The sequence below is a fragment of the Telmatherina bonti genome (assembly GCF_933228915.1).
Source record: "Telmatherina bonti genome assembly, chromosome: 18".
Classification (NCBI taxonomy): domain Eukaryota; kingdom Metazoa; phylum Chordata; class Actinopteri; order Atheriniformes; family Telmatherinidae; genus Telmatherina; species Telmatherina bonti.
The window spans coordinates 26,993,992-27,066,080 of record NC_136616.1 but is presented as its reverse complement, the minus strand read 5'-3'; the positions used below and the strand labels follow the sequence as shown (position 1 = coordinate 27,066,080).

Sequence of the window (72,089 nt, the reverse complement as noted above, 5' to 3'; positions counted from 1 at the left end):
TACCTCCATCCACACGTTCGTTCCTCCTTTGTCGACCGTACAGAATATGAATCTGTGGATGATGAACAGGAGAGAAAACACCGGCTGCAGGTTTGCAGGTGGTATATAAGACCCCCAAATAAAGGACAGTGGTGGCCCTTACAGGTCCTTAACCAATTACATCTATATTGCATCTCGTAAACCAGCAGTGTGGATTTCTATGTGTACAGCTAAAACTAACATCTCCAAACTAACCCAAGATATGGAAAAGCATTATAAACAAACACATGCTGAAGTTTCCCATGAAGACGGTACAATAAATATGTTTCAAAAAAATTTCTTAAACCTGTGCTTTTCATGTTTTTACACATCTTGATGCTTTCTGTAAATAAGGTCTGGTAAGACAAAAGAAACAGATTTGTGGTTATTCTCAGGTCTAAATATGTCTGGTAAGAATTCAAAGGCAGCAGCAGCCAACAACCTACAGAACAGACCCAATTAAATTAAATAAACCAGGCATGTCGTAGTATGTCGTCCTCAAGTTAGGACACATTTGCATATGAAAATGTAGCCTAAAGTTGGCCAGCACACCTCCAAACTTGGTCACGTTTCAGTCCTCACTCTCCCTGTTCTCAAACCAAATACACTACTTGACTCGTGTCAGCCATCTTGGTCCTTTCAGAAATCAGATGTAAGGAAAGAGGAGGCTGTGTAACAAATTAATAGATCCTTGCTTCAGAGCATCATTTCAAACATCCATCCATTTTTTTTTTTTTAGCCCCGTTGTCCAATTCAGGATCATGAGAGCTCTAAACCAGGCCCCTGAGGGCCGCTATGCTGCAGGTTTATGATGTATCCGTTTCAACACACCTGGCTTCCACTGAATGGATCCAACAACCTATGAAGTTCTGCACAGTGACTCAGGTGTGTTGGAGCAGGAATGTATGGAAAATCGGCAGGACTGTGGCTCGAGAAGACTGGAGCTGGACACCCCTGTTTTAAACATACTTATTTGAATATGACACGGCTGTATCATTGTTTTGTTGCAGCTCACAGCTCTGCTCGTCTGCCAGATGAACATTAAAACCTGACTGGATTAATTTTTAATTCAACTTGAAGTGGAGGAATTATTTGCCACTCCACTTTTAGATGTTACAATGACCAACAATGAAACCTTTTGGTAAACTATACAGTTATGCTCCTGGCAAGCTTCCCCTCTCCTTCATCCGTTCTTCACCAGGTACAATCCTAAAATTCACACATGCCCCAAAATATTTGGCTCTGAACATTTTCTGGGTCACAGGCAGGAAGAAAGAGGAGCAATGGAACCGAAAAGAGACCAGCCTAATTTGTCTGCACCTGTTCTTGTGAGCAGGCTGCCCAGTTTGTTGTACCTTTTGAGAAAACAAAGTTCTCTCACACATGTTCTGATTTTGGGTTTTTTTTCTGTTGTTTTTGTGTATAATGTATATTTCTGAATTGTTTATTGAACGGTAATACTGTCTGGATAGGAACCAAACAAACATTGACGTGAATCTAACAAATCTTTGTGATTAAAATGAAGAGAAATAGAGCAGATTGGATGGATAGAGAGATAAAAGGATGTGGGAAGGAAGAGTTGAAACTCATGGTAGACGTAGAGTTTAGCTGGGAATTCCACAGGGAGTGGTGGTCCCTGGAGTAGAAGATGAGGGAAAATATGAGGAAATTAGGTCTTTATATACCATATGCTTGCTCTTTCCTTCTTTCTCCTCACCCTTTCATTTTATCTCCTCTCTGAAACACACTGGTCTTGCATCCCTTTTCTTCACGCTGCATTTTCCTCACTGTTGTCTTGCCATACAGCGTCCTGCAGGCCAAGTAAGGTGACCGCACGATTGAGTGAGTGGTGGTTTGGCCATGGTGTGTGTGTGTGTGTGTGTGTGTGTGTGTTTGCTTGCATGTGCTTTAGTGTTGGCTTTCAAAAGCCTTAGAGCCTTTCCATGACTTTTCCTCATTATCAGAAGTGTGTTTTGTATTTAGTTTAGCTGTCCTCTCATTAGTTTTACCCTTTTGTCTTTTGTATTTCAGTATATTTCGGACAACCTTGCAAAGTGCAACTGTTTTTATTGTCAAAGTGCCTGTTAGTGAGTTTTACTTGCTTATACACATTGAAGATGACAATACCACAGTAGGTCCACGTGTCCATACAAGTGTTTCATTCTTTGACCGCAGTGCAGGAACATACCACGAGTTGAAATGACACGTCATCTAAAAATAGCACCTGAACTCACTCACCCTTCCTTTTCTCTGGCCGGATAACCCCCCTCAACTTCATCATGGATCTCTCCACCCATCATGAAACGCATGCTGCTCCCACTGTACATTCCACCCAGAGGAATGAGCCAACTCCCCAGTAAATTAAAGACAGGGGACTGGTGATTGTTTTCAACCAAATAAAGGCAGCTCGCTAACAAGAGCAGCTTCCTGCTGGTGGTTAGTTTGACTTTGTAGCAGAAGGAGTCTGGAGGGAAGTTGTTGCGGCTGTGTCACTAAATCGGAGTGCCTCAAGGCTCTGTCCTGGGGCCCCTTTTTGCCTTTATCCCCCTCTCCTTCTCTGTTGTGACTCTGTACATGTGAATGTTTGTGGGCCCTCGGGCCATGTTGTCAGGCAAATCAGGGGGAGCTGTTGTGAGTAAGCCTGTCCATGTCTACCCTACATGCCTCTTTTCCATACTGGAGCTGAAGGAAGGAGGGGGGGCAGAGTGAATTCCTTGTCATGCGCAAAACATGTCCATGGGGGAAACTTAAAGCCCTCCTCCCCCCTCTCCTCAGTCCTCCTTGTAGTTTAAACCATGGGATAAGCTGTGGAGGAATTCCAAAAGGCAGGAACCCAGGGATTATCCAAAAGAGAAAATGAGGGATGATGGAATTTTTAAGGATTTGCTTGAAATGATTGCTTTGGTTTTCTGCTTTGAGACATAAATATGTGAGGGCAGCATGACAAACACTGTTATGATTAGCTAAACCATGCATTCACCAACTGATATTAGTTTTAAGATATTTTATTAGCCTGTAATCGTGACTTAAACAACACATAGATTTAGTTTTTACCATTGTTTCTGAAGGCAGAGCCTGTAGTTTAGTGTATAATAAAGTTGTACTGGCATGTAGTCATTTTTAACAGTTGATCATTAATGAAGCGGGGGAAATCATCCAACTGAGACTATCCTTCATACAAATGTTTCTCAAGTAATTGATCGTTATTAGCGTGAGCTCCAGTATATCGTAGAGAAAACGTGTTGTTCTGTACGTGTTTACAGTGAACACAATGAACTCCTTTTAAAGTGCTGGTACACTCTGTGTATGGCTGTTATTGTAAACAAGCTGCATCTTCAGAGCTTAGCTTCTGTCCTACTTAGCTGATCCATAAACAGGCTTTAGAGTTGATTATGTGATGTGTGATATTGCACCTTCTTACATCATGCTGTTTATCTTGTTTATGCATTTTGTCTGGCCATGTGTTGTTTTGTGTGTGCACATTTGTTTGTCCATTACCATCTCACCAAGCTTGTGTCTTTGTATGGATGTCATGAGTGTGGGTGTTCATCTGGCAACTACAGTTGCTGTTGCTCTCTGTGGCTGGTCAGTACATTGGGTTTTGTTCGCCTCAATGCTTATATTCACATCAATGGGAGGATTGCATCACATCATGTGGATTTTTATGTCACTGCATACTTCTACATTGTATCCTTGTGCTAGATGTTAGTTTATAGTTTTAAATTTTGTGTTACTGGTTGTTTCTATATCCTATATATCTGTCTTACTATTTGCAGGGTAATGATAATATTTTTAAAAAATATCTTGAAATACATCATGTTTGTCAGTGATTTTTATTTCTGAATCATTAGACCTATGTCTGAATTAGACCTTTTTTCCATTAATGTGGCATTTAAAGATGTGACAATTAAATAAAAATCCAAGTAATCTATATGTTGAAACAGGATTATATTATATATTCTGGGGCCAAATGCTTGAAAACATGACTATGTCTGGAACAGATCTTTTTATTTGCTTGGAATTGGCGTTAATATTGAATTTTTAAGTATGGTGATTATAAGTGCTTCAAGTGCCGTCCATAATAAAGCACCAGATTAATCTGATTTATTATTATTATGACTATTATTATTATTACCATTGTTGTTAAAGTTATCTTCTATTTGTGATTTAGTTTTTATCCCTTCTTTGTTTTCCTGTCTGGGAGCTGCTGCTTTTGCTGTTAAAATGCAGAGAAGGAAATGTTTCTAACTTTGGCATCGTCTCTGGACCCGCACTCAAACCTTATCAGTTATAAAAAGGGTAAAACAGGAACCCCTCATTGTTGCTATACTTTACATTCATTCTTGTGGCTGAAAAGCAGCAAAAGTTTTGCAGCGATGGAAATGTTTAAGCGGCAAATTTGACCAACTCTGTGCGTTTACATGGGAGTTTTAATTCCTGTTTAATTCCAAAAGAAAGTTAATTCTGCTTTAAACTGATGAAAAACGACCATGTAAACACTTAATTACTAGTACTAATTTCTATTCGGAATTAAACCTAATTCCGATGTAAGTAGCTGATTTATTCACATTTCAATTCTGATCTATTTAATTCCTCTATCATGTAAACCTTAATTCTGCTCTAAGTTAATACCGGTTGTTCTGCGCATGTTCGTTACCTTGTCCTGTCCCGATGATGCGTGTTGTTTTGTCTCCCGTGTTCGGTGGTCTGTCTTCTCCTTCTCAGTTGCTGCAAAAAGTGAAGTAGTATGCTCGTGTTGAGCTGTTACTTCAAAATTATAATAAAAATAGTGGTGAAACTGGTTCTTATTATGTAGTTTTTACAAGTTACGACTGAAAAGACGAGAAGCAGGGAGCCAACTTTATTTCCTGTATACGTCATACGTCACATGCACCTTCTGTCCATTCAGAACCCTTCCCAGCCCGCCGCTCTAAAGAGGAATTAAGTGAAGATGTGTTTCATGTAAACGTTTATTTGAAATTATCTTCATGTAAACCCGCAGGAGGCAACGTTAATTCCGAATTATTAATTCTGAATTAAAAAAACATCATGTAACCGTAGCCACTGTTTGTGCAACTCTACAAAAGTAAAGTGAAAGACAAGAGTTGTGATGAGGCTCCTATAAGGCCTGTTTTCTGTGATTCATTTCTTCTACACTGACTGATTTTTTTTTTCTTATCATTTCTTATATGTGTCATTCTTGCTTTTCAGGTCAAGCCCTGGCCAATCCACTTGCAGCTTGTGCACCCTCGCTGTGTGTTCAGTGCTTGCAGGTAGGAATGCAAGGGTTGGGTGTGTGTTTCTCCTCTAATAGATTATCGATGCACTGCTGGGTTGGTTGGCTTCAGCAGACAGTGGAAATGGGCCTGGACTCCCCTGAGGAAACAGAATATCTGCAACACACACACACACTCTCCACACAGCTAACACATATATATACGCTAGTCACAAACATAGACGCAATGTGACTTAGTGAAAAAGGCTCTCCTGAGAGACTTAAAACACATTTTGCACACTCAAACACACACTTACGTACAATTAGACACACCACCCACACCTGCTGGGTTTTCAGAGGAGGCTGAGCTCAATTCTGCTTGTATGTGGAGATGAAAGGAGAAGAGGAGCAGAGACAGGCAGGAGGGAGAGGGGGAGGAGTGAAGAGAAGATTGAGGAGAGGAGAAAGAGACATGGGCAGGGAGGTGGAGGACAAAGGGAGCAGATAAAGAGGAAGAGGAGGAGCATATGAAGAGTGACAGCCAACTCTTCCACCTCTCCTCCCGTCTTCTGCTGCTCTCCTTTGTGAACAGATGGGTGGAGGTATCAGATTGTAATGAAAGCCAAAACAGAAAAAAAAACAGGCAGACATACGTACACACAAACAGTCACACATGGCTGCACACACACACACACACACACTTTCACTCCACCAGACAAATGCTGTATTTTGTATCCATTGTTGGTCCGTTTCTCCTCATTTTCTCCTGCAATCATATTTACATGTGTGTGTGGTTTGTACTTATCGATGAGTCAGATCGTTAATGATGGCGTTCTGCACATAAAAATGTAATAATTCAGGTCTGAGCCTGCTGATGTTTGTCTTTCCTGGACAGACAAACACAGAGAGGAAGGGAGGGAGGGAAGAAAGAGAGAGAGAGGCTTCAGGCAGATGATGATTCAGATGAACGGAGGGAAGAAAGAGATAAGACGGGATGAAGAAAAGGAGGCTGTGAGGGATAAAAAGAAAGAGGCATCAAACCTGTGAACCCTGTGGGGTTTTGTTCACAGAGGAATATGAGCGATTGGAGGCGTGGCAGAGAATTTAAATGTGTCAGTGAGTTTACCAGCTCTATGTGCTGAATTCATTTTATATTACGACACGCTCCTTGGAGCTGATGGATTGTGGTTTTACGTCTCTAAAGCTTCACCTGGGACTTTTCTGTTTTGTCAATGTTTAAATGAAATCGATGATGTAACAGTTTGACATGAAACAACTTAGACTCCTCATATATTGTGGGCTGACTTCATACAACTGTACATAGCAGTCGTGTTTTTATATCAAACTGTAACTGTGGCAGCAGATAGCGAAGATGCGAGATGAACTGCTGCTCATAAGATAAATCTAAGGAAAGAAATGTTTTCACATCTCAAAGAGACTACTGTATGCTCCTGGTGATACTTTCTTTATCTTATTGAGGCAATTTGACTGTTTTTATACATGATGGCTGGACAATTTCCTCTGAAAATATTTAGAGTTTTATTGTAAATTCTCCTGTGGAGATCTGCTCAGAGACCAGGAAGTACTGTGGGGCCGAGGTTCTGGGTACGGCACACAAGTACGGAGTACCAGGAGTAATTAATTGTGAAAAAAACAATAGATTGCTAAATGTGATTTTAAACTCAACAATAAAGCTGTAGTCTGTAATCTTACTCAGACATTTTTTATGTATCTTTTTCCTCTGGGTGAAGTGGTTCCTCGTCCTGATAGTAGTCTATATATTATGTCTTCATGAACAATAAGAAATGTAGTTAGACCCCTCAGTTTACTGGAAATCCGTAAAAACTCTGACCAATCAAACGGGCTGAATTGAAGTTGTTCATTTCTTATATTTCATAAGCTTATTTTCCCGGCTCCCCTCCTCCCCCTCCCGCAGCGCATACCTGACAGCCACACCCTGCCTAAAAATGGCTTGTTTGGATGAAAATACAGAGTAGTGAAGAAGAAACTCAGAAGGAAAACATGGCTGAGAAAATGCAGGAAAGGTTTCCCCGACCCAGCTCGGTTTATTTGCTTCCTCCTGCTAAACAGCCGAGAAAGAGAAAATTGTTAGTGGAAAAAGCTGCAAATAAAAAAGTCTCGAATCACGCAAGGAACAAAACCAGAGGGGGAGGAGCCAAGACAGGGTGCTACTTTCACATCTTGCTAGCTCCCCAACATTACCTACCCCAGCTTTAAGTCATAGAAATGTTGCTAGGTACGCCTTTTTTGTCCCTGACGTCTGACAAGCTGCAACCTTGGGACACATCTAATTTTTCCCATGAAAAACGATACATTGAGCATCACCTCGTTGCACAGACATGATCCCTGTACATGACATGTATCATGACATGTTAGTATAGCCGCGACCAAAACAGCCAGCCAGTCACCACAGATTTTTTTTTTTTAATTTAAAGATACAAACTTAACAGTAAGTTAGGTTTAGAGGACACACTGTAATAGAATAGATAAAAGTATCGTTAATTAAAAAAAAAGAATATTTATAGACGTCTGTGGACATATCTCGCTTTCTTCCAACAAGATCCCATTTTCCTCAAGTAAGCAGAAAAAAGGAGAACACAAAAATGCCACAAAAGAAAAAGAGGCTAATTTGCCAAATCAGAGATGCAAAACAGAAACACAAGTGATGCTGTCTAACCAATGAGAGAGCTAGTTACATTCAGGGAGCAGCTGCGATTGGTTTAACTTGGTTATTTTCTGTAAATGACTGAAATGTGTCTAGTAACGCTACATGGACAGGGTTAACCATGAAGGAAGTTAAGTTTAAAAAATATAGGTGGAAAAGAAAATGGAAATGTAAAGAATTATCACCCTTTTAAATTAAAGAAATGAAAACGTATTTCTAACCAAATTTGGGAAATGTTATTTTATTTCTTTTTTAAAAAAAAAAAATAGCATTTAAAATACATTTACAAGTCACAGTATTTAATAACAAATTAATGTTTCAATTTGCCATTCATTATCATTTCAATTTAAATTGTGTAGTTACAAAACACTCTGGAAATAGATGTATTTCTATGACTTAAGTGTTTAATTTGACATTTAGCAATCCATCTTTTTATTTCACAATTGATTGCTACTCATGAAAATACAGTTACCTTTTAATGACCCTCCTGGTGCTCCATACATGACAGGCAGGGAATGAGTTATAATGTTCAGTGGACATCAGTATCTGAAAGAATATGTAAAGGTATGCCAGACATTTGCGCTCTCATATGCAAACATTCTGGGCTTATATGATATAAAGAGTGTCTTCAGTGCATTTCTACTCATAAGGTAAAGCATGAGTATCACAGTTAGCAGAGCAGCAGGAACAAGTGGTTTACCTGTGTTCAGATACTGCATTTAATAACTTCTCCTGTGTTTTCAAAGCTCTAAACACAGACTGAATTACACCAGGAAATAATAGACTTGAGTTTAAAGCTGCACCTTGGGTTGTGGATGTGAGTGTATACCATGCATGAAGCAGGTTTCACAGCGGTAACATGGCAAGTGCATCATGTGCTTTACTGAACTGTTTCACTGCAGAATCATATTCAGACCAACAACCTTTCTACTGCAGCACCTCTGTGTTGCAGCTACTGCCTGGTATGTATGTTTATGCAGTGACCCTTTAACCCATTAAATAAAAACAGTAATGTTGCCCAGTTCTAAATTAATACATGCAGAGATCATCACCGGTATCGCATATCTTTTCATGTGTTTGCTGACATGAGGTCAACAGGATAGTCATTAAATGTTTTAGTCATGTATTTTGAACTGATGCTTGCACATGAAAAATGGGCACCATGCTAAAAATCTGCATCACATGCAGCTGCAACATGCTTTAAGTCGCTGCAGATTTTCACATCATGCGGTCTGTGTATGCTCTAATCTGTTAATATGGGTGTCAAAATGATATTCATGACACACACCGCAAAGCTGGCCTGAAGTGTCCTGACACAGCGCTGGCTTATAACTGTACTGATAAACTACAGGACATTATTTCATCAGGTGGTTGACTCAGAACTGTAGCTGAAGGCACGTTCACATCGGCATTTTTTTATCCGAATCCTCGTACGTTTGCTTGGAAAGTCCGCTTCATTTGGGGGAAATGTGAATGGGACAAACGTGTTCTGATTCAGATCAAAGAAGCAGATCCGCCTACAAACACAGGTCTCAGTCTATTTAAGCAGAGTAAATACAGGAAGCGTACTACAAAAAACAGCTGATCAGTTGTAGCTCTTGTTGGCAATGAAATGCCCTTATTGTCTTCTCTGGTTGCTCTGCAGTAGCCAATAATGCACAGATATTATAATTTTACATCTTAGAACATACCATATACTTATTTGCTGCCTTGCCATGATTGAAATGATATCTCCTCTCATGTCTGGTCAATATGAAGCTGCTTTTCCTGTAACTTAGCCTGACATAAAGACTGAAAACAGACATCCTGACATCTTGTCACCAGAAAGTTTGAAAGACAACCAGCAGCGTATTCAGGAAGCCGCTGTTCCAGTCTGAGATGATGTGTGTCACATTACCCTGTAATGTCACAGCTTGTCAGTTTCACTTTTCTTCTTTAGGCAAAGAGGCTGCATTTCCTGTTAGCCTGAACACTAGTCTGACATCTGTGGAGGCATTTATATGCATTTTTACACAGGTAGTAGCATCTGTATGAACATATGGAGTAAATTTATCCCAAACCAACCCTACATTAACCTAGCTTGTAGAGTTGTTTAAACAGACTATAAGAGTATAACTAAGCAGAACAAGACGGTGCGAACCTCTCCTCTTGATTAAAACTTTGCATACATGTTGAAACTATGTAGCTACTGGTGCTGATTCCTCTTCTGGCTGTGAGGAATCAGCACCAGAAGAGAGGGAGAGAGTACAAATTTGAGAGAAATAAAAGGGGAGGGTGGTGTCAGCAGAGTTGGGGCCTAAACCAGTGTTAATTGAACACAGCTGTACCTCGTTAAACATTAATTGGCAATTAATCAGCTCACCAGCACCCCTCAGTTGAATATATCTTTAATAGGAGAGAGAGAGAGAGGAGATAAAGTAAATTATTCACAGTAACACAAGGAAAGCCTGTTTTAGCAGCCTCTTTCCTTCTCCCTCCTTGTTCCCTCTTCCATCTTCTGGCCTATCTTCTTCCTCCACCAGCCTCATTCAGCCCATTAATCAGGTTTTCTGCCTTTATCTCCACTTCCTTCCTGCCCCTCATCTGTCTGTAGTTTATCCAAAGAGTGCAGGAGAAATGAGGGCGAGAAATGTAGCAAGACGGAAGTGCCATAGGGGAAAGATGGAGGAGCAGGAAGATACTGATGCTCCTGCATTAAGGAATTCAGCAGAACGGGAATATCAGGGAATTGTGTGTGTGCGCGCGTGTGTGTGTGTGGGAGGGAGGGCCGCATCTGTACTCATTAAATTGTTTTGAGAAGAGTGCACATCACAGCCAACATCTGGCATCTCCATCACTGCGGCTGATGTGATGCATGTCTCGATGCGCTGCTAACAGTCTGAAGCAGTAAAGTTACGTACGAAGCAGCGATTAACATTACACAGCAGGTTTCACCTCTGTTGGGATGCAGCGCATTTCAGCAAAATTCCCAGGAACATGATGCAATGAAAAGTTCAGTGTTACAGCGAGTGAGACGAGGTGAGATCAGCCCCAGCTTACGCTCTGATTTTCACAAAACTGGTCGATTGTTGCATGAGATGTGCTCAAGCTGATTCCCAGAATCAGAACCTGTCAGATGTGTTTTCAACGACCTACTTCATACGATGTAAAGGTGTGGATGGCTGTGACTGAAACGCCCCAGACACTCAGTTAACATAGTTTTCAGGAAATAAAAATGTATTTTGGACAGCCTTTAAATGCAGCTTCATAAATAAACCCAATATGTTTACAGTGATTTTGGATAAATAAATGCAGAATGGAAACATAGGATAAAATGGGATTTTATAGACAATACAATGTGCTGGTTCTGGCTCCAGACATGTTGTAATTGACAAGTTTTTTGTATAACACCGACCTAAAACCAACATCAGTTGTAATGATATTACGTCTCCTTTATTTATTCTGAGAATGAAACTCTCTGAGGTAGGGCTGGGCGATATATCGAGTATACTCTATATATCGTTGCTAGTCCCCTGTGCGATATAGAAAATGCCTATATTCGTCATATTCGAGTATCCTGTTGTCACGCAGTTGTTTTTAGCTGTGGGCGGGGTTTTCTGACTCCTCCTCCACTCTCCACCGCTTTGCACAGAGAGTTAAAGCAAGCGCACCTAGTTACGTACATAACGTGAGCTACGTGCTACGTCATGAGAGGCAGCGTGTGGCCACTGTTGCCAACTTGGCGACTTTCTCGCTAAATCTGGTGACTTTTTTTGTGAAAAGCGACAAATCTAGCAACTTTTACTGGAGTTATTGGAGACTTTCCTGGTGTTTTGGCGACTGACTTTAAAGCGCATATTGTAAAGTTATTGTCAGAACGAGTGTCTCTCCCCGTCCTAAAGCACTCAGTCGCTGCAGCTGCAGCCAGTCAGAGGAGCAGAGAGGACACCTGCACGACTCCACCTACAGTCACAATGAACAGCCAAATCCGCCACTGATCGCGCTCTGGATTACAGAGTGGGACGTAAATTACAAAGTTTATCACGTCACGCAAAAATAATTAATTCTATTTGATTACATTCACAGCCTCTGTCATTTGCTCACCTCATCCACTGTGTGTGTGACACAAGCATATTTATCTCGCTCGTCATGTCTCTAGAAAGTACAGAAAGGAGTGGGAATCAAATCCTGAATTAAAAACTGGTTGAAGCCGTTTATTGGAGACGATACGAGGACATTTTGCCTGGATTATAAGACTGATTTCTACGCTAAACTCTGTGATTAAAAAAACAAAAAAACACGACAACTCAAAAACGTATCCATAAATCAAAGCCTTATAATAGTTCATCATTTGAAAAGTCCCCCCTAGAGCACGTATTTTAATACGTTGCATTTATTACATCATGCAAAGTCACTTTATTTTGTTTTAAAATGACATGTTTCTGCCACTGCTTTAACTGTTCAATAAATACGGTTTTGATCAATTTGCTTCGTTACAATTTCATCCTTTTGGCATGAATGTTTAAAATCAGCATATCTTAATGCAGTATGAACAATTATGTTTTAATGGAGACACAAAATCATCTTCCTGATGTGATTGTATGAACCAAAGCATTCATTCGATAATTTGATAAACACCTAAACATAAACCGGTGTGCCAGCTTTCTTCACTTTGGACACGATTTCAAAACTATCCACAGATACTTGTTGCTATTGTAGTGTTTGAACACACAGTGTGTGTGTGTGTGTGTGTGTGTGTGTGTGTGTGTGTGTGTGTGTGTGTGTGTGTGTATACACTGTGTGTACTGTGTGCAGTAAACCCAGTCTGTCCTGTCGTTCCAGTGTGTCGGGCTGCTCTGCCCAGTGCTGCCGGCTCCTGTATAACCACACTGATTATAGCAACAAGGATAACCTGCAGACAAATTCTTTTCCTCACACCTCCCTTCGATCTGTCTCTGTCTGCTTTTCCTGGCTCACACTTGTTACTTTCATTCCACATCTAGGCTATTTCCATCTAGCTCGATTAAATGCTCTCTTAAATGCTTTGTTTCTTTCCCTCTTCTCATTATCTGATGCTGCCTCTCTTTTCTCTTTGCTCTTTTTATTCATGTCATTTTGGCTGCAATCCAACATTCCCAGCTATTACTCACTCTTTCTCCACTTGTACCTCCTTCTCTCTTGTTCACTGCTCCCTCTATCAGTTGCTATCTATCTTCTCTCACTGTCAAAGTCTCTCTCTCTCACTCTTTGTCTGGATCAAATCTTGCAATTGCTCTTTTATTTTGGCCGGTCGCCAAATCAGCCAAGCAATAAATCAATACAGAGAATTATGTAATGTGTCACCATGTGTACTGGCCTTCTCCACTCCCTCCATACTGCTTTCTTCATCCACACCTTACCTTCTGCCACTGACTCACCTTCATGTTCAACCTTATTTAAACACACAAGTCTCTGCCTTCTGGTTTGATTTTGCACTGAATGTACATTATACACACAGACATGCAAGGCTGCTCAGTTAGGAAGGGATATGATGTAAATAATTTTCAAAATAAATAAAAATATTTAATCATAAGCTGCTGAAAGAGTAGAACAACTGGCAAAAATGATAGAGATAATGTGATTAAGCAAGAAATACAAGCTTGAACACAAGCTCGGTTTATTGTGCATACAGATGGATTGGGTCTTTTTACAATGCTAACCTGCAGTACAGTCAAAGCCTCAGGCAGTACAGGAGAAGTGAACAAAGGTATTCCTAATTGTTCATGCTTATTAAGTAATAAACTGTGATGTTTCAGAGAGAAATATTGTTACTTGGTATTCATTGCAGTTTGTTAGAGGAAGACATAAATAACCCTTTACTCGCTGGTGGTGCTTCCTCAGCTCAGTTTTATACTGTGGGCTCAAATCAGATGATTTTTGTGGGTTTTTTTTTTTTTTGCATGTGGATGAACAAGTGAGAGCGTGAGAAAGAACAAGAGAGACTTTAGTCCTTATTTCTTCTGAAAAGCATTTGACTCATGAAACCATATGAAAAGTGCTACATACAGTATTGATTAACACAAGCATTGCTTACTGCTTCAAAGGTTGTGGAAGAGCAATAAAGGTTGGATTAAAAACTAAGGACAAGCTGTAGCACTGTGTAGCACTTCACAATGAGTGAATGCTTATCTGCACCAAACTACAGAAGTCCAACCCCTTTTTCAGCATGCAGCTTGGCTCTTCTGTGTAGTTATAGGAGTTAAGCCTGTTACATACTCGGTGAGAACATTTTACTTGTTTTCGAGGCCACGAGAACGAAATGGTTGATGTGGAAAAACATGTAGTAGAACCACATTTCTGCAGATGCAAGAATAAATAAAGAGCTTGAAGTAAGAGGTGACGAAGTATGAAAATTTGAAGAACGCGTGGCATTAAGAGACAGTTGTAGGGGGGGCTGTATCCATGTGGACCAAGATCGTGTCATGCTGCATTATGGTCAAACGAGCCAAACCGTTAGAATAATATATCCCTATTCTCACCAAAGGTGGTACTGCTCGTATTTAGCTTAAGAGGATAAAACCCACTGTAAAGTACAAAACTCATGAAGATGACTATATCGCTGTTTTGGTTTTTTTGGGGGTTTTTTTTGTCCTATGCAAGTATCCTGTAGAAATACACTGCAACAATGGATGCAGTACAACAGATGAGTCAAGACTCTTAACATGATGGCTATTTATTTACCCACAATGCAACACTACACCAAATGCAGGAAGTGACTTTTTTTTTTTTTTTTTTGTCTGCTTCCTGTACTTGTTTCGCTTAAACTGACCGAAACCTGCTTTGGTAAGTGGACTGAGTCTGCTTCTTTAATCTCAATCAGAACACGTTTGGCGCATTCACAGCTCCCCAAACGGAGCTGATTTTTCAGCCAAACGGACTCTGATTCGGATCAAAAGGCTGATGTGAAGGTGCCCTAAATAAGTGGCGTATGGTCTTCTTTAGCCTTTCAAGTGAATACTTCTGATTTGGTGTGGCAACAGAGTGAAAGCAAACGCACCATCCAGTGATCTAAAAAGAGGAGGTGGTGAATGATGCGACATATTACAACATATCCTATATCTTATTTCTCCCATTGATCAAACTAGAAAAATTCTTTGCATTGGGTATTAACACAGAAGTAAAAATTAAATCTTATCTAAGACTGAATATATTAAATCTTGCTTCATTGTTTTTCTTGGGTTGAGCAAGTTGTTTTTGACTCTAGGTAGTCGATGAGCCAGGTTTTCTTTATAGTCAGTCATTTTGAGGAGCATCTTCCCGTAACAAGCAGCTGCGTGGCATCGTTGAGGTGGTTTATCGACTTGTGTAAAGTGGAATTGAACCAAGTCCTCTAGACCAGTGTTTTTCAACCACTGTGCCGTGACACACTAGTGTGCCGTGCACACCATTGCACCTAAATGGTCTAAAAAGAAAGAAAAAAATCACAAAATTTCCCTTTCTTGTGTTTATCTGATGGCTATGTCAGACTCTTTGATAATATGGACTTTAAATTATTGATATCTGCTTCTTTTCTTTAACAATTTGGTTTGTAATGTGCCTTGTGACTTTTTCAGTGGGAAAAAGTCTACCTTGGCTCAAAAAAGGTTGAAAAACACTGCTCTAGATCAGGGGTCTCTGTATCCGATCCTTGTGACCTACAATCCTTTTAGTGTTGCCCTTCTGTGACACACCTAAACCAAATCAATGGCTCATTAGCAGGCAGGTGCAGAAGATGACTGCAGAACATTTTCACTTAAATCAAGCGTGTTGTACCAAGGAAACACCAAAACCTGCAGACTGGTAGCTCACGAGGACTGGAGTTGGAGACCCCTGCTCTAGACTATCCAGGTGTGAATATGCCATCAGGCCCTGCTAACAAGACGTTTCCAGTCAAACCTGCTTTTTTTCTCGTTGCATATTTGGGGAAAAAAACAAAACATTTACACAACTGTGGAATGAAAACTACCTTTGTGCAGACAAAAAATGCAAGCAGGTCTGGAAATGCTGTTGTGTGCCTGCCAGGCCTGAAGTAGGATGAAAGGTTGTACTCCACGTGCACGCTTCACTTTCATCATACCTGAAGACATAACCAGGTGTATTGTATAAAGGTGTATTGGTTATTTAGTACATGTAATCAACGCGTATTCACTAGTGCTATAAATGCTGCGTAAGAAGCAAGATTCTCCTGGAGTTTGAAGAAAATTTTTCTGGAGTTTTTGGACATGTAAAACGTTTTTACTATATAAACAAGAGGTCAAACTGGACAAAATATTTGCTTTTTACTGTCTCTGTGTTGTTGCACAAACAGAGCCTTCGCCCTGTCCCTCTGTTCTGCAAGCTCTTGAAACATCGGCACTATCCCAGTCCTTCACAAAGGAGGTCAAAGTGGTGAGGCTGTCCAGTGCAACGAGACGCTGTGAGAGGCTCACGTTAGATTAGGGAGAACAAAGTTCATCACACAACCAACAAACAGCTCAATCAAGTGACGACACAACGTTTATAATGCGCACAGTAGACAGAAAGCACAAATCTCATCCTTGCTAATGGAAATACGGTCTAGGACAACAAACCGATCCACCAACGTCTCCAAGTATACAAGATTTTTTTTTTTAAATTTTACTTTCATTTTTTCATTCAGCTCCAGACAGCTTGTAAAGGATGTCTGTCGCCCCCCCCCCCCTCCACACACACACACACACACACACACACACACACACATGTTGCAATCCAACTAATACCTTCCTTCCTGTTATAGTAGTTTATAGCAAATGGTTACTGAACATAAATCCACTCCTGCATGCATAGCTCTCATCTCATGGATGGAAAGCAGGTTCCTGCTTGCAACGGGAAAGGATTTAATCCTCTAATAGCAGGTGTCCTACTTTTAGAAAAACAGGGGAAAACAGCATCTAATTGTAAATTTAGAGGTAAAAAAGTTACAGGAAAGACGGCAGGTGGTTTATGAAGTTTTCACCACTACCCTGCAGCACCGTTTCAGGGGACAAGGAGATGCAACAAAAAAAAACCATATGTTCACGTGGAGATTTCACTTAACAGGAGGCTTCAATTATTCTAAAATTCACATTATGGATTATTATCATGAACTCTCCTGCTATTAGCTTTTATCATACATGCATAGAGGGTAGAGTTGTGAGATAAACCATCAAGACTTTACTGAACAAAAGACCAGCCAGAAACCAATAACGGGCACGTTAAGTTTGACAAAACACTTGTTCAGTCTGAGTTTACGATAATGATTTAAACTCTGCAACTAGTTATGAGCTTCAGTACATTATGAGTTCCACTGTGACAGTCTTGGTTTAAAACATGTTGAATATGCAATCAACACATCTGGAGCACAACATCTGCATCTGTTATTTGTGCATCTGTAACAGTGATGCAGCAATGGATTGAATGAACCGACTGATCCATGCTCAGCTGCTGATCTTATGTTTTGTTCCTGGTCCCTCTCCAGTCTGGTCATGCAGTCTGGAGTCGCTGCTGGTGCCTTGCTTCTTTATGCAGACAGGAAAAATAGTCTTCAGGAGTATTAATGTACACTAATAGAGCCTATATTTCCTACAGCCTACACCCTGGTTGTGTGTAGCTGCATCTTTTTTTTTTTTCCACTCGGTGTGCATGCTGCCTTTTCCATACTGTCACCCCAACCCACCCTGTAACCCAGCTTCCTTTCTCCTAGCTCTGACTGCACTTTCTCTCTCCGCTTTGGTCTACATGGTGCAAAAAAAGGATTGTGTATCCATGTGAGTTTGTAATTGCTAAGTTGTTTTAGTGTGTATCTAAACCTGAACTTTAAGAAACATTTATAAAGGACGAAAAGGAAACAAAGTGTGCAGATTTTCCCATCCTCAACTCCAACATTGCTTCTTTGCTCAGTATAAGTCCTCAACGTAGGTTATTTTTGTCCATGGCAGGTCGTGGTTGTGCATGCGACTTTTACAGTGTCTTCAACTGCCACGTGTGTTGTTTACTTATTTTATACCTTCTCACCTCGTCAATCAGCTGCTTATTAGAAATATCCTTTCAACTTTGCATTAGTAGAAATGCGGGAGATACAACTTTCTACTTCACGCTTTTTCCCACTAACCTCGCGGCCCACCCTCAAATGTCTGGCAAATAACAGTTCTTCGCGTAGCCCCCAAAATAGAACGTTTTGCTTGGCTGATGCGTTGAGAACAAACCGCGAGATGTCCCCTGTGAGATGTCATCTTGTGTTTTTTAGAACAAAAAAAAGCTTTTTGCTTTTTACAGTGCAGGTAATAGGATTGGCTGCAGCTTATTCAGTCGACATTTCTTGCACAAAGCTTTCCATGGAATGCTGATGACTGAAAGATGGAGGGAATAGGTTGAATATACCCTTAACGGTACCTAGTTTACAAAATGTACTTAGTCTTTTTTTTTTTTTTTTTTAGATCCCCTTTGAGTGAGATTTCATAACTGTGTTTTTATTTGTTTTATAACAAACAAATAAACCAACAAATGGAAATTTAGAACGTTGAATGTTCAATAAGATGGCTGCAAAAATGATTGTTGTACGATGTACCTGATACTTTAAAATTTTCTTTAAAGCTAGTTTCCACCTATTTAACATAAAATATCCATGTTAAAACATCTGAATTCTGTTTTTTGACTGGAGATTTCAGCATGATCTTGCTGTACTTTATGCATTACCATAACTTATCAATGTGTTAATTTAATACTGCTGTCTTGCATTTTTATTAATTATGTCATAATAAATAAAAAAAAGCTGCATTTTAAATTCTGTTTTACACAAGTGAAACAAAGACTTTCCAATGTTAAGAGGGAAAAGCTGCAACAAAATGAATTTCCCTTTTGTGGGGAAAATAGTTTTTTTAAATTCAATTTAATGTTCATAATACAGTTATGCTGGTGTTAGCTTTAATAAGCAACACATCACTGAAGGAAAAAAAAAATGCTGACTAGTAAGTCCGGGGTGTCTAAAGTCTGTCTCAAAGTACCGCTGTCCTGCAGGGTTTTGATGTATTCCTGCTTCAACACACCTGACTGAAATTAAATAAATTTAACGGCCAATAAACTTCAGAACAATGACTCATTAATGTGAGTCAGGTGTTTTTATGCAGAGATACATGGATAACCTGCAGGATTGAGGCCCTGGAGGACCGTAGCTGGACTCCCCTGCAAGCAGACATGTGATCTTCAGCCAAATTCATGCTGTAGAGGAAAAACAGGCCCTTCTTAATTCATCTTCTGTATCTTTTTATTTTCATTTAAACTGTCAGTCATGAACCTCAGGTATGCTGCTTGTGGCAGAAGTGTCGGGTGCTTCCTGCGGACATGCTGCGGCATGGAAGTTGTACTAAGTTTGGTTTTACAGTGCATGTCCTCTACTGTGTTTTTATTTAGTTTGACTTTAAATAGTTGCACATTTATACAATTTTTCATGTTCATTTATAAAATTTTTCATGTTCATTTCTATAATTTTTCTCTTTTTTTTTTTTCATTTGTACTGTCACTTTTCATCTCAATTAGCCGATTTGCATGGTTTGCAACGCTAATAGTTCACTGGCGGCTAGTAGCAGAAGTCAGTCATGCAGGCAGGAAGTGATGCTTTCATAGAAAACTTCATCTTCATCTTCAGCCGCTTATCCGGGGTCGGGTCGCGGGGGCAGCAGCCTAAGCAGGGAAGCCCAGACTTCCCTCTCCCCAGCCACATTTGCCAACTCTGCGGGGGGATCCCGAGGCGTTCCCAGGCCAGCCGAGAGATATAATCCCTCCACCGTGTCCTGGGTCTTCCCCGGGGTCTCCTCCCAGAGGGACGTGCCTGGAACACCTCACCAGGGAGGCGTCCAGGAGGCATCCTGACCAGATGCCCGAGCCGCCTCAACTGGTTCCTCTCGATGCGGAGGAGCAGCGGCTCTACTCTGAGTCCCTGCCTGATGACCGAGCTCCTCACCCTATCTCTAAGGGAGAGCCCGGCCACCGTGCGGAGGAAACTCATTTCAGCCGCCTGTATACGAGATCTCGTTCTTTCGGTCACGACCCACATCTCATGACCATAGGTGAGAGTAGGAACGTAGATCGACTGGTAAATCGAGAGCTTCGCCTTCTGGCTCAGCTCCTTCTTCACCACGACAGACCGGCGCAGAGTCCGCATTACTGCAGACGCCGCACCGATCCGTCTGTCAATCTCACGCTCCATCCTTCCCTCACTCGTGAACAAGACTCCGAGATATTTAAACTCCTCCACTTGAGGCAGGACTTCACTCCCGACCCGGAGAGGGCAATCCACCCTATTCCGGCTGAGGACCATGGTCTCAGATTTGGAGGTGCTGATTCTCATCCCAGCTGCTTCACACTCGGCCGCGAATCGCTCAAGCGAGAGCTGGAGATCACGACCAGATGAAGCCAACAGGACCACGTCATCTGCAAAAAGCCGGGACCCAATCCTGAGGCCACAAAGTCGGATCCCCTCAACACCTCGGCTGCGCCTAGAAATTCTGTCCATATAAGTTATGAACAGAATCGGTGATAAAGGGCAGCCTTGGCGGAGTCCAACCCTCACCGGAAACGAATCCGACTTACTACCGGCAATGCGGACCAAGTTCTGACACCTGTCGTACAGGGACCGGACAGCTCGTACAAGGGGGTCCGGTACCCCATACTCCCGGAGTACCCCCCACAGGAGCCCCCGGGGGACACGGTCGAATGCCTTCTCCAGGTCCACAAAGCACATGTAGACTGGTTGGGCAAACTCCCATGCGCCCTCCAGGACCCCAAAGAGGGTATAGAGCTGGTCCACTGTTCCGCGACCAGGACGAAAATCACACTGCTCCTCCTCAATCCGGGATTCGACAATCCGGTGGACCCTCCTCTCCAGGACCCCTGAATAGACCTTACCAGGGAGGCTGAGGAGTGTGATTCCCCTGTAATTGTAACACACCCTCCGGTCCCCCTTCTTAAAAAGGGGGACCACCACCCCAGTCTGCCAATCCAGCGGTACTGCCCCTGATGTCCACGCAATGCTGCAGAGGCGTGTCAGCCAGGACAGCCCCACAGCATCCAGAGCCTTAAGGAACTCTGGGCGGATCTCATCCACCCCCGGGGCCTTGCCGCCAAGGAGCTTTTTGACCACCTCAGCGACTTCAGCCCCAGAGATAGGAAAGTCCACTCCTGAGTCCACCAGCTCTGCCTCCTCATCGGAAGACGTGTTGGTAGGATTGAGGAGGTCTTCGAAGTATTCCTTCCACCGACCCACTACGTCCCGAGTTGAGGTCAGCAGCTCACCACCTCCACTGTACACAGTATTGATGGAGCACTGCTTCCCCCTCCTGAGCCGCTGGATGGTGGACCAGAATCTCCTCGAAGCCGTCCGGAAGTCTTTCTCCATGGCCTCGCCAAACTCCTCCCATGCCCGAGTTTTTGCCTCGGCAACAGCCGAAGCCGCATGCCGCTTAGCCCGTCGGTACCCATCAGCTGCCTCCAGAGTCCCACAGGCCAAGAAGGCCCGATAGGACTCCTTCTTCAGCTTGACGGCATCCCTCACTGCTGGTGTCCACCACCGAGTCCTTGGATTACCGCCACGACAGGCACCAACGACCGTCTGGCCACAGCTCCGGCCAGCCGCCTCAGCAATAGAGGCACGGAACACAGCCCATTCGGACTCAATGTCCCCCGGGACATGGTTGAAGCTCTGCTGAAGGTGGGAGTTGAAGCTCGCTCTGACAGGGGACTCAGCCAGACGTTCCCAGCAGACCCTCACAACACGTTTGGGCCTGCCAGATCTGACCGGCTTCCTCCCCCACCATCTGAGCCAACTCACCACCAGGTGGTGATCAGTTGACAGCTCCGCCCCCCTCTTCACCCGAGTGTCCAAGGCATGTGGCCGCAGGTCCGACGATATGACTACAAAATCGATCATCGAACTGCGGCCCAGGGAATCCTGATGCCAGGTGTACATATGGACACTCTTATGTTGGAACATGGTGTTCGTATGGACAATCCATGACGAGCACAGAAGTCCAATAACAAAACACCATTTGGGTTCAGAGGGGGGGGACCATGCCTCCCAATCACTCCCCTCCAGGTCTCACTGTCATTGCCCACGTGAGCATTGAAGTCCCCCAGCAGAACAATGGAGTCCCCAGAGGGAGCACCCTCCAGCACTCCCTCCAAGGACCCCAGAAAGGGTGGGTACTCTGAACTGCCGTTCGGCGCATAAGCACAGACAACAGTCAGGACCCGTCCCCCCCACCCGGAGGCGGAGGGAAACTACCCTTTCATCCACCGGGGTAAACCCCAACGTGCAGGCACCAAGCTGGGGGCTGATGAGAATGCCCACACCTGCTCGGCGCCTCCCACCATGAGCAACTCCAGAGTGGAAGAAAGTCCAGCCCCTTTCGAGGGTACTGGTTCCAGAGCCCAAGCCATGCGTTGAGGTGGGTCCAACTATATCTAGCCGGAACCGCTCAACCTCGCGCACAAGCTCAGGCTCCTTCCCCACCAGAGAGGTGACGTTCCACGTCCCCAGAGCCAGCTTCTGCAGCCGGGGATCGGACCGCCAGGGTCCCCGCCCCCTGCTGCCGCCCAGCTCACACTGCACCCGACCCCTACGGCTCCTCCCGCAGATGGTGAGCCCACGGGAGGTGGGGCCCATGTAACCCTTTCGGGCTGAGCCCGACCGGGCCCCATGGGCAAAGGCCCGGCCACCAGACGCTCGCTCTCGTACCCCACCTCCAGGCCTGGCTCCAGAGGGGGGGTCCCGGTAACCCACGTCCGGGCAAGGGAACATTCATGCCCAGGTTGGTCGTCATCGTAGAGGTCGATGAGCCGTGCTTGGTCTGGTCCCTCCCCTACACACCTGTTTGCCATGGGTGACCCTACCAGGGGCATAAAGCCCCCGACAACATAGCTGCTAGGATCTTCGGGACGCACAAACCCCTCCACCACGATAAGGTGACGGCTCAGGGAGGGGTTCATAGAAAACTTTTTTAAAACTTTTTTTTTTTTTAAATGGAATATGTGAAATGTTTTTTTGTTTTGTTTTTTTAAGAAAAAAAAATCATTTCATTAAAAAGTTTTCATAGAAAACTTTAATGAAATGTTGATTTTTTTTTCTTTTAAAATACATTTCACATATTCCATTTTTATGTATTTTTGCTCAATTAGTTTTCAATCCTTAAGTTTATATGTCTGATCTTGTCAGATGGCTGTTTCAGATGTTATAAAAAAAGGCACCAGCTAGTAATTTAGTCATCTGAGAAAAGAAAAATGAGCGCTTATATGTTTTACTTGTAAAGAAAATCCAAATAAGATCTTACTAAACTGTTGGCATGGTTACAACCTGTCTGATTTCCTTCCACATCTCATGGTACGTTCCTGTTTTCCATCTAAGAAAGATTAAGCAGATTAAGCAGCATGCAGTCATATTGCTCTATACGATGTGGACAAAAGTTTTAATCATTAGGGTGATCTTTAACTCCACCAATAAACCAGGAAGTGCACATCACTCACAAAGTAGAAACAGCAGAACAGCAATAATCAAATCTAATTACACTGATTTAATCAGAGACAGAAATGAAATGGCTAAATCCAATCAAAAGGCTAACTTCATGTTGACAGAAGTCAATAAATGCAGGAAAAGATCAACAGTCATCCAGTGGTCATGTTGCACCGGGTCTGAGTACCAAACGTTAAAGTCATTGTTCCCGTTGCGCCACATGTGAGCCGGTCTCAGCTTCACATCTGTCAGGTGGGAAGATGTTGCATCTGCTAACTTGACATTTGCGAGGAAACGCATGGAGCAGAGTTTGAACAAAAATTGACAATGATCTGTATTTATTTATTTATTTATTTTAATCATTGGTGTGCATGTTGCAGGTGGAAGCCTGTCTCCAGCAGGCTTACATCAGACTGATGAAGAAGAGAAACCGAGGTAGAGAGTGAACACAGGAGCTCCTTCTGCTCTCCAATCCCATCTGTTTGACTCAGAGGGAGGGAGGAGAGAAAGAGAGAGGGGTGGCAGACGAATGAGAACGAGGCCAGATCAGGCAGAGGGTGGGATGGAGGGGGTGGAAAGGGGGGAGGTGCTGTTTAGAGAAAGGCAGGGAGTGAAAAAGAATCAGAGAGAGGCAGGCTGGGGGGTTGGGCTTGTGTGTGTGTGAGAGAGGGGGAGAGAGAAAGCAGAAGCAAGCGAATGTGTGTTGTATATGTCTGTGTTTGTGCGCGTGTGTGCGCTTGCTCTGTTCCTTTCCTTTCTTTGTTTGACTACTGAGTGGGAAAAAAGACAGAATATAGAGAAGCTGAGAGAGTGAGGAGGAGAAACACAGACAGAAGAGAGAAAAGAGCAGGATCTGAAGCAAGTCACATATTTTTTTGTATTTTCTTTTTTTTTTTTTTTTTTTATTTAAAGAGGAGAGACAGGATTTCTGTTTTGGTGTGCTTCCCCCTCCCTTGCTTCCTTGCAGGCTGTAGAATAAGAAAAATATAAATAACAACAAAAACAAACGTGCTGTATGCTTTTGACAACAGTGTCATATTCAGCAGCAGTGAGTGTTTTGTGTGGTGCCTCTGTGTGTGTGTGTGTGTGTGTGTGGAGGAGGTGGGGGGAGGAAGCCCGTGCAGTTTAAAGGGAAAACACAAGGCACACACAAAGCTGGGAGCGCAAGCAGGCAGGCAGCAGGGAAAGGAGAGGAGAAGAGAGGAGAGGAGAGGAAAGGCTGTGGGAATCTGCTGAGCTGGCTGACGCTCTAATCAACTAGCCTCTTTTGGATTTTACCCCATCGAGCCGGCCCCCTGTCTCCCTGTGAGCTCAGCCTGAGCCTGGCCACGGTAAGACAAGCTTCCTATCCTCAAGTCTCTCAGCTGTTTGACCGCTACAGCTCTGCAGACAAAAGCAGAAAGTTGCTCTGTGTGTGTGTGTGTGTGTGTGTGTACGTGTGCAGATGGAGAGGAGCTAAGCTAAATGCAGGAGCTAAGGCTAAAAGGCGTGAGGAATGCAGCACAAAGGGAGCTTGTGTGCTCCAGCTGGGGTTGTGTGTGTATGTATGTGTGCGTGTCTTTGTGGAAAGGCTTCAATGTTTATGTCTCTGAGCTACCCAAAGTTTTACATGTGAAAGATACTCTGACATGGACAAGAACAGGACTTTTTGCACTTTTTGGGGAGAGGAATTGTCATGTTTTAGCTGCTTGTGAAGATTTTATTTATTTTAAGGCAGTGACTCCTGGTGCTTTACATGAAAACTGAAGTCAAATTGTTAGCTAACAAACAGAAATCAGGTCATTGTTAATTTATTTTTCTGACATTTTGTAAAATGTTGATTTAAAGGCCAGTTGGCACAAAGGATCTCCCTTTTCTCCACCACGCTCATCTCTTCTTTATATCTGCACCTGTCACTCTTTCTTTATCTCTCCATCATTATAAGAGCAGGTGACTGTACTGAACATGAGTCTTGTGACTTTACTCCCCGAGCGTTAAGTGAATGTCTATCAGCTACACACACACACACACACACACACACACACACACACACACACAGATACCGGCTCCCATTAGTCTTTTCCGCTGTCCTGTCCTGTGTGATGTGGTGGAAAAGGGCTTTCGGCTTGTTCAGTAGTCTCTTTCTGTGGTTAGCACCCGGTTTGTACACGTGTGTGTGTGTGTGTGTGTGTGAGTGTGTTACTGACACATTTAAAGAACTCATAGGAGCCGGCTTTCTGTGTGTGAGTGTGTGTGTGTGCGTGCGTGCGTGCGCGCGCATGTACACGCTCCTCCCTTTGCGAGTGTGTGAGAAACTCAACACTTGTGCCGGCGTCTGCCTGAAGCTAATATCGGTGTCAGTATGTGACTGTGCGTGCATGACTGGGTGTGTACGTGTGTCGGTTGCTGTCCTAATTAACCCCCCCCCCCCCCCCCCCCCCCCCCCACGCAGCCAGATCAAACCAATACAAACTTTCCTAGAATAAAAGACATCTCACACATACTAGTGTAAACTGATCCCAACAGCACTCACACACATACACACACGTGAGCACCGGCCCGCACATGCGCGCACACGCACACACACACACACACATTTGCACACACAAGGCAAAATCCATGTTGCTACACCATTTGCTGCCCCCACCCTTCCTGTTTCCCCCAGGGAATTTCCTCCTTTTCCTTTCATTAGTTCATTACCAGTGGAAGTAGAGCATCTTCTACTCAGAAATCTCACTTTCCTTTTTTGTGCCGTCCTTTTTGTTTCTTTGTTTCTTTTCTTTTTTTTCTGCTACTGTGCCACTTCCGGTCCAGATGTGATTATCCAGTAGCAGCGTGCCAGGCGCGGTTCAACCAGGGTCGCCTGCTGTGGACTGGAATACATCATAGCTCTGCGCTCCATCTGACAAAGCCTTGCCCATTTAGAAAACACTGTATACAGGACACAGCCAGTACTAATGTTGCGTTAATCTGTTTATGCTGCTCTGCTGCTTCCCATACAGAGCAGAGTATATTAGCACAGGACAGAAAAACAGCATCAAATATTAAATTATGGCGTGACAGAGTTGATTGACTGCTCTTTGATTTACCTCTGCTGGGTTTTATTAAGTGATGTAGTTGCTGTATGAAATGTAAGGAAAAGTAGGTGATGGGTTGTGGAAGAAATGAATAAAACCAGTACAGGCAGGCAGCACATTAAAAAAAGTCAATTTTTTTTAACATGGATCTTGATGTTTCTTGATTTCAGCTTTAAAGCAAACAATTGAGATTGTAGTAAGAAACAGAACAGTGCATCATCTGTGCATTAAATGCCAGAAAAGCTTGGTGTCTATTTGGTTTCATCTTATTAGTCATGTTTCCACCCATAGATGTCAAAGTTACACTTGAACATGCTTGAGGTGTTTTATTTATGTATTTGTGGACATTAAGCCGCATAAGAACATAGGAAGACTTGTTTAGCTAATATGTCAACTACATGACCGAAGGTTCATCTGATGAACGATGACTAATTCTGTATCCTAAATAAAATATTTGGTTGCATTAACCGAACGAACAACATCAGAAGAAAACAAGCAAAAAACAGTTAAAAGAGACTAAAGCTGCCATGTCCGAAAAAGAAACGACACTGGGAGATAAACTCAGGTCTGGGACAAAGTTAAACAGTCACCCAGCTGACCTCCGACTGCACCAGTGATTGCTCGTTCAGTCGCACAACTCCCATTTGTGCACATTGGTGGAGCATTTTCAGGAATTATTGGTGACGTGTGTGTGTGTGTGTGTGCGCCCGTTTGGCATCTGGTCTGAAAATCAAAAACACAAGGTTTTTCCCTCTTCATTTCTCAAATTATGTAAAGTGACCATTTGTGTACTTTGACTGTTTTTTTCCGTAGGATATTGACTTGAATTGGTTGTAAATTATCACTGTGCACTGATGATAAAAACAAAAAACAAAAAACAAAACTTTGAGTTTCTTTTTTTGGGGGGTGGAAATATGGTATAATAGCCCTTTCTGATGTGGTCAGACAGATTCCATCACTTCCCATGAGGGCATTATTTTTTTATTCCTCCTCTTCTAGTGAATGGGTTGTTGGGGGAGGGGCGCTGCCCAGCTGTAGGGGAACATGTGCACTTTGCCAGTGCAGACAAAATATGGAGATGCGACGACAGTGGATTGTGGTGCTCTGTGTTCAGCTACAAGCCATTTCCTGTCCTGAAAGCCATTAGGACACCCCCCCCCTCACACACACACACACCCACACACACACACACACTAGTCTAGCCACCATGCTCCTGTGTTCCCTTGCAAATGTGCACAAACACACACTCAGATGAGATTGGGAGGGTCTGAATGTGTGTGTGTGTGTGTGTGTGTGTGTGTGTGTGTGTGTGTGTGTGTGTGTGTGTGTGTGTGTGTGTGTGTGTGTGTGTGTGTGTGTGTGTGTGTGTGTGTGTGTGCGCGTGTGCGCGCACCTCTCTGTACCTCGGGGGGTCACCCCCAAAAGAAACAGCTGAACGGGGAGATTGTGCATTCATTGGAATGGAGGGGTTGGGGGGTGATTGAGTGTGCTGCTGAGGAGGGAAAAAAAGGAAGGCAGAAAGAAGAGGGGGGGAGGGTAGAGCTGTCTTGTGTTTAAAAACAGGAGAGGAAAGGGGGAGAGAAGCAGACAGGCAGGAGAGGAGGTTCAGGGGTGGAGGTGAGGGGAGGACGGCTGGGTGGCTGGCGCCGTGGCTGGCTTGTGTCTGTGGAGAGAAGGACTGGAGCTGAGTTAATAACAGCTCCCATTAGATGAATAATCTCAGACTCGTTCATGTAAATAAACACGTTGGTTACACCAAAACAACTGCAGACGCATCTTCACAACGTCTGCAGCTCTGATCTCACCGCTGTGAGGTGGAAGACAACTGCACTGCTTACGAGGTGACATGATATAATTTAACAGCAGCTAAAGGGTGCAGAAAGTTCAGATCAGTGCAGCTGAGGATTAAAGTCACTCATAGCGAACTAATTATGTGTATTTATACATTATTTGTAGGTTAACCTCTTTAGATAGAGTTTTCCCCTGGAACTTAATGGTTTGTTTTTAAAGAAATTGAGTGAAATCCTGCTTCAGGAAGGAAACTTTCACTGATTTATTCTGATTACTCACTGTACAGCAGTTACCTTTTTAGGGGACATTTGTACAACATTTTTTTTGCCAGTTCCTTTAGGATCCTTTCTAATCTTAGTGGAAGAAAGTGTTTTTAAATTTTATCCTGTGTACTTCTTTATCTGTGATTGCATTGATTCCATATTCAAAAGAAGGATAAGACATGGGTGGTTAATTCAATTATTCAGGGTCAAAGGGCTCAAGCGGATTATCTTTGGCCTTGAAGCTAATATCTACCAGAGTGACTATCCTGTGTAGGTAGCTGTATATGATTATCTGAGAGCAAGACAAAGAGAGCAATGGAGGCATGATGAAAGACATGAGCAGAGGAGCCAGGCAGCTCCCAGTGCTGCAACCTGACTTTCCCAGTTTCAGCCTGGTCTGGATCTCAGCTGCAGTCTGAGATATGACGGAGGAGGAAGAATTACAACAGGAAAAAACTAAAGATGCTGGAGATGGAGGAAATTTAAGGAGTGCAAAAAGAAAAATATCCAAACTGAAACACTTTGCAAACACACAGTGGCAGGTCCAAGTGTGCACATGTCTGCTTTGTGTGATTGAGAAGGTCTCTGGTTTGTTGATTTAAGTTAATGGCTTCCAGTTGTCTGGGACTGGAGAGGGCTGTGTCTCTACCACTGGACATGGACAAGCTATTGACAGACTGAAAGGAGAGAAAATCCATCACACAACACACACACTGCACACAGATGTGACCAGCCTGCACTTGTGAGTGACAGACACAGGTAGGTGTGTGTGTGTGGGGGGGGGGGATGCACGTCTTTACAGCATGGCTGCTTTTATTACTGTCTCGCAAAGGTCCCCAGTGGAAGTTTATGGCATCACTTGCATAATGTGTGTGAAGACTGCAGGTTATTACATTTATCATCCTGAGAGTTATGGAGTTTTTTCTAAACCCAAGTAGAAGGAAATGTTTTGGAGAATTTAAAGAAGTTTTTCATTTGTTGTTACCGAACCTGGTCTTTACTTCTTATCCTAAAACTTTTTTCTCTTTTTCGTGTTTGCAACTTGTGTTCTTAGTTGTTTCATATTATCCTGTTAAAACTTGAGGAACGCTGTCTGAAATCTCAACCACAAGAACTGGCATCTGTAATAGACACATAAACACACACGCAGATAGGAGGACAGTACTTTTACTGAACTCTGTAATTGTATGTAACAAATACATGCTGCCACTTTGAAGGTTTGTGCTCATAGGCAGCTCATTTTTTCTTTGTTTCCCTTTATTTGTGGGGTTTCTGCCACATTGTGCTTGCACGTGAGGTTTCTTCCTTCTTGTGTCTGTCTGAGTTTAGGGAAATTCTGGGAGTGTATTTCCTCAGCGCTGTTCTTATTAGTAGATATATGACAGGTTTTGCAGCTGAGTGCAGGATACTTGTTTGACTTCTGTTGTCAGTAATGAGAAAGTGAAACTGTCTGTTTTGTATTCATCAAGTAAAACCAGTCAGACTACATGGATGAAAAAGCAGAAGTAGTTTACATCTTTGTGACAAAGGGTTCAGCTGTCTGACAGCTGCTGGTATTATTGACACATTAATGTTTTATATTACAAACAGCTTGAGTGATGGCTTTATGGTACATTGAGTTTCTGTTTTGGGTTTTCCAAATTACATAGATTAATTGAAAAGATGTTTTCTTCATAAAGTAAAACCAAGTCTTCATTTGAAGTCCCGTGCATCCTTGTGGCGTTCTTTGTTACTTCTGTAATCTATATTCCTTGATGCAAAGCTGCATTCTGCAGACTGAACCCCCCTCGTCCATGAAATGCAAACATCTGCAGAGTTGCATGTGTAACAAAACCACAACACAAACAAAGTAAACTCTGGACTGACCTTGCTAATCAGGTTAGTATACATTCATGGACTTTTGCTAACGATGCATGCAAAACGCTCGCAGTGGCCTCTTGTCCTTGATTCCTCACACCAACAGATCAGCTGTAACCTGTGAGTGACCCCGCAGTCTCCTCCATCAATCAGCGGCCTGGTAGTGATGCAATAACCTGATTATGTTTCTAAGGAGACGCAGGTTTAATAAAGGGAGAAGAGCAGGATCTTAAAAGATTTGTATGTTTGTGTCCAGAAGGTCTGACAACTAGAATTAAATGTCTCCTTATTGTTCTTTTTACATTTCAGTTCTTCCACTCAGCTTTCGATTATTTCCCGCTCAGTTTTTCTCTCCCGTGTCTCCTCGCCTGTCTCTTTAACCCAGTTCCACACTGAACCCTGATCCCTCAGTTGTGTAATTTCTGTAACCACCCTTTCACATGTCACACGATGTCTCCACACAAGAGTCACGAGCGTCAGCTGAACCATACAAGAGGTTTGGGTAAGATTGAACCAAAAGTGTTAAAATTGTTCTGCTATCAGCTTTATTTTCTTCAAAGTTTAATCACTCCTTTCTTCTGACTGCCCCCAGTCTGTCTGTCTATCTGTCTATGGGAGTGTTTACGAGAATATCTGTGTCTCTGCATGAGTGTGTCTGGAGGGCAGTGGGTACACTGTGGCCTTTATGGGTCTGGGTGTGTGTTTGCCCCCAGACATGTAACACGATCTGTGTTGAGAGGTCCTTCGTCCCTCCTTGGTCTGTCTGCACCCTCCCTCACCTCCACCCTGTACTACATCCTCCCCTATCAGTTCACAGCAGTCTCTCCTTTCCGTCTCCCCCTTTTCCTGTCTGTTATCCCTCTTTCCTTCATCTGACTTAACCTTAAACTTGTAAATCATGGCCTTGATATGCATGTCTATAGCCTCAATCCTTTAGGCTTATGCAGTTTTGCTCACTGTCTTTTACACACTTTGAGAAACTGGAGAAAAATTAGATGCTAGTCTGGTTTTTGACTGGGCACTGATGATGTAATTGATTGTCTTTGTTATACATCTTGAGATACCCTGCAAGCTGCCCTGAACTAGTGAGATATGCTGTAGATTGTGTGTGTGTGTGTACGCTGGGTGGAGCAGGGTGCTACAGGAGGTCAGGAGACAGGCTAAGTCAGTCCTACAGGATTTCTATCACTGTTGTATAGAATTACAAGCTTCCCTGTCAGGTGGTCAATGCTGCCTCTTTGTGTTAGCAAACTGTGTTCACCATACTGAACACAGAAAAGCTGCAAATAGGAAAGATTGTATCTGGTTTTACATTGGCCATTTTAGATCTGCTTTTAAAAGATGTCAAGAAAAGATCAAGAGGTTAAAATGGGAAGAAAAAAAAATTGCGCTTCCACTTTGCAAAAAAACACCTTTAAGCCGATGCGGTTTTTTTTCCCTGTTGTGAATGGAAGGAAGACTTTAGAAAATATTCTTAATCGCTTCTGACCTGGTACAGGTTAAAATGCTGTGATTTACCAGCTGTACATGGTCTAAACGGGCAAACCCACATGCCAGACCAGTGTCTTCAGAATACCACAGATTTTCCCAGGTTTGCAGTCTATTCCATTTTTCTCACTGTGGTTGTCCACCGCAGTTATTGTGTTTTTTCACTTTATAGTTTAGCTGCTGCTTCTATTGAATTATGACCTCATGTGACATAGTCTAAACCACGACCCTCTGGTGACACTGCACAGCCAAATTTATTACCTTCAAACAGGTCGATTAAAACATTTCTTCTGGCTTTTTAAACCATCACTTCAGGTTAGCCTTACTAGCAAATGTCAACCCAGTTTCTGAATCGTAATGTACTGGGGCACAGAAAACACCAGTCATGTGGCTTTGGGAGTTAAGGAGCCTTAAATAAAACACAGCTGAAAAATTGTACTCCTACACTCACATGCTGACAGCCATAGGCCAAGAAGTAGGTGGTTATAATAGTTATTGGCCAAACAAAATGAAATCTTTTACCCATCCCACTGCTTTAGAATTTCATCACAGACGTACCTCGGTGTGTTTTCTCTTGTAAGGATTGAGCTGCTTTTGAAAGTTTAAAATCAAAATGGACCTTTTAACCCTGACAGTGTTGTGTGTGGTGTTTGGACAGCGTGTTTGCAGTTTCCAGGAGCTGTGTGTGTTTGTGTGTATTTGTGTCCTACACTCTGTTGCCATATGGCAGACTAGTCAGCCCAGTGCAAACACAGCTGGCTGCCTCCTGTGGTTGCATGGGCGAACAGCAGTCTCCCTCCAGATACAAAAATCACTCATAGAAATATCACATTCACTGAAAGTACAGTAACAATGCGGTTCAGAACGCTGGGGTTCATGGTGTTATGTGGTAAGGTGCATTAGGGTCAGAGTTGCAGCCTAATATCCAGACTATCAGTGATGTTAAGCTGGTGATGATTAAGTCCAATCGTGGTCAACCGGGTTACAATGCAGCAAGAAACCCTTTAAAGATACTGAGAGGAGTTTATTTAAATTTTATGTTTTAAATTTTAAGTTAAATCATAATTTTTATCAAATTTTTAAGTAAACTGTATTCTTTATCATGCTGAAATTTGAATATATTATTGATATATTCCCAACACTAACGTGTTACTGCTCATATGGCTAGTTAATAAAGACTATTTATCAAAGGCTTGTGTGCTGATCTGAAGCAGGCAGACAAAGAGAGAGATGAAAAAGAGAAGCGAGCAAGCTGGTCCTGAGCAGAGCACATCATAAATAAAATGTCAGAAACACTGGTGCATGCTAGCCAGTGCTCAGAGTAGCATGAAATCTGCTCTCACCCCCGCCTTCCTTATCTCCCCTCCCTATCACTCTCCTTCTCTCAGTCTTTGTGCATGTGTATATCTGTGTGCAGGGTAATTGAGGTGTGTGACCTTGCTGTAGGCCTGGCAGGTGTACGGCAGAGGGATGAGATGAATGTGAGGAGAGAGCGAGGGGATGGATGGAGAGTTCTCCTATTATATATATGTGCTGGTTTGCAGCCTTCCTGCATGAGCTTAGATGTATGTGTTTGGCATATATGTTTGGCATCCTGTAATGGAGAGGAAAAAAAGTGATTGTGTGGGTGGAAGTAAGGTTTTGCTGTAAGGGGCCTCTACATGCAACTTGAAAATCAGATTATGTGAATGTGTGTGTGGGTGTATGTTGTCTTGGGCCACCAATAAGGCATGCATTATATTCTGTATATGCTGTTTGTGTGTGTGTTTGCATCTGCTTTACATTAAAATGGTTAAAACACAACAGTCACAATGTAATGTGAGTATGATAATTGTAGACTAAATATAGGAATGATGAAGATGATGGGCAAATTCTGTGTCGTTAAATTTCGGTACAACATGTAAGAGGCAATCTTCTCTCCGTTCCTTGTTTCAGACTGTTAAGACGTGAACACCAGCCTCTTTCCTGTGACAGGTTGAGCACTCAAGCAAATTTTTTAGGGTTAATTTTCACCTGGGAACACATGAAAATAGTTTTTTTTTTTTTGGTAATAAAAATGCTTGGTGCTTTGCAACCATTCATTTGAGTTAGATGGTACCACAATCCATGTTTTACTGATGTTGAGACATGACTTGAATGCACCATTAAGCTATGTTGTCACCACAGCCATTTCCTTTGCCAAATTATTATTCTAAGTTTAAAAAATGATTTCAAGACGTCTACCTGTCTGTAGATTTACAAGCAGAAATATGAAAATGATCCTGGATCATATTGAAATGCAAATCATTGCCACCAACACTGTGCCTTTCTTCTTATGCTAACTGTCCACCATACATCACAACATCCCTCACCCATTTAAATGACCTTGCAGCACAACCTGACATGGAGGAAGACTATCATTTACAAACAGATACATTAATGACAAGCAGGTGTTTTTACTCCTCAAGAAGTAGCCATTGAGTCCTTGTACATGTAGAAAACAATATTTATGTTTTTAAATACAATTTTTCATAAAATATTGCAAAATCATTCATCTGTTTTGAAAAAGGGCTCAAACAGGTCACTGTCTGTTTTATGGTCTCCATCTGGAGTCCAGATTATTGAGATTTTACGGAATTAAGTCATAACAGGGGCTCCACGGTGGCATAGTGGTTAGCGCTGTGGTCTCACAGCAAGAAGTGTGGAGTTTGCATGTTCTTTCCGGGTTCTCCGGCTTCCTCCCACCGTCCAAAGACATGCATGTTAGGTTAATAGGTTATTCTAAATTGCCCATAGTTGTGAGCGTGAGTGGTTTTATGTCTGTGCGGACCTGCGATGGACTGGCAAGCTGTCCAGGGTGTAGCCTTCCTTTTGCCCAAAGACTGCTGGGATGGGCTCCAGCTTCCCCGCGACTCTTAACCGGACTAAGCAGTTAGGATAATGGATTATTGAATAGTCATTACAGGATAGCAGGGTTTCTGAACCATAACAACAGCAATTACAATACATAAAAGAAGTAGAATGCATGTCTGAAAATAAAATAAAAGGGAAGCTATAGTGCTATCTATCATTTTTGTCTATACATATATATATAATATAATATAAGGTGTTGGACGTGTATGTGTTCAGTACTTTAAGAAATGACGTAAATTTATGGAAAAGCAAAACTTATTGACGTCCAAAGGTTAAATTTTTAAAGCTGCGTCTTGGTGATGGGATCGCCCCTTCAGAGTCACACTAGTGAGGGATGAGCAGCGATCGGAGGTGGCAAACACTTATTGCCACAAATTGAAACAAAGTTCGCCGGCACGGAGGAAGTACAGCAGTAAAGGCATTTTAAACAGGAAGCTGATTGGCCTGAAAAGTAGCTGGCATGAAGTCATTGAATGAACGGTCCATTGTTGTGAAGCCAGAATTTAAGACTGTGGGGAGTTTTTCAGCCTGAGAGGATGAAAGTGAAAACAGAAAAAAGCCTGAACACCAGGTGAAATGCAGTGCTCCCATCAGGCAACACCAGTACTGACATAATTTACTATTGTGAGGTTATATAATATTAGTAAGAAATGTAGTAAGTCTGTATCTTCTGCCTTTATTCACAGTATATGCGAAACAAAAAGTGTTCTTTCAGCATTTGTTAAATTGTTAAATTGAAATTTAATCTGAGAACAATTTCTCTGCAAACTGTGATGTTTGTTCACTTGTTGGCACAAATGACTGATAAACCATTTAACTACATATATGTCAGGCTCACCTGCAAGCTGTCTGCTCTTCCATGTCTTAGTCCAAGCTCAGACTCGCTCTGTCTTGTACAACATGCGCCAACATATTTTCAAACTGCAGGTCTAATAGCTGCTTCAGGCTCAAACAGAGTGCTGCCTCATACTTACAAGTTTCTGACCAGTGACAACAGAAGGGGGGCCCAAACATAGAGGCAAATGTGAAAATGTTACCTTTCAGAGGTAAGATAGCAAGAGACAAGATGCGTTTTTAAACATCTAATTATGTGAACCTCTGAAATAAACTGAACTTAGAAATGAGTGCAAGTTGGATCTCTTTAAAACAGACTAAATCCGACCTGCAAGGATTATTATTAATCTCATTTTCTGGCATTTAGGTCTGTCAGATGTGTTTTCTATCAACTATCTACATAGAACAACATGTAATAAATAGGAAACATGGAGGCGGTGACACATATTGTCAGCTGTCCTGTGTGCCCATCATCATCATCATCATCATGAGAGAATAATGTGGAGACAGCATAGAATCCATGAGCCATCCCACATCCTCCTCTTCTCTTCCTCTGCACAGTCGCACAGTGCATCTGTGTCATGTCATTGGGTTCTTGCGTCCCAACGTAACCCTCCCCCCCACACACCCTCCCATACCGGTGCAATCTCCCTCTCTCTGTCCTTGTGTGTCTCAGACTGTCATACCCGATCTCTTCATCTTCTCTCCCTCCTCCATCTCATCCCTCGTCTCTTCCTGCTTTCTCCAGCAGAAATCTCCCCCTCTGCCTGTCTCCCTCGTTCTCTTTCTCTATATTTAATGTGTCACTCTTTTAGTATCTCACCCTCTCTCTCTCTCCCTCCCTCCATCACGCAGCCCTCACACACACACACATCCCTGCACGCTCTCTCATGAAGCATACACAAACATAAAACTGTCTCTGCATACATTAATAGATCCAAGCTCCAAAGCCGGCTGCTGCATGCATAATCTATCTGCCCATACAGGATGTGAACACACACTTAAGAAGCTCTGCGTGTTTATGTGTGTGTGTTTGAGGCCTCAGACTCCACCCTCAGGAGACAGGTGTGGACCAGATTGAATTCCGGCTCATTTCCTCTGCCCTGTACAGCTGGTCAAGGACACATTTATGCACACAAACAGGCACGCTCAACACACACACACACCCTTAAGTGTAAGAACACACATATGTGCTCCACACATCTCCAATAAAGACACAGAAGAATCAAATGCAACATTAGCATAAAGAAAGTGTGTGAGCACTTGGATTCCTGTAGAGCAGGATTACAGCTGTGATTAACACAATTGGCAGAGTATTTCCATGGTGACGCTGACAGATTTGCAGTCTTAACATAAAGCTCAGTCTCCTCCTGCTGCATGCTTAATTCATACTCTACATCACACACACACACATGCAGTGCAGCATTCTTCATTACATCTGCAGCTGCCTTTGGATGCATTTCTCTTTGATCACGTTGGCAGTCCATTTGTCCTGCGCTCATTAAACGCATCAAAAGGAAAATTCTGATCATTCTACAATCATGGAAACACGTTTGACAGCATTCAGCACTAATCTCTGCAGGCTGTCTGTTCAGAACTCGAGAGGTCATTTCTGTAACTCACACTCTTTTTTTTTTTTTTTAGCTGGATTCTAATCCTAAATCACAAATTCACAACTTGTCAAAGGTGCAGCGTTTTCAGGGTTTTTCCACTGCTAACACAGAACCAATACATTTTTTTTTATTGCCAATGTTCTGGCTGACGCTCTGAGAAACTACAGCAGCACCATCTCTTTATTGGGCCAAAGCAAAGAGCTGTGCACATCCAGAGCAGCATTATGGAAACCAAACCAACCAACTAAAACTTGAAATAGAAGCAGTACTGTAAGCTTGTTTCTCTCATTTCATGCTGTTGAATGTTTAAGTGTTATAGGTTGCATTTATGAACATTGCTTATTGCATTACATAAAACTGCATTCAGATTCACCATTTCCAACTATTTGTAGCTGCAGTTGCAAACATTTATAGATTTTAATATCACCAACTACGGTTTATTGATCTTACCAATAACCATGTGGATGAATTCATTCTACAGCACTGTTTATAAAGACCTTTCAGCATTCATAAACACTTGTCAGGCGTTTGTAGTGACCATGGACCACCCCCATAGCTGAAGCAACCATTGGGTCAGTAGATGGGAAATATTTCCCTTCCAAGCCATGTAATGGATTCAAGCAGTGTGCAGCAAATGCTTTAATTCTACTTTTATGACAGTAATGTGTGATTATAGCTGGGTCAATGAGTGTTTGTGTTGTTTGGTTTATTCCCTGTGTGTGCGCGTGTGTGTGTGTACCTATCGGCTGTGGCGCCTGCCCAGTGCAGGAAGTGTGGGGTCACTGTGTCTGGAGTGCAGCCATGCAGCCTCACTTTGCTGCAAACACACAGTTTCTAAAACCTTTCCATTCAGATCGCAGCTTATAGGAGGAGATTTGCAGTGCAGATGCAGAGGGGGGGGGGGGGAGTGGCTTATGTTATGTGGCTGTGTGTTCACTTGGTGGTGAAAGTGATTGTCATGTTGCAAGAACATATATGATGCGTGTGTGGTCCTGTTCAGATAGCTCAAGCTCACATGTGGGCATCACGTGTGCTCCAGTCAGATAAAGAGGTCTTTGTGAGCAGATGCAGGAGATGCAGCTCATGTCACACACATGGCCTTGCGTGTCAACCCAACATAAATAAAACTGCTTTACTTCACTAACACACCTCTGTTCTTAAAGTTTTGATCCTGAAAATGAGAAATTCCCATGTGTAGCTTTTCATGTTGAATAGATATGAAATCATTATGGTTTTAGGTGAACACACACACACACACACACACACAGAAGTGTAATTTATAAAGACCTTAGTGTTTTTGCTATGTGATAGTTAGCTTTAATAGCATTGTGCAACTGGATACAGTTTAACACTTCTACTCAGGTATGTGGGCTTGGCAGGGCCTGTCTGACCACTCTGCTCTCACACACACACACACACACACACACACACACACACACACACACACACACACACACAGAAACTTAAGCTTGATTTAAACTTCTGCCCTAAATCTACAGTCTGCTGCAAGCCATGATGGCTGGTGATGAGGCTGCTGCTGCCTCTGAGTTCCTATTTGTACAGAGTAGTTACTGATCTTAAATCCAGTGTTATTTTTACATGCATAACTCAGACTGGAGATAATGAACTCTGAAGAGTAGTCAAGTTCATTAAATAAACTATAATGCAAAAAACAAAGAAAAGAATCAGGATAATAGCAGAGCTAAGACAATGTATTTGGGCTGTAAAGCATTCTGCATCAACCAAAACTACAAAGGTGTAAAGAAGTGGAACTAGAAGACATGACAACACATGGTATTAATCTACAAGCAGCTAAATTTTCTTTTTTGGTCAATTCTATAAAAGATCATCCAGTAAAAACGCTGATACTTTGCAGAACAGTGCAATGAAACATGCTTTAGTCAATAAATTGACGTTTGACACCAGGTAACCATCAGTGACAACATGCTGATATTGGAGGACAGTGGGAGAAGTCCATGTAAATGATCAATCTAAAGCCCTTTTCACAGATCAGCTCTGCTATATGCAGGCACCAAATAAACCCCTCTCTAAGCCGGCTGCCTTTATCCATTCTCACATGAACCAAACAAGCCGACCTAATCCAAATCATTGCAGCGTTATGGAATCAGAGGACTTAACTCAATCATGCTGCCATGTGTTGCAGCATATAAAATGTATAAGTTTCTCAAAGCAAAGCTTGTGATGTGTGTGTGAATCAGTTCCGATGCATTTAAATCCAGCTGCTTCCTCGCTGCATACTTCGTGCATTGTTACATCACTCTTGTGGTGCTCGCTTAACGTGTGAGAGACTCATTCTGAGCGGCGCCGACTGAAGTGGGTCGAATTTAACTTTGCATTGCTGCAGAACTGAGTTCTTAACAAAATGAACGGCTTTGCAGTGAAGTGAAACTCAACTTGAAGGATGATTGAAAACGATCCAGTGCAGGCGGCGCCGCCTCTCTCGTGTTGATGCATAAGTTGAATGTTAATTTGATTGAAAGTTGGTATGAATCAGAAGAAATGCATGTCCTGTCAGAGGGCTGCAGCTGAGCACATCTCTGCAGCGTCTTCACTCCTTAAATTCCATCAATTCTTCATGCAGTAAAGCACATATGGCATAATTCTGCTATCACTCCTATTTCATCTCAGATACTGACACACACACACAGTTTCTTTAAGTGTGAGAAAACTTCTGTCTGTGTGTGTTGTTTGCACGGTCCCACCACTTATCCCCTGAAGGAAAATATCCCCTTTCTGTTGTTTTTCCAGTCTTTATTCTGTTGGGAAGTCTCAGCCTGAGTTTCTCATACTGTGTTTGTGTGCAGCGAGTTTGGGCACGTCAGCTGCCTGCCCCCAGCATTGTAATGTTGTTGTTGTTTTCAAACAGCCTGCAGAGTGTCAGCATACACACTTTACTATTAAAGTTTAAGCTTAACGCTGAAAGCACTTCAGCACTGTGGAATATAGCCACAACATTTGGTGATCAGACAACAGGAGCATGACGATGGATAATCTGTTTTGTTGTTTGTTTGTTTGGGATGAAGATTACTGTCAGGGATTGATGACTAAGTTGAGTTTGTTTTTTTTAGAGGATTCACATCAAAAAAGGGAAAAATCCTTCCAGCATCAACTGTCTCGCTCTGCTCAGCTGCCGTTAGGTTTGTGTGTTTGTATGTGTGAGAGAGAAGAGAGAGAGCAGCAAGGGTAAAAACAGGGTAGTGTTAAAAAAAGGGGAACACTTGTCTAGCCCCAATTTACACTCACTTGCACACAAACTCCTCCCCCCCCCCCCCCCCCCCCCCCCCCCCCCCCACACACACACACACACACACACACACATCATCACACTGTTCACAGCTCCTGATTTTGGCAGCAGCCACAGTCGGGCTGCTTTCATTAGCGTCTGTCTAGACACAATTTATTACCAACTGCTCGTTCCTGTCCTCTCTCCTTTTCTCTGTCTTCCCATTCGGCTCACTTGTGCCGGATTTCAGACAGTCTTCTGCCGCTTGGACGCGCCGCGAGGCTCTGTGCGTCTGTCACCCTCCGCCTCTCTACGTGGGTGTCATTTTCCTGCTTGTCCCCAAAGAGGAAGTCTGTCTGTCTGCCTTGTCTGTCACTTCATCTATCCAGCCATCTCTTGCGCTCGTGTGCATGCACACGTGTGGGAGTGGGAGTGGGTGTGATGGTTTTTGAGCCAGCCTTGGTTTTGACCATGACCTTTTACTGAAACCATGTGGCAGAAGTTCAAGGAGCCAAACATCCCCGACCACAGACAACCTGACACGCCTCCTCTCTGTCTGTAGCTCTGCCAGCTCTAGCCTCCAAAACACATACATGTTTACAGTCAAATGAGACAGAAAGCAGACTGTCTGCTTCTCTCATGCGTGCACACAAAAATGCACACCACCCAGTTTAGACAGTTTGATGTCCTTCATTAGCCGTGTTGCTTTAAAAATAGCAGCATGTCTGACTGAAAAGTGAAAAAACATGAAGATTTTATAACTGACTGGAAAAGATACCGGATCAAACATGTTAACAGATATTTTCTCCACCTTTTTATAGGAGAAAAATCCCCTTCCAGCTCTCTGAATCTGTACTTGTCCCCTCCTCTATGATTAAGACCAGGAATCCTCAACCTGCAGGATAGTAGGGCTTGAGGACCAGGGTTGAGCGCCACAGATTTAGACAACTTAAACAACGCTACTCTCTCATAAAAGTCCCTATCAACACTTGTCCTGATTGCACGCACTCCCTCGAGATGTGGAATGACGGCATTCCAAGAGATCCTAAATTGTTCACAAAACAAAGCTCCTTGATGACTGAAAGCCGAAAACACTCACTTATACCTGCCTGCTAGCTGGTGATTTCACTGATTAACTGCTTTTTAACACAACAGTAAGCCCAGCGGACAAATGGACATGGCACAGAGAGAAACATCAGGCAGACGCTGAACTGAGACAGACACAGAGGAATTAAACCCTGTCATTTTCTACCACTCTTCCAGCAATCCACTGTGTGTGTGTGTGTGTGTATTTCTGTGCAGGTATGAAGCTTGTTGCCCTAACTTGAAGAGACCTTCTGAATCACAGGTTAGTCAGGGCTGGAGCATCCCAAGCACCGTTCCTTTCCTCACGCCATGCAGGCTCACACACGTTGAGCAATGTGCCTGATGTGTTAACAAAGCTTTATCTTTAACAAAGCTATTAGGAGCAGCGAAGCTCAGAGAAATGCAGGTGTTTGGTATGTGTGCGTGTTTGACCTGGAGATCTATGATGAATGAACAATGAATACAGATATATCTGTACAGTGTCGTGCATTAGTGTGCTTTATGGGTGGAACACCTGGATGAGGAGCTTCTAGATAGCTTGTCTCTGACAAAGGCTCTTTTTTTTTTTTTTTTTGTTTTTTTTTTTTGTTTTTATGGATTTCCCAAAGACAGATACCTACTCAGTAGTGACCTGGATAACTGTTTTCTGAAAGTGTATTTCACTAGTTGACCCAGTTTTGTGGTTCTTGAACTGGATAATCTGTGCATCATTTAGAACAACTTGTGCATCAGAGACTCTTGTGGCATGAAGTGTTTCCTGTATACAAGTGTATACTTGCCTTCTTATCATGTGTAATAATAAGAAACCTTCCATTTATTGATCATATTGAGGGATTAAAAAGCTATTTTCACATATCTGGCTCCCACCAGATGCAGGGCATGGCGTCAAAGTTCCTGCCTGCAGTATGTATGAGGCTCAGTAAGCAGGTAACATGTTCTGTTTGCTGCAGTCTGCAGCTTCACCACTAAATGACACTGAACTCTGTACACTCTTACTAAACTGTAAAGATACAAGCAGTACAAAAATAAAATAAATACAAAAGTAAGTTGAAAAAAAAAAAAGAAAAAGCCTGCTGTGTTGAAGTTGCTCTTCCTGGAGTGTTTTGGTCTGAAGTCCAGTTAAGAAAACTAAAAAATGTCATTTTCTTGTTCTTTTGTCTTTCGCACCCTGTTGTCTCTCCACTAAGCTTCTCTCGCTTATTTGCCTTTTGTCTGACTGAATGCCTTTCAGTCCATCCTTTCCACCAATCCCTTTCTGCCTCCTCCTCTCCTCTGCTCTCCACCTCCGAGGAAACGCTTCATCGCTCCTCCCCTCTCTCTCTCTCTCTGTCTCTCTCTCTCTCTCCTCTGGTTAATGTCAAAGTGAGATGCTCCCACTGGTTAACCTTTACAGAGAAAAGATAAACACCACTTTCTTTATCTCCTTATCTCTCACTAAGCCTTACAGTTCTGATCACAACTTCTACATCTAAATACAATTCATGGAAATGCAAGTGTGCAATAAAAAAAAAGCACTAAATTTTTATAAAAACAAAACAATTTATCACACACCTCGCCAAACTTCATTACTCCACCATGTTTTTGTCACAGACCCCCCCCCCCCCCCCCCCCCAAACGTCTGATATCAAAGACGATGTCAAACCATGTGACATTCAGCTGCTGTCTCATGAAATCTACTCTGCTATTTTAATAATTTACCCTCCATGTTTTTTGTTTTGTTTTTTTTACGGAGCAACAGTTTTAAAAAAAAAAAAAAAAAAAAAAAAAAAAAGTACCCACATTCTTCCTCACACACATACACAGCTGTGACCCTTCAGGGAGTGTGCACTTTGACCTTGGGTTCAAAGGTTTGGGGCCTTAACCAGCAGGCTGCAAGATCAGTGAAGGCTGAGCCAGCTACTTCTGCCTCATATTGACTCAACTGTCACACACACACACACACTGTGCAAACTGATGTGTACACTGCATTGTTTGTATGTGTGTGTTCAGAGGGGGAGCATATAGGATGCCATGTGTAGGCGTGTTTTATGCTGCAGAGCTGCAGGTAGCATATAACAGAGTGGAGGAGATGATAGAAAATGCTGATAGGTTCATGTTATTGTTGGATACTTAGATTATCTGTTTTTTACATTTAGCTCTGATCAGCAGGACGGTCGAAGTTTAGACTAAAACACAGCGACTCGTTCTGTAACTGCAGGTGAAAGTTCAGAGGACAGGCCGGGTTGTATGACTGATCAGAGGCACAATGACATTTAACCAGCAGCTTGTCAACCGCAACCATTAAAAGGTCATTTTTAGTGCATGTGTTTGAGTGTGCATATATATTATATTATATTATATTATATTATATTATATTATATATGCATGCGTGTGTGTGTGTGTGTGTGTGTGTGTTATAATATCAGAAAAGTGTATGTGTGCTTCTCTGTTTTAGTATTTCCGCATTTATGTGCATCCGTATCACAGGTGCTGTGTGTTCTCAGGGGGTGTGTGTGTGTGTGTGTGCTGGGAGGGGTGGGTAGGTACACCGGCGCACCACCTGTTCCTGGTCATGTGGCCCAGCACCGACACTATGACTCACTGAACACACTGCACATGAGGAGCACACACACACAGATGGCCACGGCACTGGTCCAGGCCCCGCTGAGCATCTCACACACACATGCACGCACACGCACGCACGCATGCACACACACACACACACACTGCGGTTTCACAAGTCACACCGCATGACATACCAACATCATGACCACGGCGCAGTCGGCAAACGCCACGCATGCATAATGACAGGAGCCACAGGAAGAATAATGAGTTTTGGTGGAGAAGAAGAAAAGATGCTGGTCTTCTGACACCTGATGGCTGCTGCGTCACCTCGCAGGAGATTTACACGCATGAGCTTGTCTTCCTCACTGCAGTCCAGTTTTTCACACAATACTAGATTTGAATAAGTTTTCATTAATAAGAGGTGAAAAACAATAGTCTGTTGAAGCATCTCGACTGACCTGTGTGTTTTATTGTTTTAATTTCAGGAGGTAGGAGGTGTCATGGTGGCCTACAGCCTACTGACAGAAAGGGACTACTTAACCTATGATCACTAGGTAAGGTTGACTTCTTATTATTCCCATCATGCCTCAGTTTTCCTTAATGATTTAGTGATAATTATGAAACCAAATACTTCCAATGTTTGAAATATCTTTACCGCCCAGTGAAATATATCAAAGTTGGCAAGACATGTAGAGCGACAGGGTGAGATGTGAGAAAAGAAAGGAGGAGGAGAATATACCGCTCACACACACATTCATTAACTTGAACGATGGTGGGTTGTGAAATCATGGGTGTGTGTGTGTGTGGATCACTACCTCCTCAAAATCTTATTCACACACACAAAACCAACTTTTATTCCTTTGAACTTTTCTTGTGTTGAAAGAAGGATGTGCTTTAAAGACCTCTGAGTCAAATATCTAACTTTCTACTCTGCACTTCAAAGTCGTGTTAGGAGTTAAAAAGGTCGGCCATTTGCACGCTGATTCACTGCTTTGCTAACGTTGAAGCAATATATCTGCTCAAGCCTTCAACATGACAAAATGATCATTTTTGCTGTTCGAAGGACGAACACTAAATGTTTTAACATATGAAGCGAATCACCATGCTGGTCAGCAGTTAAAAACGTATCACTTGTTGCACCCCAAAAACACCTCCGTTTTATATTTTACTGCTGCTTTTCTAGGAAGTAGATGTTTCTTCCTGCATCTGCGTTCTTCAGAGGTGTCATCTGACCACTTCCACATGACGTTTATCAGCTGCGTTGTCGTCGTCAGGAAGAGGCCATGCTGGTGGATGTGCCCGGCCAAACCGATGGTTTCTGAGCAGGGAATCCCAGCTGTGTGGAAGCATGAAAGCTCCCAGCTGATAACCGACTGGTCGCCCTGGTCAGATGACACTTCTGAAGGCAGTGGACACCAGTCGAAATAGAAAACAAAGCTGAACAACATAAACTTTGTCCGAGGAAAAGATAAAGACAAAAAGGAAAAAAAAAACACTGATGTTTTTTCTTCATTTCAGCTCCAGTAGTTTCTGGTTCGTTCTGATTTCATTTCACTTCTTATGTGAACTTTCCTGAACTTCCACACTCGCCATGTGTTGAAGCTGAATAGGAAGTGAGAATTTCCAAGCTGGAGATTCCTGATTTAAAAAGATTTGATAAAAATTCTCCACCCCTGACCTCAAATCTCCTAAAGGCTGCTTTACTCTGTATATGTGAGCAGCCTTCGGTTTATTAATACATTTACTGGTTCATCTGTCTGTGTTGTGTTGCATTAAATCAGCGGTACACCGTGCGGTACAACTCCTCTGTCTGACTCCTGGTCACAATATACCAGTGAACTGTCATGTTTATCAATAGAGTGACATTTATCTGATGGGAAATCTTCTGAAAAGGAAACTTTCCCTTTACTGTCACTATGTATAACATTAGGATATCCAGTATACAAAGCAGGAATGGCCTGTTTAGCCCAGTAGCTCGTCAGGATTAGCTGCTTCTGAGGAAAAACTCTGTCGGCTGCAGCGCTCCACTCAGGCAGCTGCACGGCTGCCACCGTGGGAGTGCTGATCCAGTCTGACTGTACGGCTCTGTCTCCTCGTGGTGGGAGTGTGTGTGACTATATGCGTGGAGGTGATTATTATCGTGTCTGTCGGCCTCTCGGTGTACCCAGGGCCTGAGTCATGTTATGTCACATGTACGCACACACACACACACACACACACACACAACTCCACATACAATCCTACATATCGGAGGCTGAGAAGTACCATCTGTACCAGGGACACAGTCTCCTACGTCTGAACACACTTTCTGGCACATTTTATTACATTCTTTCCTGTACTGTTCTGTCTGGACCTCAATTTATTTTCCGTTTATTTTTGTGTGTGTGTGTGTGTGTGTGTTGGTATGACAGGAATTTCTGGGGCTCACTGCTATGGGAGAGTTGCTCCATACTCTGTATTTGGAATATGAGAACTGAGCTGTCATTGTCCCTGATCTGTTTAAATACACACAGTTCCCATCTCACACACTCAGACACACAGATAACATCTGCATGTCTTCAACACATGCATACACAGAAGCTGGAAGAACGTTTTGTCCTTATCATCTCTCCTTGCCACACACACACACACACACACACACACACACACACACACACACACACAGATTTTCATTAGGGACCCCCAGACAGGCTGTAATTCCATGGCTTCCCTTGTTGTGGGACAGGAAAAGTGGGATTTTAACTCAGATGTATCGATTTAATTTCCCCAGACTCTTATTATACACAATATGGTGCATTTATGAAAGAAACAGCTGGAGCAATCTGTGAGCATAGGTGCAGTGTGTGGCTCCCTGTGGTCCCACCCCTACCCACATCAATCAAGCACATCTCTTCCTGTTCACTTTGAGAGGCTAATAGTCTCCCACCACACTCTTCTCTGTACAACACACAAAGCCGGCTGAAATCCTAATGGAGAGCTCAGCGACGCGTCACGTGATCATCAATTTAAATAACTTCCTTGATACACACTCTCAGCATTACATCATGAATATTTGCATAGATAGTGCTGGGAGTCTATTTTTGAGACCAGTGCAGAAATAGGTGAACTACCAGACAGACATGAGTGTGTGAACGGTGAGCCGTAGATGCTATCGCCTACATACAGAACGTTGCAGTTTACAACTCTATGGTGGATAATTAAGGACTGCAGCTACTCGGGCTGTAATAGCTTCCAGATGAAGCGATAAAATACGTCTGAAGCTGACTTATAATATTCATACCGATGATTACAGTATTAGGAGCCCATCTGAATATGTTTATTGTACCATCTGGAGCTTTAATTCTATAATTTTACAGTGTATACCGCATTCTGGCATGAAACATCAGTCATCCGTGCTGTATTGCCTTACCTCTACTCTTTCACTTTTGCAGAAACATTGGCAGCTGGGAAAAACCTCTATGATCACTATTCAGTGCAGTGTTTGCCTCAGAGGGCAGCTGACTTCTCTACACAAAGAAACATTCATAAAGACACTCGCCGTGCCGTGTCCCTCTTTCTCAACATAAACCTCATTCTTGCACATTCAGCGTTGCTTAGTATCTTGCATGTACATCATCTTGGACTCGAGTCCATTTTACACACACATGGCTATTGTCAGAAGAAATGCCATCAGCCATCTTTAAATAAACCTTAAGTAGCATATTGTTATGAGAGAACAGACACCCTGAGGCTGAAGCCATCGTTGATCCATCCTGAGGCAGAAAGACGTTTCATAACCTTCTGATTTTATGTTTATGTTCATTTATAGAGCTGTTCTGACCATAAATAAACTGTGTATCCTGAAGTCATCGCGTCAGCATCATCCATGACACGCTCCCATCCTCCCTACAGGGCCTAATTTTGCCTCCTGTTGTCCTGCTGAGGCAGTGCCTTCTAAATATAACCTCTGCATGTGTGTGTGTGTTTGGGTTTGTGACACATTCTGTTGGTTGTACCAATGTGGCTCTTTGGCATTATTACAGAGTACAGGATGGTTACTTTGGCGAAGAAGAGCTGGAACAAATGTTTCCGGCCTTAAAGAGAGCCATTTGTATTTTTCAAAGGCTTGTTTACTTCACACAGGATGCTAGCAGGCTGCTCTGAGAACATGCCGTATAATTCTCAGACTTCTGTCTGCACCGTCATAGTTGTGTCATCCACTGACCAATGGATTTATTGGCCTCGTAAATCAAAGTTTTACATGTAGGCCAAGCTGTGAGTACTGTACCGGCAATAATAGATCATGCATTAGATATTCGCTCTCCATCAGACCCTCCCTCCAGGCTGTCTAATACATGGATGGATGGGTTGTGTACAATTTATATGCAGACCTCATGCATGCAAGTGTTTCTTCTAAGAGCTTGTGTGGACATTTATCGAATGTCTGAGCATGTCTCTTTCAGGCACCATCTTTTATGAACATTTACAAGCCATATTTGATGATTTTACTGGCAGCTAAAGCTTTGTAGAAAAGCTATTTATGAGAACTGTCAGATGAATGATCAGGTTGTGGAAAGTGACTGATCTGCTCACACCACAGGAAACCTGTTCACACCTGCATGCAAGGCTAAATTATTGTGATTATAGCTTAACTAAACAATTTAATTATAAAATTCTCTGGTTCCAGTATACAAAAGTTGATAAGGAATTGATCTGCTAACCAATGTATGTTCCGCTCTGCAGCAGTAGCTGATAATATGCCTCCTTTAAGCCAGTTGGACTTTCAACATCCAAACTCATTAGCTAGTGGAATCTGATACCGCGAGTTTGTTGTTTTGTACATTTTGTACATGTTGTAAGCTGGCTGCCTTTCTCTTTTTTTCTACCTCCACCAAGGCAGATGTCACCCATTCAGCAGCATTGTTGTCTGTCTCTTAGCAATATCACGAAAAAAAAAGTTATGGATGGATTTTGATTAAATCTTTTAATGAAATCTCAAAACAGAATAAGAAATAATCAGGTTTTTGTCAGTGATCTGGGTCATTGCCTGGACTCTTTACTAAGGGTAGACATGGATGTTTTTGCCTTTAGAGCTTCCAGCTGCAGTTTGACAACAGTAAGGCATCATTTTACTCTTATTTCATATAATCTGAATGACAACTTTTAAATTGGACCATTTCAGCCAAAATAATATGTTTATATGCATTTTAAAAGTCTGGATTTACAGACGGATATAGAAAACACGAAGCAAATCTCACTAGCTTTTTTATTTTGTTTTTAAACAACAGTAAAGGTTTTATATTTTTGGACTCACTTTCATTCTCACTTGGTTATTAATAGGTTTACTCTAAATATTTCACATTCTTATTACTTTACTGCTCATTTGATCTGTATCTGAATCTCTACGTTGTCCTAAAATACCCTGACTTATTTGCTTGACATTTTGATTCAGATTTTTAGCAGAGATAACTATAAACGTGTAACCCACAGAAGATAAAAATCAATGTGTGACCTTTGTTTTGTCATTGTAGTTGTGTGTAAAGTCAGAGCTCAGGCTTATTTATAGCCAAGTAGTTGGATTCATAAGACTGTGATGTGCTCGCTGCTGTCTTGGTGATATGAAGTCAGAGGATAATGCTCTTCCTCATCCAGAAATAGACGGAAATGTGCACTTGGCAGCGCCGGACTCCCAACAGCGGATCACGACTCTGCCTTCAGAAATAAACAAAAACTCCAGGCATGATTAAACCATCGGGAGGAGCAGCTCCGGTACCGTGAGTCCTACTCGGTGCCAGCTGCGCTGTAAGGGAATTCCGGTGACGTCACGTGCGCACGCGTCTCTTTAAAGCAGCGCCGCTTCAGCGTGAGCCGCGAGAGCTGAGCAAAGAGGAGCCGGGGACACATCCGCGCGAGCGAAAACACACAAACCAAACGGAGTAGAAAGCGGAATAAAGAGGAACGAGTCTAGCAGGGACGCCAGACAGGCTACTGGCCGGCTGGAGGACTCCGGTTTCAGGGTTGTTTCGACAGGAAGACGGAGCCAGGATTTACTGGGGCCGGGATCTCCGCTCAGCCGGCTGGCAGGAATTTCTCTGGAGCTCCTGACCTGGAAATATAACACCCATACAGGCACCAGCGGACATTAAAGACTCTGATATTCATCTCTGTCAGGACAGGCTTATAGTTTGTTTTTTGGAGGGACTATTTAAACGCATTACGTGAAAGGTGAGTTGCGATGCGCTCGCGAGGACGTTTAAACGTCCACGCGCTGTGTTTTGGTTGTAGTCACTGAGCTGTTACGACAGAAAAGTTTGTGGATTGTTTGAATGTGACACAGTTAAAACCCCATTATGAGCGCAGTTTATCACTTCAGCAGCAGTGAGGGGATTATCGGAACTGATTAGAGCCGAGCGCCTGTTATCGATGAGGTGGGGGAATTCGGCTTTTCTCTTCTCTTTGTAACCACGGATGACTCTTCAGTCCCACGCGTGGATGTCTCAGTTCTTTGAACTGTCATCTTCATACATAATTGATCATCTTTACCGTACCGGTTTAATCACGCAGTGCACGTCGATCCGAGTCATTTCCAAACTGTTTTTCTTGTGTGAATTTATTTAACTGGTTTTTGAGACGTGTCCCGAAATAACCCCCACATATGGACCGGAGGGAGGGGGGGGGGTCTCAGTTACAGCTGTTTATTTCAGAGCATCTCAATATTAAAACATGTCTACAATAGTGATACCGACCACAACATGTTCATATTATTATAGCTACATTTTATTTTGTGAATGAAGTTGATTTAATAGTAGTCTTGCCGGGGGGGCATTCAGCTCTTAATTTAGCCATATTTGCCTTGATCTCATCGTCCCATGACCAGAAAAAGGGGGTAAAGAGCTAGAGAACATGGACAGAAAATTGGCTGTGTAAGGAGATCTCACGCCATTGTGTGTTTGTGTGTGTGTATGTGGGAGTGGATGGCTCTGCTGGAGTGGGGGTGGGAAGGATCACTGAGGTCGGCAGCCGTATAAAGTGAATGGATAGCTGCCACCCCCATCAACCCCCTCTCAGTCAATCCTTACGCACACAAAGAGCTGGGCTGAAAGGAAGTGATTTGCATCACCTCTGTTTTTGGGGGGAGGGGCGGTGTTTTGGTGCCGTTCCTGGTCAGTACGCTAAAGTCTGACCAGCTCGTATTGTTTGTTCAACGTGATCAGTTGCCTAATGATCACCTTTCAGAAGAAACACGAGGCTGAATCCACGCGGTGCTGGTTCCTTTGAGTCAGCTTTATTTGACTGTAGAAGTAGTCACGCCGGTAGAACTGGGTTTTGGGCTCGTGCGTCTTTGTGCCCCAAAATTACGCGTCACTGAACTGAAAGGACGAGCGGACAAGGTGGGAGTCGCGGCGCAGACCTTCGTCTTTTTTTTCCTACTGGTCAGCAGACGACCAGTTGATGTGTGTTTCTGAATGGCTGGGGGTGACTTACAAGCCATTTAATTGCCCACTATAAATAAGCTCGGGTCAGAGTAAGCGCAGTGTGCTGACATGGGGTCTCAGCCAAACAAAGCAGCGACCCTTTGAAGGTCCGCTTCCGATCACTCGGATCGATTGGCGCGGAAAACAGCAGAGTCTCTTCTTTTTTCCTTTTGATGTCGGAGGCTGTAAAAAGTTAGTTACGATTCGCTCCTTACACAAGCGCTCACACACACACACACACACACACTTCGCCGGCTGAATGCTGCCTCAGCTCCACCCCGCCTCCATTTGTCCCGTGACCTCAGCAGCGCGCGTGTGTGTGTGTGTGTGAATGAACAATCGCCGCCCATTTTACTATGAGCGATGACGAACGCGGAGGGATATTAAAGGCATAGACGCGCAGTGGGAAGAAGAGGAGGACATGACGCTGGAAATGAAGCTCCACGAGACTGAGTCACGCAACTCTATTCAGAGCAGTTGCCAGTCCCACCTCACAGCCTCCTCTCTTCCTAAATACCTTCAAATTGAGTGTGGTAGTGTGTGTTTTCAGCCAAAGATTTGCTTAAGTGTAATTAAGCTTCCTGTGAATGGCCAGCCTGAGAAGTGGGTTAGGAGGCTAGTTTTAAGTGCTTACTCATCTATTTTGGCAGTTGACAGTGATAACACAGGGGTGTGTGTGTGTGTGTGTTTGGTCAGAGTGTGCTTCAAAGTGAAACAGGTAGTGGGAAGTGATGAAACATCTGTTGGTGTCACATTGTGCTGTCACAGCCTTTCCAGTAAAGGGTGTCTTTCCTCCTTAAGAGAACAGCAACTGAGAGGGAGCGAGGAAGGAGGCACACGACAACACTTGCCACTTACTCCAACAGGTTGGGCATGAAAACAAATGTGCTGCTGACACGAGAAACTATTTTAAGAGGGATTTTCCATCAATTTTCCCCCCAACAGAAACCCTTTAGTTAATTTTCACGTAAAGGAGGGACTGAACACCGGCTTTATAAGCCTGTTGTAACTACGCTGCCATGACAGTGAGCTTGCAGGACACAGACTTCTGGGTTTGTTTGGGGCCAAAACTGAGAGGAAAAACTATTAACCAGTTGTGGAATTCCACCGAGCTTTGTGAAACGACCTGCTGGTCCACTTCCAGGTCTCTGAAAGTGGATATGCAGGACACTGCAGCAACATCCACAACAAAGTAAAGACTGTTTTAGTCACCTTACTTCTACGGAATCGAAGACGAAAGCTAAATTCATGAAAATATAACATATTTATGACCATCCTGTTAATTTATGGCAAGACTTGGATGATAACAAACAGGTAGTGAGTCCTGACAGCCCATAAAACCACAAGGATATGAAATATAATGTAATGCTTTTATCAGTCCTGAACAGATATGGAAGAAATAGTTCTTTGTGCTACTATTTTGTCATTAATATCAACTGAGCTGCAGGGTTCGGCTACAGTGCCAGAAACCTGCAAGCCATGAACATCCATCATTATAAATATTGGTCACGCAGGAAGCGCTTGCCTTGCATGGTGCTGCAATGTTTGGATCAAAGCACAGAAAGAACATAGAGAATATTAGTTTAAAAAAAAAAAAAAAAAAAAAAAAAAAGAGGCAGCTACAGATCTTATTATATTGAACAAAGTCAGAGAAAGGAATCTTCTGCAGAGGAATGAAGATTTATATTCTCTACTAGTTAAACTAAGGGAAGGAGAAGCTTTTCCTCACTTTTCACTCTGGCATCACCATCAGTGGCAAAGGGCCAGAGATAACAAAGTGGAAGGTGTGTGTGTGTGTAAGAACTTACACTGTGTGTGACTCATACCTAAAGTTACACAGGCAGTCGCATTTTGGAAAGAATTTGCTTCCTTCCTCACCTCACCTCACCTCCTGCCTTCTTTTATCCGCCTTGACCGAACAGGCCGGATAAATAAGTCCACACCGGCAGGCAAGCCCAGCCTCATCACAGAAGGTTTGTGAACAAACTGCCTGCAGAATCAGCAACAGCGGTATTTGAGGAATCTTTAAACAGGCCTTGAATCTTTTGTGGACTGAATCCACAAACCTCCATCGCCATAACAAACTGGCTGTGCCTGCGTCACAGCTGTTCTAATCAACGATTGTGGCGTAAGTGATATTTTATCAAAACAACTGTGCGTAATAACACCCACGTTTAAAAACAGTACTGCACCGGCCATCTGTACACATGCTGTCATTATCTCTTACACACACTAAAACACACAGACACGTCTGTTATTTTGTGTTATTGGCTCATACAGCCTGCTGATGAGGCATAATGGGAGTCCTGGAAGGAAGAGGAGGAAGAGTTGGTGTTTGAGGTCAGCTTGTCCCATGTGGTAGTAAACATGTTGACCTCCCATAAACCCCATGATGAATTCTTCTCTTTGTTTGTCTCTGCCTTATTTCATTAACTGTTGGTTAAGACGCAACCTGTTCTCATAGCAACTGTTACCAAGGAAGCAGTCTTGCCTTTTTCAGTGCTTTTCTGAGGCAGTCTGAGTGGATGTGGACCAGACACACCTGGCAGAGAGCAGTGTGAGGGAGGGGGATTTTTCACTTGGGGTGTTTGCTGTTATTTCCATTTTTCCCAAAGTTTTTCTTCTTTTCTGAGATTTGTTTCCAAACGCATAGATAAAAAAAATCATAATAAATATTATGTTATATAAAGTTTTGGGGGCTTTTGAGATCACTCAAGTGTGGGAAATCAATACTGACGACAATCAAGCTGCTGTTGTCAATAGGACGCCCACGTTGTTTCAGATCACAACTTAGGGTTATTACTTCCATTTCCCACATTAAACATCAAAAGCCAAGTTGTTGAGTCATTCTCTGTTTTCCAGATGCTAACATGTGGTCAGAAAAGAAAACCAAACTGATCTTTTCTCTTAAAAACACAGTTTCTGTGAAAATAAAGTGATAAACACACACTCATCCTGGCATCATACTGTGTTTATCATTCACTTTTACCAGAATGCCGAGGCAGCAAGCAAGGAGGCCAGGCGGTGCTCTGAAAGACTTGTTTCTGCTGAAGGAGGCTTGTGAGTCATGAGTTGATGAGCGTGTCGGGTGTATTTCAGGAACCACGTGACACACAGATCATGTTTTGGCTTCGTTGTTTCATATTAGTAAGGGTTGATGTTTCATTCAGATCATTGTCCTGAAGTTAAAAAGGCAGTGAAAACACAGTGTAGCACAAACGGTTCATATCTTTTCAACAGGAAGTCTCAGTCTTAAAACCTCTCCCCAGTGCCTAAATTTCCCTCTCACACACACTCACACACACACCCCTCAGGGAGGCCCACTTCCTGTGGTTGTGATGTCAGTTTCCTCTCCCCTTCGAGCTCAGTTCCCCCTTCTCTGTAACGTCACACAGAGGTGCAACCGATCTGAGTGTGTGACAGATGCACTAACCCAGTTGTGTGCTGTCAGTCACAGCCCAGATGTTACGGTGATGAGTGCAGGAGACAAAAGGAGCCTTGTGGTTGTGTTTTTTCTGTCAGTACCCCTCCGTCCTCCTGAATGTCTTTTTTTTTTTTTTTTTTCCCCACTGAAAGGTGAAAATGTTTGTCAGTATGTCGATGAAATCGGTTTTATTGTCTCTTAGGAGGACCAAATCAATGAAAAAGAAGTGGTAGTCAGCCAAATGGCAAACAGCCAAACTGAGGCACCCTCTGCCGCATAGTTTGACAGCTTGAATGATAAAAGTTTCTGCTGGGATTATATCTTCTACTAGGACACCACACCTGTTTTCCACTAATGTTGTTATTAATAGTTTAGCCTCGCTTTCAGTAAAGCAAAACCTGCTTCAACTGTTGCCTGGATGGAGACAGCGTTCATTTTATAACAACCTCCGTGTGAAGACCTGGGTCACCCCTGTATCTGCTGAATGAATGCTTGTGTTGATGAAATGAGATGGAACAATGTTTGCTTGTTTTCTCCTCAGCCAGCCCTGATTGTGCTGTTCTCATATTCCATGTGTGCGTGTGTGTAAGGATGTAGACGTGATAAAGTTAGCCCCCATCACCGACTGGGAAAGGCATGCACTGACGTTTGTGAATACACAAACGAATAAACACACGTACATGTAGACTCACAGGGACAAACGCAGTGGGAGGACGGCGGATGCTGGGGCTCGTTCTTCCTCTGTGTGAGAGACACGCTTGATGTTTCCTGCAGGACACGGTCTCGATCTGGGACTGATTATGTAATGACCAAATGGAGCTGAAAGCATCACCGAGGACAGAACAAGACTTACTTCAGTTTATCTGTCACTTCTCCTGGTCTATTCCGCTTGTTTCTTATCAGGCAGGTTCTGCGGTGACTTTACTGAGAATTTAACACTCTGCAGATGTCTGGCACTGCCCCTTAAAGCTCGCTAATATTCATTGTTCACATTTCTCACATTTACAGAGTGTGACATTATGTATAACATGCTTTTCTTTTCCCTGGGAGTGTCAACATTTAGTAGTTGCAGAGTTGCATCACAATAAGAAAAGCACAGTTTCTTTTAGTGTTCTGACACGATTACGTGTCCGAATCCATCAGTGGCAAGTATTTACTTCTATGAATGAGTATTTATTTAGTTGTGAATGGCATCTCTGCCAGCATGTTTATCTCCGTGTGGTTGTCTGGCTGCAGACCAGCACTGACCAGAGTTTGGCAGGAGGAAGTGAGCCTGAAAACTGTGCTGAGTCAGTCCTCTTGATCCCATCCTCTCATGTTGGTGACTCTGCAAACCCAGCCTGGTGTCATGAAAATACTGTAAGTGTAGCAGAACTGTTTCAGTAAAGTGTGATAACGGTTAACAAACCACTTTGCTTTCCCCTCCTAACCCACCTGCTGATGGTTATGGTCCCAGCTGCAGCAGCTAACCTTTGTAACCAGCAGGTTATTACCAGGAACAGCTCTGTAATGTCAGGTGGGGGATTTTCATTAGAAAATAAATGGTGTCGTCGCTTTGAACAGTATTTCTTTGCGCGCTGCAGTGGAGAGGACGGAAGCAAACGCCCCCAAATTTCTTTCACTAATACCAAATTTCATTTAATGTAAATGCAGCCGTTCTGCAACTGGATGTGGTTGAAGTGAGGTAAAAGTGAAAGTAATCTCTCTATAACACTTGCAACATTTAGAGTTTCATGTCTTTTATGAATCACTTTTTATCCGAATTGTTTTTGCAAGAATGAACGACAAACGTATCGGAATGAATTAAACAATTCCCGTCATTTCTCTTCAATTTGTGGTTTTGTAGTTTGATTCCTCTGAGCCGTGAAACCCCCCAACAGAGATCACGGCGTTATCACATCCTGTTTATATATATCTAAACACACGCGTGCGCGCACGAAATGTGCTGCGAAATGTGCCGATATGACATCATGTAGTCTGAGAAATTCCCACCGATGTCACTTCAGCGGTGATGTAGAAACACGCCTACGGTCACCTGACTGTAAGCAGGGTCCCAGGAGGGTGGAGTTCAAGGCCGATGCTTTTTTCGGGTAAACCCTCGTACAGGGCGCTGAGTCATCGGGGGTTCCCCGAAAATTAACGAACAGTCGAACACTGATGGTCCAGTGATGTGCTGTATTTTAAGCCATAGGGGGTATGAGGTATTTCATCACTGTGGTATCATCTGATAGAACCTGAGCTGGAACGTAACACTGCTCACTATCTGGTTTCAGAGTTTCTCATACTGCTGCCACTGTAGCTGTGAGCAACATGATAGCAAATGGAGTAGATGACTGGTCGAAGCTGACATAAACACACACCCTCCTATAAAAGTTGTAATTACAGGCTTGCTTCTGTCCCCGTTTGCACTCGCTGGTTTAGTCTCTTTGCAATGTTTATATAGTTTATATAAACCTCTCTGTCACTCTTATTGACTGTTTCTTCCGTGTTACTCTTTCACATGTAATGGTTGACTTAGCCGGCACAGCTCTTCCTGTTAGAGAGAGATCAGTCTTGTTGGTGTCTGCTCGCCTGTTTAACTGCACAGTCAGTCTCACCATTGTGTCGGTGTGAGAAGAAAATGAGAAGCCGGGCAAACAAGAGCCCCTTTGACCCCCTGTTGTGTCAGCCTCCTGGTCCATTTACGTCTCTTCCTCTGAGCCACCTTCAGGTTTTCCACACTGCTCTGAAACCAGACTGGGTGCTGGTAGTAACGATTCGTTGTCTCAGTTCTTACAGAAAGAAAAGACCACCTTTAGCTCTGACTGAATCATGAGCGTTTGAAACTGTCATACACAAACTCCTGAGCATTGTTTACAGCTGGGTTCACGTTGTTTTCATGACAGCTTGACAGCAAAGGCTTACTTTGTTTTTCAGGACTGAAGAGACCCCAGAGATATGATTGGCAGCTGAAGCTGAGACTTAACACAACTGTGAATCAATAACTTGGTGCTACTCTAAAAGGTAAGCTCAGCTGGAGTGTGTTTGTATCGGTTTCTTCTTCGACACACTGAGTGCAGACTTGGCAGTTTACACCATCCTATCTTCACATAGCAGCAGCGCCTGCTGAATGCTGATACCTGTGAGGTAGGACAGAAAAGATAGTCGTGTCTGAGCACACAAACTCTTCTCACAACTGTGGAGAACAGCTGAAATATGCACAGAAGAGCTTTAAATAGAGAGATCCAGAGTTGGTGGGAGGAAGAAAGGAAGAGAAGAGGATCTAGTGGGAGGAAGTTCTGCGTATGTCCAGTGCTAATTTAGAAATACTTGTGGAAGATCTCTTTACTCTGGCGAGCAAGAGAAGTGACTCATAACCTGTGTCTGTTATTCTCCAAATGATGCAGTATTTCCTGCTGTTGATCAACTTGTCCCTTTAAACTCAGCATCCGTGTTGTCACGGCACAGACACAATACACCGTTCTGAAAATACATGTCAGTATTGGTGGTTTTGGATGATTTAATCTGTTTGATACAAGACAAAACCTTCAGTTTTTTGTGATATTACTCGTTTTAATCCCTCTCTGATTTTGTCATCAACTTCTTCTGTTGTCCTTTAAACAGATTTCTTGCATTTTGAACGTTTTATCCTTTGCAATTTGTGTTTTTGTGGATCTGGTGCAACAGAAAGCAGGAAGAGGAAAGAGTCACCTCTAGGCTTCTTTCTAGTTATCCCCCTTAACCGTTTGCCTCTGTGTTTTCTCAGTGTGTGTGGGAAAGTGTGTGGGTGTTTTTCATTGGCACTGCTCCTGTTCTCCACTCTACCTCCCTCCATCCAGCATCTCTTCTCCTTTAATCTATCCTTCCATCCTGTTCAGACCGTCTGTCGCTGCCTCCACCCCCCCTCTTCTCCATCACGCCTGCTGTAATGAGATTAAACCTTGGTGTATCCACTGGGCACATACACTTTATACACACTCTAGAGTAGTGCAGCACACACACATAATCATCCACTTAAGAGAGCACCGTTTTCTCTCACATGCACTAAAACAGCACTAGCCAGACTCAACCATGCAGCTTGGATCACTTCCAGAGTCACACACTCTTGGCAAGCGACCAAAGCCTCTCACTCTTAGTCTTTCCTTGTGTCCCTTGCTACCACAAGGCTCATGGTACGGATTACAGTAATGCAAGGTCCGTCTTCATAGGTGAGCTTCCCACTGAGCCATCTGGGCCTCAGAAATAATCCTATTTTGTTCCATTTAACTTGATGTCGCCCCCTAGAGGCTGAAATACAAGCTGCCAGCAACAAAGAAGTGATCACAATGTGAAACTTGGTGAATTTTGAACGTTTCTATGGAAAATGAAAGAATTAAAAGGACATTAGAGTTCAGCACACCTATCCCTCACTGCTGACATGCATGCAAAGTAAAACGAGCCTATATAATATAAAGCGACTTGTGTCTGTGTTTGTTCTCATCAAGACTTTTTTTTTTTTTTCTCTCTTTTCTCTCTGCAGCCAGCTGGCTTTTAGGTTTTTGGTGCAGAAGACAGAGGAGTCAGTAATTCTCAGTGTTGGAGTGAGGCCCTCTCTGTGCTGCAGTGGAGGGCTTCACAGATACAGCTAGTCTGGTGAGTAGAGGCTACTTAAACACAATGTTCTACAAATCCACTTATTCCTGTAATTTTACAAAGGTTAATGGTGTATTAGGAACATCAAAACATTACTAGAGTTGATTATATATTTGCATATTAAAGCCTTCAGGTGGTTCTTTTCAAATTCCATTTTATTTTGAGGATTTAACTTTGAACTGCAAGTCTGTAGTTGGTTTTTTGTGTGCATTAATGATGCAATGACTGCATTTCTACTTTACAGGCTGGATGCATCACGCAGTAGAGCAGTTAGGCGGGCGAGGCACACGGGATTCCTTCCCTCTGGACGGACTCAACCGGGGCCCATGGCCTCCCATGAGCGGCCGCGCCTGGCAGCCACCTGCCAGGTGTGTAGTCATAACACATACACAATATTTAACAAACCTCTTTGTTAGCTGTAATCCACCAGGTCCACTTAAACCTAATCCTATTAAATACAAAAAAACTTCACATGCCGTTTCTTGTTAGGTGTTCACCAACAATGAACCAACACCAGCTACTTCCCCATCTACCTCCTGGACCTATGGGTGGATTGAACCCTCACAGTAAATATTTTAGTAATGGGTAAGCATATAGACCTGGATTAACCAAGATTTCACAGTTTGAACTGTTTCTTTTTTTTTTTCCATCACTGTAACATTGTGTAATCCTTGTGCTGAACATCTAGGCCGATGCGGGGAGGTGAAAAACTTGAGCTCCCACAAGCCATGTTACCAGGAATGCAGAGGGAGCAGCAGAGGCCTCCCCATCACCATCTACATCCTCCACCTCCTCACAGAGCATGGGAGCAGCTAGGCCAGCTGTACGAGCCCCATCTTCCTCCTCAAGGACATCCTGTTTTGTCTCTGCCCAATGAGCACTCACTGCGTATTCACAATGGAGGCTATGCAGGCACCAGCGGACTCCCCCCTAACCCACATCTTCCTCCTAGCAGATCAAACCCACTGCTGAAGGTGAAGAACAGAAGCACAGATTACATCCGTTTAGCTTTTTGCTGTGAGAAAGAAGTAACTTCAGTTTGGTTTTCTTGTCTGCTTTAGTTTGGGGGTCCACAGGAGCAGCACGTTCCCCGGGGTGCACCACTGCTGGGAGATGAAATGTGGGCTCAGGTGCACCAGGTTAGGTGCTCCTTTAATTGGCTTTGATGTTGTTTCATCATCCATATAGAAACATGTCAGTCCCCAGTCACACTTTCATTTGTTCTGCAATCACAGATGAAGATACACCTCAGTAAAAGCTGCCATCTGAGCTGCTTCTGAATGTTCAACAAATTGTTGTTAGCTGACACTGCGGTTGTTGCACCAGCTGTCGTTTACAAGAAACTGTCATTTTTCTGTGCACAACAGAGGACCTTTTCAGGGAAGATGCTTGGTGGTCAGTTGAAGAGACCAGGCCCTCCACTGGGAGAGCACTCTGTGATTCAACACACTCCTCTGGCATCACTGCACTCATCCTCCCGCCCTGCTGCCGAGGACTGTCCCAGCCCCAGCAAGAGGAAAAAGAATTCAGATCAGGTACAGCAGTCTCAAACATTTTCCATATTTAATAAAACATATATATAGTAAGTGTCAATTTCGAGCCCCATTTTTTTTTTTTTTTTTTTAACGTTTCCTGTTTTGTGATTCTTGTAACTGAGATCTTTAAGTGTCAAATTTTATTGTTCCCCTGCTTGTGCAGGTATCTCACCCTGGGTTGCCACGTTTCTCTGGCACTGGCCAGTCTTTGCTGTCTCAGCAGCAGCCACCAGCGAACCATCTTCCCCCAAAACCTGCCTTTTGGAACCCAATTCACAAAGACAGCAGCATTCCCTGGCAGCCCCACACCTCTGACCGCAAACACCCACAGTCCCAGGAATTTCAGGTCTGAACTGTAACAGAAATTGTTTAATTTCCCTCATGATAATCAGCTAATTGACAATTGAGTGTAATAAGTAAGAAAACCGTTATTTGATTCAGTGATGCCATAAAGATATAAATGATCATATTGAGTGGAGAGATTATTAATAAAAAATACAATTGGTTGAACGAGCTGCTCCCATTTTGAGAAGTAAAATGTTGACTAGATCTTTTTCTTTTTATACTTCCACTGCTTTACAGGAAAACAAAAAGGGGATGGGGAGCTACACCGCAAAATCTTCTCCAGCCTCCTCCAGCCCTTCAAATCTCTCCCCTTCACCAACCTCCTCTCCAGGAAGCTATAACCAGGGACGGGCTCCTCAGCTCCAGAAAGACACATTACAACCTCAAGCTGTAAGCCATCATTCCCCTCACTCCTCTTACCAGAGTCCCAGTTCAAAACGAGAGCCAGCTCCACCCTGCCAGGTCATGGAGCCTCGTGGTCTTCACAACAGGAGAGGCCCCATCAATGGGGGACAGGGTGGCAGCCAAGCTACCTGTCATACAGAGTCTACTCCAATCAGGGGAGAGAGAGATTGTCACCTAAAACCCCAGTCATCACCAGCAAATGCTTCTGCAACCAGCAACAGGAACAACAGCAGCAGTGTGCCTTACAGCCACTTCCAGCCTCACCCAGGGCTGGGGCACCAGGGTCCTCGTCCTGCCAGCGGCACCTCAGTACCTCAGCAAAAGCAAAGTGGTCCCCATGAGGCCTGGAGACACCAGATCAGGCCCACCAGTAACTCCCTGGTGAGTTCACACCACTCATGTAGCAGCTCATTAGCTGTGTAGATGTACAACTGAGTTTCATGAGAGCCGTCAGGTTCAAATTGACACATCTGTACTTTTCTTTTAACATTTATTGACTAAGCATTCTTTGTTTCTTTAGGAGTCAGGCATCTACAGACCTCCTGATCTGCTACCTCAACGCCAGCAGAACCACAATCAGGTTGTAGACACTCGGCCTTCAGGGGCCCCCCAGCGTCACCATCACATAAGCCCTCCTCTGCCCTCCACCAATCCAACTCGGACACCTGTCATTACATCCAATCCTCCCATATCCCAGGCCTCCTGCTCTGTCAGGCGCTATAGTACCAGCAGCAGCTCCCATAGTAAACACATAGATGGAGTCTCCATGGTGACCACATCACCCCCTGCTGGCTGCTCTGTGAACAATGGCACCAGTAATGCCGATTGGCAGAGGGTCATGGCAGCAGTGCCCCATAACGCCACCAGCGCTAACACCAGCCCCAAATCTCAGATGGATGCTCTGCTGCAGTCTGGTTGCCAGAGAGGCCCAGCTCCCACTGCCAGTCAGTCTCAAAAACGGGAGCAGCACAGACATCAACACCAGGGATCCACAAAGTCTCAGCCTATGAAGGGCAAGATGTCATACTATCCTCAGGCTGAATCAGAACACACTCCTCCATTCTCCTCATCTTTCTTCTCCTCAGGGCATCAGAGAGCAGGGGACAGTGTAATTACAAGTAGAGTTTCAAACCCAGTTTCCAACTCTTCTCCTACATTCTGCCCAGCTTCTCTCTCTACTGTCAACGCTTCTCCTCAAACAGCCAGAGCAGCCTTCCCCTCCAGACTGGGCCATCAGCCAGGTGCTGCCTCAACTGAGATGTATTCTAAACCTCAGAGTCATCCGCAACCTCCAATCTCTGTCCCTCAGTCCATTGAAGAGGCTCTGGACAAACTGGATGCAGAGCTGGAGGGACACATGCAAGCTGAAGAGAGAAGGAGGTGGGACCAAGAGGAACAAGAGAGAAAAATAAGAGAGGAGAGACAAAAGAGAGAATGGGAAATGAGGCAAAAGCTGGATGAAGAGAGGAAGAGGAAGGAGCAGGAAAAGAAAGAGGAGGAGAGGAAAAGGAGAGAAATGGAGAAACTAGAAGAGGAGAGGAGACGAAGAGAATGGGAGAAGCAAGAACAGGAGAGGCGGAGAAAGCAAGAGGAGGAGAAGAGAAGAGAAATTGAGAGGCTGGAAATGGAAAGGAAAAGGAGAGAATGGGAGGAGAGGCAAGAGGAGGAGAGAAAAAAACTAGAACGGGAGAAAAAGGAGCAGGAAAGGAAAAAGAGGGAGTGGCAGAAGCAAGAGGAGGAGAGGAAGAGGAGGGAAGCTGAGAGACAGGAGAGAAAGAAGAGAGAACTCCAGAGAGAGGAAGAAGAAAAGACGAGGCAAATGGAGTTGGAGAGGAAAGAGGCAGAAAAGAAGGTGGTGCAAAAGAAAGAGGCCAAACTGCTCAATGAAAAAGGAAAAGAACAAACTGCTATTGAAAACATGGAAAGACTGCTTTCTGGTAACAGCTCGACTGTACCTCCACCTCCTCCCCTCTCTTCTGTTTCCATTCTTCCTTCAGGTCCACCACCATCAACCTCCCATCCTTCTCCTCCCTACCCCTGGCTTAGCCGTGGTGGTGTCCCTGGTCCGTCTGGCCATACACCCACCACTAGCACTCCTACAGAGAGGCTTCGACCACCTCCTCTAACTCCTCAGACTGAGTACGCCAGAGAAAAGCAAAGGCAGAGGGAGATGTGGAGCAACAATGGCGGAACGACATTCAATCCCTCAACACACAATACCTCAGGGATGACCCAGCCGGTATACCCCAACAGGCCCCCGGCAATGCAAGCAGCACCCAACCAATCCAAAGACTTAGCCAGGGAGAGAGACGACAGCCAACACTCTCCCCCTACCTTGGCACTTAGAGAGCCCCCCAAACTCTATCAGGCTTTTTCTAGAGATAACCCTCCATCACCACTTTCATCCACGACCAGAAGGATCAACAACAAGCAGACAACAGAGAGCAGTTTGGAAAACACCAGCACTGACTCTGACAGCGCTCAGTTTGAAGAGGAGCCCTCTGAGATGTCTACAATGCTTCCTGATGGTCTGGCTAACATCATGGCAATGCTGGATGAATCCATCAAAAAAGAGGAGGAAATGTACAACAATGAAAAGAGTGGGTCTAAAGGTCTCTTCAATCATTTTACTCCTGGTGCTGAGCCGATTAAGAGCTACCTGTGTGCCCCAGACCTCATTCCAGCAACAAAGCATCAACCCAATCAGGAAGACTTTGGATCAAATGCAAGCCCCCCAGTGCTCAGTCGCCAAGGCTCTCTGGCTTCTCCCTGCAGCCGAACATCATCTCTCAATGAGGAGGATGAAGATGTCCTCAAACCTGTCAAAGTTCCTCTGAACACTAAACCGTCTGTGAACTTGGGAATGGGAGTAGCAAATACCAATTATCGCCATAGTGACTTGGCAAAACTTTATGGCCTTCCTGAGCAGACAAAAAGCGAGGCTGATGAGGACTCAGACGAGGATTCCGAGGCCCCGTCTTGTTCTCCGCCTCCTCAAAGACCCCACCTCCACCAAACGGGGATAAATGCCATGTGCAAGTCCCTAGCAGTCCTGGAGAGTCAGAAGTATGCTTACCGAGGTGGGCCCTTTGGGAGACCGCCTCCATCCTCTGTGGTCGGCGTGAAATATTCCTCTTCATTGTCGCTGGGTCCTGATATTTGCCGCCAACAGCAAGGCAGCTCTCCCACCTCAGATTCCACAAACCCACCTTTCAGTCCTACTGTCCCACCCCTAAAGTCTTCCCCTCGTTCATCGCTGGAAGACAAAAAACTGAAAATAGAGGACAGCGATGTCTGGACAGATGATGGGGAAACAGATGAAACAAATTCGATCACAAAGACGGATATTCCAACCGTAAAACCCATAAGGTTGATCAAGGAAGAACAAGAGTTAACAATCATCTCAGAGTCTTCTTTAAAAGAGTTGAGCAAGAGTTGTGAAGTCATGCTTAGTAGACATTCCCTTGATAAATCTGGTAATCGTGGTAAACTTGATGGCACACACAAATCTAATAAAATAAAAGCGCACAAAACAAAGGAAAAGAGGAGAAAACATGGTCACAGCAGCAGGAAGCATGAAGACAAAAAGGAGAAGAAGAAGCACAGAGACAACAGAGATGACCTCTCTTCTTCATCATCTTCATCCTCCCATTCCAGCTCGAGCCATAAGCGGCATAAGGATGGCAAGAGTCACAAAGACAAAAAGGATCGCAGAAGTTTCGGTGACCTCATTTTCCAGCGGAGGGAGTCAGAGAAGAATTATGAGACGGATAAGAAGAGGCGGAAAGATGCATCTGGTGCCAGTTTCACCAGTGAAGGGGAACACGCTGAATGGACCTCAACTTCAGGAGAAAGATCTTCTGAACAAAATGGCCCCGATTCTGGTTCATCACATACAGACTTCTTGAAATTAAAGGCGCTGTCTGACGGGCCGCCCAAGGAGCTGAAGATTCGCTTGATCAAAGTTGAGAGTGGGGACAGGGAGACTTTCATCGCCTCTGAGGTGGAGGAGAAGAGGATTCCACTGGCAGAAATCGGCATTAAGAACAGTGCGAGTGAAATCATCCGAGCCTGCAGGTAAGAAGGATTTAAGCAACAAAATAGTTGTCATGTAAATAGTTGAATGGCATTTTATGTCATCTACTGAAATCTTAAAATACAACTCATTTTGCTCATTTAAATAGCAGTATTAAACTTGTACATTTAATGTGTTTGATGCCTTTGTACTTTCTGTTTTAGGGGAGCTCGAGTCAAAGGGAAATTCAAGGAATCTTTTCTGCTTCCTGCCTTCTCTGTTAAACCCCTCATATCTACAGAGGAACCCATTCCTAAAGAGAAACTCAATCCTCCTACACCCAGCATCTATGTAAGTCACCCAACCTGACTTTCAGTAACACAACTCAAGTAATGTTCATACATTCTGAATTAACTGGGTTCCAGTATGAAATACAACACATCAACAGGGAGAGTGGAAAGTTCCACTGAAATAAGCATGTGCTGCCCTCTGGTGGTGACTGGCAATGTATGCACATGTTTAAACACTGCCGACATACCTTTTCTTCATTGCAGTTGGAGAGTAAAAGGGATGCCTTTTCCCCGGTGCTGTTGCAGTTCTGTACAGACCCCAAGAATCCTGTTACTGTCATCAGAGGACTGGCTGGATCTCTTCGACTGAGTATGTTTACACTGGAAACATATTTACGTACAAGTAGTCCTGATATTTCTGGACAAAGGACGTGCTCTTTGCACATAATGCCCCATTTCATTGACTGTGATATTTAGTCATTTTCCCTCTCAATCTTTTCAGACTTGGGACTGTTTTCTACAAAGTCTCTTGTGGAGGCAAATGCAGACCAAGCAGTAGAGGTGAGGACTCAAGTGCAGCAGCCTGCTGATGAGAACTGGGACCCCAGTGGGACAGGCCAGACATGGCCCTGTGAAAGCAGTCGCTCCTATACCACCATCGCCAAGTATGCCCAGTACCAGGCCTCCAGCTTCCAAGAGAGCCTGCAGGTAGAAAACATTAGTTTACTTTTATTATTTCTCAATTCATAGATATTGTTTAAACAGAAAGTTGGGACTTCAGGATGAACATGTTATCTCTCTCCTCAGGAGGAAAAAGGCAGTGATGAGGAGGAAGACGATGATGAGAAAAAGTCACACATAAGTGCTGACACAAATAAGGACGGCTCTAAAGAAAGTAGCAAGTAAGTAAAATGTTTAGGATTCAGTACTTAAATTTGGGACTTTTGCAGTGTTTCCTAATTTTTTTTGTTTACTTTCTTTTAGTGGTGATCAGAAAACAATTGGGAAGATCATTAAATTTGGCACCAATATTGACCTTTCCGATCCCAAGAGGTGAGTAGATTCAACACATGACTGAACACAGCGACTGCTGGAGTAACTTCTCAAAGCAGCTTATCCTCACATCAGAAAAATGTAGAGTTAATATCTGTTGTCTCTCTTTGCAGGTGGAAAGCCCAACTCCAGGAGTTGCAGAAACTTCCAGCATTTATGCGTGTAGCATCCAGCGGGAACATGCTGAGCCACGTTGGACATACCATCCTAGGAATGAACACTGTCCAGCTTTACATGAAGGTTCCAGGAAGCCGAACACCAGGTACAGGACCTTTACTCTACAGGGCATCTGGATAAATTAAATTAAACTATGCCCACCACACGTTACAGTATCACTGGTACATGACACATGATATTCTGTCGTTTCTCAACAGGTCACCAGGAGAACAATAATTTTTGTTCCGTAAACATCAACATCGGCCCTGGAGACTGCGAGTGGTTCTCCGTACATGAGAACTACTGGGAAGCAATCAATGACTTCTGCGAAAAGTAAGTAAAAGTCTTCAACTTTGATTATCTGCAAAACTTTTAAATTTGCGGTGAAACTGTTGTGAGATACTCACCCTGGCACTTTCTAAACGACTTCTTCTTTCGTGCACAGGCACGGGGTAGACTACTTGACCGGGTCCTGGTGGCCGGTGTTAGAGGACCTCTACAAAGCCAACATTCCTGTGTATCGCTTCATCCAGCGTCCTGGTGACTTGGTGTGGATCAACGCTGGTACCGTTCACTGGGTTCAGGCAGTTGGCTGGTGCAACAACATTGCCTGGAACGTTGGGCCCCTCAATGGTAAAGAGCAAACATCTTAATGGTTAAACATAGATTATGTCAGCTACAGCTTTCACTTATTCTTCCAAATTCCTCCATGTTTGCAGCTTACCAGTATCAGCTGGCCCTGGAAAGGTTTGAGTGGAATGAAGTGAAGAAAGTCAAGTCCATTGTTCCCATGATTCATGTGTCCTGGAATGTGGCCCGCACTCTCAAAATCACTGACCACGACACCTACAAGATGATCAAGTAAGTACATTTCAGTTCATTAGCCACATCAAGGCTCATAGAAAGGTCTTCCCTTCTCCTGCACGTTACTGAGGTGTTTAGTGAAATGGGTCATTTGACAGCATCACAAACTATAGACTGTTTATGTTTCTATCCAAGTTTGCTAACAGTGATCTCTACCTTCTTGTCAGATACTGTCTGCTGCAGTCCATGAAGCACATCCAGATCCTACGGGACCAACTGGTGGCTGAAGGCAAAAAGATTTCCTATCAGAGTCGAGTCAAAGATGAGCCTGCTTACTACTGCAATGAGTGTGATGTGAGTTAAAGTTACACAGCACAAAAACAGCAAGCCCACATGTCGCTTATTGAACTTCTGAAATGGTTTATCGGATATTGCATTGAACTTTAATGATTCTACTTTTGTTATGTATATAAATTTGACAACTGAACGCACAGTTCTGATAATAAAATCTCTGGAAATTAAAGTAACTTAAGCTCAATTTCAACTAAAAAGCCTCCAGTTTGTTAAGCTGCGGTCCATGTTTAATGCATGACTTGTTAATGTCTAATATACTGGCGATTATCCAAACATCACTATATTGAGGTGCATCAGAATTGAGTGATTCATTTCTCTAGCTCGTCACTAACCACAGGCGAGTCATGCCATGCCTTTTCAGGGTTATATTATAGCTTCACAGAGAAACTCATTTGATCTCAGACATGTGGGCGGAGTTGCACGTCGTCCCCAAAAACAAACCGTGCACAGGCCCACGAGTGCATTTTGAAGGCAGCTTGAGCCACAAAGAGCCAGTACTTGAATAACAACTCATTTCATAATGAGGAAGTGCCACAGAACAAAAATAGGAAAGAAGCAGGAGTGAAAACAATGACGGCAGCTGTACTCCAACGTTATCTTAACAAAGTTGCTGTCTATCTTCTCTACACTGCGCCAAAGTTTGAAGGAACAACACGAGGAAAAGTGAAACTTGGATACATAAATATCCATGAAGACATGAATATAAATGCCTTTGTGGAAATGTTTCTGCAATATGAAAAAATACTGATATTAATGTGCAATTAAATCACAAGCAAAAGTAAACAATGGTGTTTCTGGTGTCAACTTTTTTAAAAGAAACTCACAGTTGCTGTAACATATCCCTCCTGTCACAGGTGGAAGTGTTCAATTTGCTGTTTGTGACATGTGAGAGCAGCAGCAGGAAGACATATGTGGTTCACTGTGAGGACTGTGCACGACGTCGCAGCCCCAACCTGACCAACGTCGTGGTGCTGGAGCAGTACCGCATTGAGGAGCTCATGAACTCTTACGATTCCTTCAGCCTGGTAAGCAGACTTCTATCTTTTTCTGCATGATCTGAGCCTTGTTAAGAATCCAGGAGTTGTGCAATTTTAGTTCATTTAATCTTTTTGTTTTTCCTAATCTTCCCAGGCGTCGTCCTCCCGGTGACAGAGCTCCACACCTGTGTTTCCTCAGCCATAACCAAAACTCCTGGCAGCCAGGACAAAAAGACAGTTATCACTCTGGCTGTCAACTCACACTTTCATTATTTACCACCAGTTTTGCTACTGCTACAACTTGCCGAACAGCCAGTTGAATACGTTTACTCATTATTACTGTTTACAAGAAGAGATACCAAGCCGCCAATTAAATACCAGTTTACTCAAGATGGTGCTTTCTGGCAGGAACCCTGGCAACAGGGCAGCTGGTGCTGCCATTGAACAAACTGTGGAGGGTAGTTGACGGTTTCAATGGCGTTTTTTGTTTTTTATTTTGTCTTGAATACTGAAATTTGTACATGCTGTTTGAAATTTTTGTGGGGTGCTGTCTTTTTTTAAGATAATTTTGTTTTTTCTAAACTAGATCAGCCTAGATATATACCACATTGGCCTTGTATTTAGAAAAGAGAGAAAATGAAAATACTAATAATAGAGATATGAACATTTTTCTAAAGCATTAAGAATTTTAAAAATACAATTGTTTGGATTGCTTCAAAATATACGGGTTGAGCAGCTGGTTGTTTTTAGAGGGGGGGGGATCATTTGAAGCTTGTAAATCTTGTTTTTATGAATTATTTTTGTTTTCTTTGGAGATTGATATTCAGCTGTCACACATCAGGTTTTTTTTTTGTTATTTCTTCCATCTGTGTGAATTATTGCTTGAGAAAAAAAAAAAAAAAAACATTGTCATTTGGTGTGTGTGTTTTACCTCCGTTTGTTCCAATATGCAGACTTAAGCTTTTCCTGTCTTTTTTCCTTTTCACCATTGTACATTTAATTTAAAATGTTTCCTCTATTTATTGGATATCGATGTTCTCCCTCTTTAAGAGGGTTGTACAATTTTGAGGGGTTTTTTTTCTCCATGTTGACTGCTCAGTCGGGACAGAAATGTGGAGGTGGGAGTAGAGGCTGCTGTTTTCCTGGTGCTCGCCTCAACTCCTTTTTTTTTTTTTTTTCCTTTCCTGATATATATATTAAATTAAATCTTTATCTTGAATATAACACCACCTTTCCTGTAGACGATAGACACACTGCGTTTGTATTCTCATTAAGGAAAAAAACTAAATGACTTTTTTCCAAAGTGTTTTGAGAGATGGTAATTTTTTTTTACTATGTAGGGGACTTTTAGATGAGATTTTTATATCTGTTGATTATAATGGGATAGATGGTGCTAAATGTTCTCTTTGAACAACCTTTTCTTTTGTCCTCTAAAAATGAGAAATCTATTTTTCCTTTTGCAATATTATCTTTCACTTTTCCTTCTCTTTGTGGTCATTTATTTATAACTGCACTGTTTAGAGAATTCACGCAGACATACTTGCAGACACACACACACCAAACTGAGCCAGACATGTCTTAAACACTTGTGAATTTGTGTGATATTACTATGACTATTAATAAACGCTTTTGATAAATCCAAAAGCTTGCGTTATTTAATTGCCTTTTTTTTTTTTTCTTTTAATGTAACGAACGGGTTTTCCCATGACAATTGTCAATCCTACTTTAACATACTACATACATGGGGATATACAATGACAATCAGAAAAAATCCCAATGGAACATAACAGTATACTGGTAGGGGGTCAGAAACGTGACTGGAAGGAGGCAGTTACCACTTCCTAAAACATTGTGGGACTTCATATTTCAACATTTTGTTTAAAATGCTCCTTTCCCACCACTGCTCAAAAATCTCATAATTGGCAAACTACTTTCTGAAACTCATCAAATTTGCAAACCTGAAAAGAGACGGCTAACCACAGAGACAGCCGCTGGCAAAAAAAAAACTACACCCGCACATCGTATTACCCAGCCTTATTTGGGCCTCATTCCACCATTTATATTCTTCATCTGACACACAAACCTTAAGTATTTGTATGCATTAGTGTTAGCAGCTCATGTCTGACATGTTTCAGCCTTCAGTAGGATCAACAGTCAGGTCAGGTACACAACAGCAGCCCACAAGCTGGACTCTTGTAAACTGATTGAACCTGCTTCAAAGTTTTTATCTCCTATCCATCATTTCCTTACCCTTCTCACTGAATTTATACCATGAGGCTGACATCCTGTCAACTTAAACATGTTGGCACACACTACACCCCAAAACAAACCATATTCTTTATGACAAATATTTGGCACAGCCTCATTTCTCACATTCTCAGCTCTCGCAAACTGGGGAAAAAATGTGGGGGAAAAAAATACAGCACAAGCTGATAAAAACTTTCCATGTGAAAACTGAGGAAGGAGATTGTACAAGCTGCAAAACTTCCTCAGCAGCAGAGCAGGAAAAACCAGGGAGCAGTAGCAGAACTGCCAGACCTCAGTTTCCTCACTGATAATTCAAGAGAGTCAAATTTCTAAAGT

General features: G+C 43.2%; 1 protein-coding gene across 1 annotated transcript; it reads left to right on the top strand.

The window, feature by feature from the left end:
* The first annotated feature begins 50,001 nt into the window (after positions 1–50,001).
* kdm6ba (lysine (K)-specific demethylase 6B, a) lies at positions 50,002–71,121 on the top strand. The gene is made up of 23 exons (XM_079258026.1): positions 50,002–50,287; positions 57,878–57,964; positions 59,460–59,572; positions 59,817–59,940; positions 60,062–60,157; positions 60,261–60,546; positions 60,634–60,711; positions 60,940–61,107; positions 61,271–61,453; positions 61,690–62,238; positions 62,378–65,934; positions 66,097–66,223; positions 66,427–66,532; positions 66,665–66,870; positions 66,970–67,064; positions 67,147–67,215; positions 67,329–67,477; positions 67,590–67,704; positions 67,817–68,004; positions 68,091–68,232; positions 68,403–68,529; positions 69,384–69,554; positions 69,661–71,121. Exons 4-23 carry the CDS (start codon positions 59,822–59,824, stop codon positions 69,676–69,678), a joined length of 6,549 nt encoding a protein of 2,182 aa, XP_079114152.1. The 5' UTR covers positions 50,002–50,287; positions 57,878–57,964; positions 59,460–59,572; positions 59,817–59,821; the 3' UTR covers positions 69,679–71,121.
* The last annotated feature ends 968 nt before the right edge of the window (positions 71,122–72,089 follow it).

What these genes read in the sequence shown, in the direction of transcription:
- kdm6ba (XM_079258026.1), top strand. Translation starts at nt 59,822, where the DNA reads ATGCATCACGCAGTAGAGCAGTTAGGCGGGCGAGGCACACGGGATTCC. An exon ending in GATCAAACCCACTGCTGAAG is followed by an intron (nt 60,547 to 60,633) that starts GTGAAGAACAGA and finishes TGTCTGCTTTAG; the next exon opens with TTTGGGGGTCCACAGGAGCA. An exon ending in ACTACTGCAATGAGTGTGAT is followed by an intron (nt 68,530 to 69,383) that starts GTGAGTTAAAGT and finishes CTCCTGTCACAG; the next exon opens with GTGGAAGTGTTCAATTTGCT.